General features: G+C 42.4%; 1 long non-coding RNA gene across 1 annotated transcript; it reads right to left on the bottom strand.

Annotated features, from left to right (window-relative positions):
* Nucleotides 1-9,466: 9,466 nt before the first annotated feature.
* LOC311583031 lies at nucleotides 9,467-48,717 on the bottom strand. Its single transcript, XR_014774363.1, has 4 exons — nucleotides 48,587-48,717; nucleotides 48,226-48,448; nucleotides 28,102-28,308; nucleotides 9,467-9,689 (listed from the first exon to the last, which is right to left on the bottom strand). It is a non-coding gene; the product is annotated as an uncharacterized lncRNA (long non-coding RNA).
* Between the last annotated feature and the right edge of the window lie 20,554 nt (nucleotides 48,718-69,271).

The following is a 69,271-nucleotide window of genomic DNA, read 5'->3' as shown; positions in this document are numbered from 1 at the left end:
CACGGAGGCTCACACACATCTGTAGCCTCTTTATAAGCTCTGGCAGCCATTCGTGAGGCCCCAGTGGAGACTCGCCTGGTAAGAACAACTGAATGCCCCCACTACCACCACCACACACACATGCCTTGTAGCCTTCTTCCAAGTACAGCATAAATTGCCTGTCCAGAATTTAAATTTCCTTGAATTGTGGTTTTTACCACTAGCACCTTGGGTTTATATAAAAAAGGTAAAATTTCTGCCTTGGACTGTGACTATAAAAGCCCTTAACCTTATTTTCCAGCTGAGCCAATTTTAAATTAAACGGCTTCATGTCGGAACATCAGCATCTGGAGGAGGCTCTCACAAATCCTGTGATAAATCAGCAGCTGCTGTGGGCTAAAGGTCACTTTAATTCTACATTCTCTGACTGAAAAACAGTAAAGCAATAAATAAAATTACCACAGAGGGTCTGCAAGCACTACAAAGGCTTCGTGGAGGTACCAAGATAGTCCTGTGTGGACAGAGAAGGCAAGCTCCATGGAGTCGCCATTAGCTTGAATGAGGGAGTGAGGCTACTAACTAGAGATAACTCGGCAGCCTGTGTTCTTGCTTGTTCCATCTCACAGCAGAACTTGCTAGATCATTCTATCATTTGTAACCACCCAATAGGGAACAAAACAGTGTGGCTACAGTCATTGATAGGCAGTATGCACAGTGTGGCTACAGCCGACAAAGGGATGATTGATGTCCCACTTTTGACTGAGTGACAAAAGTAACACTTAGCCATAGTACTCAGAACAGCATGAAGCTGAAAATTTAATGATTTGTTTCTGGAATTTTCCATGTGATGGTTTTGAACCTTGGTGGGCCATAGGTGACTGAAACAGCAGAAATCAGAGTGAGGTTATGATAAAGAGATCACCACTGTACTGATGAGGACTGGAGGTGAGATGGGAGGGAAGGGTAATTACCTCATGGCCAGAGCAACGAAGCTTCGTAAAATCATCTGCCAGTCCTTAAGTGTTCTCTTCTCAGCACTTGGCACTTTGTTTTCCCTCTTGCTTAGTTTTCCTTTCAAGGAGCAGCATTGGTCTCCTCTTCTCTCTAGCTTTAGCTCTCTGCAGAAGCTCCAGGCCGATCCCAGGCCACCTCAGTGCCTCTCTCCATTTCTTGTCATATGCAGAACTCTGTGGCTTTCCCTCAGTCAACAATTGGCAGCACCAACTGAAAACTACACTCAACAAACTAAGGACAGTCCTCTCCTCAGGTACCACTTATGTCAGACAGAGCAGGTAGGACTGAGCACAAGGAGTGTTACACTTTTTCCTTCTCACACAAGTAAGTAACCCAGGACTGTATCTAGTACAGCACATATACATAAAGACAATAGCCTTTAGTGCCACCGCTGACCAATGTGAGAATGGCTGTATTTTCCTCCCTTACTGTGCTGAAACACCAACACTTCAGGCAAACTCCTTAAAAGACATGCTCCTTCCAAACTGGTGAGGCCTGGTGAAGTCCTCATGAATGAGATTGGCGTTCTTCTGTATGGGAACCGGAAAGCACCGTATGCCCTTCTGCTATGTGCAGTTACAGTGGGATGGACATCATCCATGAGATGTGAGCCATCGCCAGATACTATACTTGTTCATCTTAGAGGTCTTAGACACCACGCTTCTGAAGAATAAGTTTCTTCCACTTGTGAGTTATTCAGCCTAGGGGGCTTTATTAGAGCCTCTTACACACACTGAGACAAGTTTTATTTTAGAGAGGGAAAGTGTTTCTGTTACAGTCCTTTCTGTTCTAAAACTTTCTCCTTGCACTTGAAATTCTCATCTATTGGTGCTTCACTGTCTTTCAGATAAAAAATCCTCATCAGCTCCCAAACGTTGGCAAATAAATTAATAGACTATGGGGCTATGAGCTCCTCACAAAGGTTCCTGTGTGGTTCTAATTGAAGCCGTATATGAGGGCAGGATTGGGGAAGGAATCAACCCCCGCCCCCTCTGTGTTTATCTTGAGGTGTGACCTGTTCAGGAAAGAGGGAGAAACATCAACAGAACCATGTACTTGAAAAAGTACATAGATGGCCTCTGAGTGTCTCGATCTCAAAGCTTGTGAGTTTTTCCAGTGCTCACAGACTTCTGCTTCTGACCCTATCGTCAGATCAATTCTTTAGGCCTAGTTCTGACCTGCTCTTTCCCCCTCTCTGCTGTGCTGTCTCTTCTCACTTCACCACACTAGGGCCACTGAACCTTTCTTATGTCTCTGAAATGATCCCAGATCATTTCCTGATTACTCCCATCATCCCTGTCCTTACCTCCCCACTGTTAAAGCTAAAAAAAAAAAAAAAAATGACAGCCACAGTGCTGATCAGAAAACAAACAAAGATGCTTTCTTTGAAAGCCTCCAGTGGTTCCTCAGCCTCTCAGAGCAAAAGCTTTACTAACCAACCCCCCGCTGCCCCTGAGTCTGGTCTGGCCTCAGCCACCTCTCCAGCCTCATTTCTAACCATTCTCAATCACCTGTTCTGCCATAGCCACAAGAATGCCTGTGTGTTTTCTGTTTCCTCTTTCTCCTTGAACACGGGAACTGGGATTTACCAACAAGAATAAGATCATGGGTCATCACATGGGTATCTGGAAGAGCTAAGGAAATGCTGTGTCAGGGCAAACCCAGACCCGAGGGAATGACCCTAGTAGCTTTGACTGTCTTCATTGCCCTCAGAGGCCATGAGCCCCCTAAGTTATTCTGCTCTTCTCTGCACCAACACCATCTTCTTTCCAGTTTGTATGCAATGTCAGAGCTTACTGCTGCAGGCAGGTAGTGGATGGAGCTCATTAGGGAGGTAGTAAATTCACTGTTATATGAAACAACTGCTTCGGGCTGCACATCACTGGTTGATGTGGATCCTGCTCACATGGGGGCTGATAATCTTCATCATGCCCTCTGGACCATAACCCTTGGCTCTAGGCCATGGGGGACCCATCTGGCCCCAGAAGTAAGAGAAGGCATACCACTGTATTATACGTCTAACTAAAGAAGAGAAGAAATGGAGATAGGCTCATCATCTCCTGCAGCTCTCTGCCTCCTGGGAACTCCCTCTAGAATGACATGGAATGACAGTTTCAGAAATCCCCCTGGGGCTCAAGTGACAGGGAGCTAGAAGACAGCATGGATCATTAAAACTGTTCCTCCTTGAGGGAGAGTCTGCTTTTCATCAGACTGCTCCCTCTGGCCCAGGGATCAGCTGCTGTGTTTCTTGCAGTCTTCTGTTGTATTTCAGCATTACTACGGACTGGGCTGTCTGCACCTTGTAGGAGACATCCCTAAAGAATGTGCAGAGCGAAGTCTTCAAAGTTTCCCTAGGACTCAGGGAGGGAGATGCTCCTCCTGAGCATACATTCTTATCTTCTAGGTACCATGTTCCTGAAATTGATCATCCCTTCTCTATCTCCATCCCCTGATCTCCCCTCCCCATGGTCAATTTCTGGACAGCGTAGCATCAGAGCTGCAGCAAATATGCAGGATTAATGGTCTTCATTTTTATACCAAACATTTTACAAACTCATCATCTTAATGTTGTATGCCTATTTCTATTTGCCATTAATTTTTCTCAGTCAAAAATCACTTTTGGACTGTATTTCTTTAGGAAATCTTTCTGAAATTCTCCTGAAATGGGTCACAACAGGAGCAAATAATAATTCGTTGCTGTGACAGACATTTTACCATGCTCATCACGATGCCAGTCACTATGACCCTAAGGCCCAGAGACTCAGAACTCCCTTACAAGGAGAACAAAGAGAAAAGGGCAATGCTGTTCTTCAGCCTACAGCCAACAAGCGGGGCAGATACCCCAGAGCCCACCCAGAAGCCTGAGAAATGAGCATAAACTTCCCAGGGCTACAACCACTTACAGCCAAATTGGTAAGCAGTCCTGAGAAGCCTCTCCCTGGGCCTGAGTGTTTTCACTCTGCACATGTGGCAAGATCTCAGCCTATTTCCAGCTGTTCCCAGCTGTGCCCAGCTGCAGGTTATAGTTTTACACCCAAGCAGCTGCAGAGAAAGATGCACTGTAGCTTAGCTATCTCTTTCAATTGAAAAAAAAATTGCTGTCAGCTTTAAACACCACTTTGGTAAAGGGAGGTCTCCAGACAACTTGGGAGCATCCATTTATTCACTGGATCCCCACTGTGAGCTGAGTGTTGTATGACAGAGAATATGAGCAGGAAGATGACTTCAGAGTAAGCAAAATAAACAACCCCAAAGAAGGTAATGTGAAAGGAAGTGTAAAGCACTGTGGGGGCTGGAAAGGGGGTGTTCCTTGGCTTTAAAAAACTAAAAAAAAAAAAAAAATAAAATAAAAATTCAGAGGTTGAGCTGCATTCTGAAATGGCCAAAATTTGGTCATTGCATATGAGGCGGTGATAATAAATATAAGGAAGCGTCGTCTCAGCTCAGGGTATATTTGGAGAAAGGGAATTAAGTCAGCCTGCCCCCTTTCAATGATATATTATTATTTCATCAAAATTAGTAGAGATAGGTCAGGGAAACCTCCATTTTGTATTCCCAGAATCAGCCACGGTTGGTCTCAGGTATCAGCATGTTAGAAGCCTACCATCTTAGTTAACTTCTCAGAGCTGTGATACAATACCTTGGCAAAAGCAACTTGAGGGAGAAAGAGCTTAGTTCACGGTCAGTTCCAGAGGGACATAGTTCATCGCCGCAAAGGAAAGGAACAAGAGGCTAGAATGTCACACTGCATCCACACTCAGTGAAACAAGGGGTAAACACGAAGTGGGTGGAGCTGTAAAGCACAAGCTCCGCCCCGCCAGAGACTCACTTCCTCCTAGGACGAGACTCCACTGGTTAAGGATTTCATCACTTTCCCGAAGAGCTGAGAACCAAGTGTTTGAACATGTGAGCCTATGGGGGATGTTTCGTATTCAATGATAGCACCTGGCTAATAAAGACATGGTAAAGTCTAAAGAACACTAGTGATAATACGGCTTTGTTTTCCTGACTCTTCTCAGAGTCATATAACCAGTCCCCACTCCCACTCCCACAGGGGTGCTCATTTGTAAATTATACTCATCGTTATTGTTTTGGTCCTTGGTAGGTACTTGGTAAAGTGATTAGTGATAACATGGAATAAGCTATGATTAAGATATGCCCAACCTATTAGCAATGACAGAGTTATTTTACATCAGTGAGGATATGGAAAACCGTCTTGTTAGAACTGTGTGCATGAAATAAAGCCTCACCATAGGACACCAAGAAGACTGTATGGTGGTTTCTGCGTTGTGTTTTTCTTGTTGTTTTGTTTTTTGAGATAGGGTTTCTTTGTGTAGCCTTGGATATCCTGGACTTGCTTTATAGACCAGGCTAGCCTCGAACTCACAGAGATCCACCTGCCTCAGCCTTGGCTTACCTCAGGCTTGGATTACAGCTGTGTGCTACTACATCCAGCTAATGTGGTGGTTTTTGTTGTGGTGGGTTTACTGTATGGCTTAAGTATATTATAATTATTTAGTTATTTGCTTGGTAACACTTTTCTATTTAAAAAACACACAAACTAGGCATCATTTAGTTAAGAATTGTAAGTGCAGGCTTAATAGGGTATTAAGAACAAAGTTTGCATGTTGAGAAAGGTTATAACGAACATGGAATGCTGTAGACATTTACTGTCTACTATGGGGATAGAATCTGTGGACAATCAGAGAACACAGATCCATTGGAGAAGCATCAGGCTGGACCTCAAAACCTTTGCTAAGAAATCTATCCTCCCAGGAGGCAATGCATTTGATTCACAAGGTTATGTTATCTAGAACTTTTAAAAAAAGTTCTACTAATTTATTTATTTATTTTTAATTTTAATTTAAAAATTATTTTATTTTTGTACATATACATTTATATTATTACACATATGCACAATAGATTACCTATGGCAAGAAGAACTGTGGCACAATCAGGAATTATTATTATTTTTTGCATTACAAATGACTTTGTTCATGCCAGTAGATGTAATTTATTCACTGAATCACAGACAAAGTAAATAAGGACAGAGGATGAAACTTGAGGAAATTATTAAGTTATGGTTCTGATCTATGCAGGAAATGGAAATGAGCAATTAGAAAATAATGGTTAGGCCGTCTTCACATTTGTAATTTGGTGACATGGACAAACATGTAGCAAGTGTTATCAATGTTGTAGCCTGTAAAATTCACAATCAGGAATTATATAAATGTTACATTCTTAGTGTTCTGGCTATTTGTATTTGACAGCCTTGAAGAAGATATCTTTCCTCTCTTGGTGCATCTAAATTTCTGAAATGTAAATCAATTTCCATCACATACTGTCATTATCAACTTAGAACACCTGTCTAGACCTAAAAACATCTTAACCCCTACACAATTAAGCTTCATTGTACAATTAAGCTACCTGGTCTTCAACTCCCTCAGAGACTTGAGAATGAGTAAACTTAATTATCTGAATATGCCAGGAGTGCAGGTTAGTAGCTTTCCAAAAGAAAAGATGACAGAGACAGTTTTCTACTTGAATAGTCACCCAAAACTCTCTATAACGTATAACGTAGGAGCATCTTCTTCAGCCTTCTGGGCCAAAATATCTGACAGACATATTTGTGAGGCGGGAACTATTGAGGACTTGCTTACTCTGTCTTTGCAGAGTTTGGCCATCGATGCTGCCTGCATCTAAGCTTGCCCCCCCCCCTTTTTTTTTAAAAGGCAGAATTCTGTCTGTGGTAGAAATGAGGACCTTTTTCCCGGTGGCTAGTCTGCCATATTTGAAGCCATCTCCATAATGAGTTTCTTTGATGCTCATCATCTTCCTTGAGGTAGGCTGGCTGGGTGTTGCCAGGAGTTAACCTGTCTCATTGTCAATGAATCTTTAAAGTAATAAAAAAACTTTTAAAAATGCCATATTCTGCATGTCTCTGGGGTTTTTGAAGACCTTGTTTCTCTATAGAGTCATATCTATCTGCCATACCTAATATGTATATTTTTGTGATAAAAGTAGACTAGCAATTGACATAACGATGATTTAATCTACTAACATTTAATTTGTATAATTTATTTTTCCTAAACAGCTTGATAGCACTTTCAAACCATTGGAAGTAATCTTGTATTATAATTGAGTTATATGGGTACAATAACTCATATTAGGAATACACACACACAAACACACACACACATATGTATATATAATGTTTGTGAAGAATAATCCTACTTTTGAATTCTATGCCACTGTATCTAGAACTTATTTTGGGTCTATATACAAAATTCCATATCAGTGAATTAAAAATACCTTGTGAGTGACAACTGAGGCATTAAGTTGAGGAGTAGATTCACTAATCTACTTTTTGTTCTATCTTCCCTATACATTTCTATATTCCCCCTTCTTTCTTTTCAATCACATTATATAAACAGGATGTCAATGTCCAGTATGCTGCAAGGAATGCATCCTGTCATGTCTGATCCAATGTCAGTGTCTGGTTCTTTTGTTCTGAAAGCATATTAATTTCTCACAAGCATTATTTTTATGTGTATGTGTGTGTGTGTACCCAAGTGTATGTGTGTGTATCTCATGCATTCAGATCCCTGCAGAGGGCAGAAGAGGGTGTCAGACCCCCCTGGCCCTGGAGTCCCTGCTGGTTGTGAGCCATGAAAAGTGATTGCTGGGAATTGCACTCCAACACTCTGGAAGAGCAGCAAGTGCTCTTAACGGTGGAGAGCTCTTTCCAGCCCATATCTAGCACTTTTGTCGGCCCTTTTTTGAAACAAAAAACTTTTACTAGGGCAGACCTGTTCTAAATCAATATCATCCACACTGAATTAAGTGATTGCTGGTAAGACTAGGTGTGACTGAGGTGCCTCACTGTGGGGTGAGGAGAGTCCCTCTCATGCTTTTAGTGGAAGATCCTGTCTGGAAACCCTAGTGCCTTTGTAGGAGTCATTTGTTTAAACCACCTGCCAGCCTTACAAGAGCTGCTTGAGATATTAATAAACATATCTATTTTAATCTGCACATGCAAGACAGCCCAATTCAATTAAACTGCAGCCAGCTGACGGCACTCTGAGGGAGTTGCAATCACTCTCACCCGAGCAGTGGGGAGGTATCATTCCTACCTCAGAACTTTTCTGTATTAAGAGTGGTCACCAGCCATTGAGGTTGAGCAGGGAGGCCATATCAACCAGGATCTTAGCAAATGGTAGAGACTAAAAAATTAATATCAAAAATTTTCTATGAATAATAAACATAATGATAAATTTAATGCTTTTCATTAACATCTCACTGTGTAAGCCTCTGTTGCAAACAACTGCTATTCTAATTTTGAGACCAGATTCCACAGGAAAAAAGTCGGAATGTGTCCTTAGATAAAGAGATTAGCTTCTGTGTCAACATATCTCCCCTGACCCCTGACCCCCCACCCCCACACACATATAAAATGGATATAGTAACAGATGTTTGCCTCATGGTATGATAATGAGGACTTTAATGGATTAATATATGTAAAGTGATTAGAACAGTGGCTTCCAACCTTCCTAATACTGTGACTCTTCAATACAGTTCCTCATGTTGTGGTGATCTCCAACCATAAAATTATTTTTGTTTCTTTTTCATAACTGTAATTTTGCTACTGTTATGAATCATAATGTAAGTATATGAACCTCAGTGAAATGCTCATTTGTCCCCACAGAGATCATGACCCACAGGTTGAGAATGACTGGATCAGAAGGTTTCCTCAAGCTCAGTTAGCAAGGAAGCATGTATTTGTTCTGTCATTATGACCATCATTGTTAGTTAGTATCCATTTACTATGCCAAGTCTTGCAGATAACTGGGTGACAGCTAGCGCTTTATGGATCAAAGAAAGGCCACTATGTGTCCTCTAGCTGTTTGCGAAGAGCAATCTTGTCTTCACTTTTTGTGATCTGTGAAGGCCTGGGCTGAGCAGCCTTGGTGGAGAACCAGAATTTAGTATTAGTCCCATCTTATCATCATCTACACTGAATTCACTCATCCGAGAAATGGGATAATGGCGCCCACTTTTCAAGATGATCAGGAGAGATAAATTATGTCAGACCATCATGGAAAGCAGCCAACACAGTGTCTACAAATCTTGGTACATAGACATTTTAAGCAACTCAACCTGTGGTATCCACTTATTTTCCCCCTTAGACAAAACTAGTGTGATCACTTCTAGCATGGCCGGGCTTGCTGGCAAGAACAGCTGAGAGAGAAGTAAAGCTGGACCAGTTGATCTTGACTCATGGTGGAGCCTCTTCCAGACAGAGTTCTTAAGTCACAACAGCACCATGGGTTAAAGGAAGAAAAATATTGATGTTTTATTGAGTTTCTCCTATAGGTCAGATCATGTGTCATGGCTGTGATCTAAACAATGAGCCGGTGCCGAAGGAATGCACAGCTGAGACAGATGAGATAAACCTTCCACAGCCTTGACTCCTCCAAGACCCAGTAAATTGCTTCCTTTATTTAATTACAAATTAATTGAAAACACTCCCAGGCTGAGCAAACTGTACTAGTTCTCGATTTGTTGATAATACTTTAATCCTCCTGTAATATCCCATAGACACCATTGTGTGGTTATGTCATCAATTTTACACTTGCAGTTCTGAATAAACATGGCTGCCTGAGGCCAGGAACAGGGTAGATGCACAGAGATGTTTGCTGTAGGGAAGGGAAGTCAAAGATAAGTTTGGAGTCAGACAGTCTTGAATAGAGCCAGTTCTGCAAGTTCCTAGACGGGAGGCAGTTTGAAACAGCAGAACGCTTGACAGCTCACAAAGCTGTGGAACGTAGCAGCACTGTGCCTGTCATGAAGTGGATTCATTAGCACTGGGTTTACTCTTTTCTTTTATTCAGGTAGACTAAAATACCTTCTATCAGTCCAGAAGGCTATCTCAGTCATAGGAGGCGAGAGCAACTGTAATGACATTCAAGCTCCCTTATCAATCTGCTTACTGGCCCCCACCAGATCTATCTGTTGTCCCCCCCTTCTGTAAACATGCATATCCTTGTTCTGTACTTGCATGCCTACACAGAGTAGAGGGGGCATCCCATCATGTGAGGTCAACAGTAACAGAATTGTCTTCCCAAAAAGGTTCACTGGGGGTAAAGTATTTGCAGGAAGATTTACAAACAAGAACAAGAATAGGTACACAGAAGAGCAAGGAAGGGGGTGCTCAAATTCACAAGAGCCATGCTAAAGGAGAGAGTAAGACTCAGATCATATTAGACATGAAAGAGTTTGGGGGCCACCCCATGAACAGGAACATCAAAGTAGTAACTGAAATCACACCCAGAAAGGCCTGGAGGATGGCTGCCTTCCTCTCCTCTGCAGTGGCATAGGCTCCTCTCCACTCCTCCCTGCCCCCTCCCCAGCTCCCCCTACTCCCCCATCCCCACCCTGCCCCGTGCTTTCACAGTGAGTCTGACTGTCTGCCAGGCCAGGTGAGCTCTGGGGGCTTTCAGGTGGGGGAGTGTCAATCTGCAATTTCCTTCACCTCAGTCATGCTTGACACATGGTAGAAAAATCAGGACATATCTTATATGTGAAGCACTAGGAAGAGGGGGAAAACAATAGAAAGAGAAATGAAGGGCCAAAAAGACTTTAATCATAAAAATGTTTCCTTCAAGTTTAGTCAGAAAGCCGAAGCTGAGTTTACATGTTTTAGGTTAAAATGTTAAGTCTGTATCACTTCACGCAACTATTGTTGCCATGTGTAATCATGCACCCACTCACGCCATGTGTAGTTGTCACTACAGTCAAAGTCACAACAACTTGAAGGATAATACAAACAATGATTTCATTAACTAATGATAAAGTCGACTCAAATTCAGAGTTTGGTGAGGCAGTGTCCACCCCTCTCTGTAGTGACTTATTTCTCTACTGAAGTGGATCATGGAATTGGGAGAGCCAGGATAAAATACTGATGGTGGAATCCATCGTGGAGATGTTTTGCTGGATCTCATCTTGCAAAAACCAGAGAAAGCATCAAGTAAGTTTTGGTCCATCCTCCTGACAATTAGGAATATATAGTGTCAGCAATGACTGAGGGCAGTAGGCGCACAGAATGGTTCTGATCAACTAAAAAGAAGAGGTTTCTGTCTGTGAGGATGTGCTTCACCACAGGTATGACTCCTGCTACCTGGGCATCGTTCAAGGATCCACCTCAACTCTCACTAGATCAAATATTAGACAGCCCTCAGCTGTTCATCAGAGACCCGGAGCTGCTGCCAGCGGTTCTGAGCTTTACCTGTGTCCTGCAGGTGGCCCTGTCTGCTTCATGCTCTCATTTCCTTTCAGTGCAAAGGGATGGGCATTGGTAGCCGCTGACTCTACTTTCCTCCTAATACAGGGCTACAGAGGAAAAGCCTTCTTTCGCTTTCTTTGAAGACAGAAGAAAAATAATTTTCTAAAGCTCTGGCAAAAACACCACCCTCATATCTCCTTGACTAAAAGTAGGTCATATGTTAATTTGTGTATCAGCCAGTGGAAACGGAGATGGGAGTTCTCTAAGAGCTACCAGGAGCCAAAGGTTTTGGCTGGGTTTTGTGGGCATCGGGGAGAAGAGGAAAGAGAGTTTAGCAATGGCCTATTTGCAAAAACCTTTGCCTGGGGATGAAAGGCAAGTGCAAATGTTGACAGACTGCAGTGTGACCAGGAGTCATACATAAATTAAAACTAGAGACAAGCGTGGTTGTCAAACAATCAACTTTTAGATATGAATGTCTTGGGAAACTTAGCTATTTTTGTTATTTAAACATCACTAGTTCACAAGCAGAAAGAGATGAAGGACTTGTTAAGTTTGTTACAGAGGTACATGAGAAACAATTGCCTCTCACTTTCCAAGCAGTTAAACTAAGTCAAAGAAAGTGAATCCTTAGAAGAGATGGTTCCAAATTCAAAGCAGGAAGTTGACTGATGCCAGAAGTGTTTCTTGGAGAAAGACTGTCCCTAACTCCTCCAACATCAATTTGCCCAAATCCCTGCTGATTGAATAGAGTGCTGTAAAACGTACTTTCAAAATGCTGCACCGTATAACACTTCTGATATCACAGAAGATGAAGATTTATAGGAAAATGTGGACAAAAATCCCCAGGGCCCAGTGAGATGGTTCAATGGATAAAGGCTCTTGTTGCATATACTTGGAGAGCCAAGATCAAGGTCTACAACCCGTGTGAAAGTGAAAGGAGACACTACCACACAGAGCTGTCCTTCGGCTTTCACACATGTACTGTGGCATTCACTTACACACATTCATTACCTAGATACACACACACACACACACACACACACACACACACACACACACAGAGAGAGACACTAATGATAATAAAATGCCTTACAGCAGTAGTTCTCAACCTTCCTAATGCTGTGAATCTTTAATACAGTTCATGTTGTGGTGACCTCCAACCATAAAATTATTTTATTGCTCCTTCATAGATATAAGTTCACCACTGTTACGAATCATAATGTAAATATCTGATATGTGATGTCTGATATGTGACTCCCGATGGGGTCATGGGCCACAGGTTGAGAACAACTGCCTGAGAGAGAGAGAGAGAGAGAGAGAGAGAGAGAGAGAGAGAGAGAGAGAGAGAGAGAGAGAGAGAGACAGAGACAGAGAGAGAGAGAGAGAGACAGACAGACAGACAGACAGACAGACAGACAGAGGCAGAGACAGAGAGAGAGAGACAGAGAGACAGAGAGAGAGAGAGAGAGAGAGAGAGAGAGAGAGAGAGAGAGAGAGAGACAGACAGACAGACAGACAGACAGAGGCAGAGACAGAGAGACAGAGAGACAGAGAGAGACAGAGACAAAGATAGACAGAGAGACAAAGACAGACACAGAGAGACAGAGACAGAGTGTTAAACCAAGATTGATAGAGAAGATGTGGAAATAAAAGAGAGAGAAGACTGGTACTCTGGTGGGAACCGACTTGTCTTTTAATCAGAACAATTGGAGGGCAGTGAGAGTGGGGACTGTGCATCGTGGTGCAGAGAGCTTGGGGCTGTACAGGGCAGAAGAAGGAGCTGTGGGGCTGGCAGAGTCCATCTGTAGGTCTGTTCACTGCAGCTTCAAAGTGCTAGAAACCAGTGGAAGTTGCCATATCGCTCTTACCAGAAGCATTCCAGTGCTAGCAGCCCACCCCATAGGTATTATCAGTAAGTTAACTTTCCTCTGCCTGCATGAGGCTTTTAGGTCATTAACCCTTCAGAGTGGAGCAAGTCTGGGGTATCCCAGGGTCAATAGTCAGAGGACTTGGCAGAAGTTTAAATAAGGATACCACTCCTGAGTGCTTTTGAGTCCACAGGTGACCCTCCACCTCCAGTTGTCACAAGGGTTCCCTCTTCCGTGTTTCCTTTATCAGGCACTATATTTGAGTTCTTGAATGCCTTTAAACATTCATCAAATCCAACTGGAGCTTTCCTGTGGTCTGACTTCCCTTCCACACAGATCCCTCCGATTGTCTTTCTCATACGAAATGCACAATACCTCCCCCTGACTCTAGAAGTGTATCTTATTCTCACACAGAAGCCTTCTGCTCTTCGTCTTTTCACTTGTATTCATCAGTTGAGTGTGTGGCAACCAATAGGCCATTATAGCCCCCCAGACTTCCCAGAACACACATGAAGATGTCATATTGTCTCTTTAAAAATCCCCCTCTCTATATTTGGACTGAAGACAAAGTAGCCTTTCAAAGATATTTCTGCCCAAATATATACCTGTTGACCTTTTATATCCTTAATGTAGGGGAGTGATCAAGCCTCATATGATAGTCTTGGAATTTCCTTTGCAAATTGTGCAGTGTGTCTCTGATGCTTGGTTTTTTGGATCACCTTTAGTGGAACATTGGTACCCAGATGTGTCCGAGAGCTGTGGCATTGCTGTCCCTCTGCCCTTGACCAGGAACTTGTTGACTCTCTGGGTCTCGGAGGGATCACACTGGCATTCCAGGGGCTCCAGCATGTCATGTGTCTTCTCAGTCTCCTAAATAGCAGGAAGCAATTCTTCATGCTAAGCCACTTGAATATGTACACATGCACCCTATGGGTTCCATTGCTCTGGAGAAGCCCAACCAATACAGAGATTCAGTGTCAGCTTCCTCTTCAGTCGACGATTACATTCAGCACTGTATGAGAGAAACGTTAGTGTCCTTTCAGTGGAGTCAAGTGTAGAAATATAATTACAGATATATAATTAAGTAGTCAAATATTGTGAGATCTTCCAGATGGAGACCCCTTAAGAAGATGGAAAATTCTATTTTTAAAGGAATTCTCATTCTTCCTTTTCATTTTGAGCAGCTGACAGATCTCTCATCCCGGGTGCTGACATGCTCTGATGGGCCTTTCTCTAGGGCCGATTTCGTTGACAGGCAGACATAATTTGACATTGTTCAGAGCTTTAAAATCTCCCTCTTGTCCAGGCATTGAACAAACGGATCGCCTTGGCTCCTCTCTGCCTTTTAATAGTGTAGAAAGCCAGGTAAACTGAATTTGGAGGGCTATCTTCAGTGCCATTCATGGGGGGCATGAAACCCATTGCTGGACTCAGTGTGCTGAGATTTAATTGACCACAGATGAGTAAGTTAAGTCAGTTTACAACTCCAGTGTGACAGGGGCCCGAAGACCAGTGAGAGCTTGGCTGGTTCACCTAAGTTTCTAAGTGAGAGAGTTGACCTGTGTTGTGACCTCTGGTTATTTCGCTCACCTGATGTCAGAACTTGACACATCAGCTCCTCGTTTTCGGAAAACAAATCCCTTGGTTTGCCCATTCTCAGGGAATGGCTGCATTCTGTCATGAACTGACAACATGCTCTTCATTCCTCCGTGCCAGAGAGGAAGTATACAAGGAAAGACTGGCCAGCTAAGCCAGCTTTCCCTGCATGGGAGCTATGCCCCAGAAAAGGTAATGGATTCTTATACACAGGTAACAACAGGTCTTCACCAAGGCTTTTAAAAAAGTCTATTGTTTACTTATTTGTTTGTTTACTGTGAGCATGCCATGTCAGAGTACAACTTGTGGAAGTCAGTTCTCTCCTTCCACCATGTAGGTGCCAGGGATTGCCATGAGGTTAGGCAGCCATTACTCCTGACGTTTTATTTATTTAATTCTTTCAGAATTTAAACAGAATTTTAGCTTCAAAGTGACCATTTACATGTGTCTCTCCTTTAGAAAACCTACCAGTGTGGTGACTGCCTCTTGGAGATGGCTATCTCTGTAAGGTAGGGGAGTGAGCCACAAACACCTGAAAGAGGTGGGAAGAGGAAAAGTAGATGAAAGCTTGAGGGATTCATGGGAAGATACAGCAAGAGACTCTAGAAAGATCAGTTCATGGGAGTGGCAGCCATTCCTTGGCCAACCCTCTTAAATATGGACACAGTGTGTTTAGATTTAGAGGATGAACTTGGAACAGCCTGTTATCTAACCATGAGTGGGCATCTCTGTCGTCACCCCATCCTCCCATACCACACTCTACCCCTTTCCCCCATGCCAAGAATGGGCCACCTCCCTCCCCAACCCCCTGTGCCTCTCTTTTCTAAATCCATGAGTCTGCTTGTCACCACAGATGACATCCATGGAGCAGAACATTCTACAGCTTTTACCAATGGAACCCCAGAACTGAAAAACACTATGTGTGGCTTAGATTTCTAGGCATTGTGGGTAAACTAATAAGAAAATTCGACAAGAATTCGCAGCCCTGTGGAGGATGCCATTGAGGTAAAAGGACAAATTAATTTTATAACATGTTAAGATGTCCATGGGAGAAAAGTAGAGCATAACAAAAGGGAGCTGTTCTCCTTAGTGTCTGTCATCTTAAACACAAATCTAGACCTATATGGAAAGAGGGAATCTCAGCTGAGGCACTGCCTCTCTCAGGCTGCCTGGGGGCAAGCCTGTGGGACATTTTCTTGGTTATGATTGAAGTAAGAGGGCTCAATTACTGTGGCAGTGTCCTCCCTGGTTGGGTGGTCATGAGTGACATAAGAAGGCTAGTTGAGCAAACCATGGGGTACAAGCCAGCAAGTAGTGCTCCTCGATGGTTTCTGCTTGAGTTCCTGCCTTGAGCTCCTGTCTGGCTTCCCTTAGCAATTGACTCTTAGCTCTTAGGTGAAATAAACTCTTCCCTCCTCAAACTTCATTTGTTCATGGTGTTTAGTTCAGAAACAGGAAGCAAGTTACAAGAGAAGAGATGGCTATCTTTGTCAATGTGTTTAGTATATAGACCAGGTTTGGGTGGTAGCACATGTGAGCAGGCCTGGAGAAGGGGATGTGAAAGAGCCAGAGCTGTGTGGGAGGAAACTCCTGCCATACTTAACATCATCCTGTGCATCATTGTATCTTATTTTAGCAACAGGTTGTATTTCTCTGTTCATCTTCCCTTCTGCTATCTCTTCAATGAGATTACTCTCCTTACAGAAGGCCCTTCACCTTTTTGGATTAAACAATTAATGATGAACTAAAATGACCAAGGAATATAGCTATCTTTAAGAGATTTGAAATAATATTAACTTTCTCTCTAAGAATGACTGAAGGTGTACTTCCTCTACAAGATTCAAGAGTACCTAGCTTCTTAGACTTTGATCAATACTAGAAAGTTCTGATGGCTATGAGTGTGGGTACTTTCAGGTGCTCCTGTGTTTATGCTTTGTTCCTTTTTAATTTTTTTATGATGTATCTGGTGGTTTCTATATCTGTTGCTTTGTACTTATGTCTGCTGTTCTGCTCAGAGCTCATTTCTGTTTAGGGTCACAAGTCCACCCTTGATCTTGTCCAATCACTCCATGTGGACCCTGCATGGTTAACATACTGCTGATGCCTCCTGGCTGAGCAGGCACTGCACTGACATCCTGGAAAGATTATCATATGGGAGAACAAGGCAGAGAGACCCTCCTTCCTGTCCTGAGTCACACCCTGGATTAATTGCAGAAATAAATGCATATTCTCTCTCTCTCTCTCTCTCTCTCTCTCTCTCTCTCTCTCTCTCTCTCTCTCACACACACACACACACACACACACACTATTTGAAAATTCCATACATATATGCAATGTGCCAAATCCACCCTCCATTCCCTCCCCTGTAACTCCTCCCCTAACTCCCTTATAATTCCCCTCCCAATTTAGCACTATCAGGATGTGCCCATGCACAAGACAACCCATGGGAGCACTGGGAGCCTATTGGGGGAGGTGTCTGTAAATAAACTCACTCTTCTCCATGCAACTATCAGCTGATCAAAGCGCCTGAGCTGGGCGTGGGACTCCATGACTCCTGTCCTACTCCAGGCTGGGATTTTGGCTGGCTTGATCTTAAATATATGTATGTATGTATGTATATATATATGATTTAAATTTCTATTTGTATTTGTGCATTTGTGTGTATGTGCATGCATGTGTATGGGCAGTTGCACACATGCACACTCGTGTAGGCCTGTGTGTGATGTGTATTCCCACAGAGGCCAGGAAAAAAGACAGTTGGCCCTGTGGAGCTGAAGTTACAGATGTTGGGAACTGCCTGGTAGGGGTTCTGGCCACCAATGTTGGGTTCCTTGCTAGATTAGAAAGTACTCTTAATGCTGACCCATCAGCCCCTTGGATACATTCTTCAAAAGGACCCAGAGCTTCTTAAATTCCCCTATGGTCAAGGTTCATCCCAGAATCTTGAGAAGGCTGGAACCTGTTGGAAAGGGGAGCATGTGGGTAGGGGGGCGGCTCATCTGTGGAGCTAAGGGGGAAGAATTAGGAGAGTGCACACTGCTCTTGTCCTCTAGCACCTCATCCTCTCGACTCTTGCCATTTCAAACATCACTACTCTACAAACAAACGGCCCGGAAGTCTGTACCTCACCCTTGAGATTTCCCCAGAGTTCCAGGTTATTTCAGTAAATGCTTGATAGTGTTCTCACTAGAAAACATGTGTGCACAATTGTGTAACACCCCCCCATACACACAAACTCCACACACACCCCAGAGTCCCACTCTTTCTCAAAATTTATCATTGGTGTTTGATTGGCGACAGAAATATATGCCTTTTAATTTGATTGAATTAAAGAATTTTAAAGTAAGCTGTTAGAGTGCTTTATAAGAACTATGGCCTGAGACAAGAGGCGTGAGCTATGACAGAAATTTTTTTAAATACTTTGTTCAAGGACCTAGGCCTATATATTCCCAGACATTAAATGAGGCCTTAGTCTCTCCTAATAATATCCAGGACTTTGGTATGCATAAGGAAAATGTCCCTGTCACTCTGGGTTGTGGTCGCCCATTGCCACTCTAGTGGCGTGTCGTGTGGAGCCTTCTTTTCAAGAATGCCTGGCACTATTCCTCCGAATTATCTTCTACTACATGTATTTTGGGCAAGATGACAGTGACAGGGCTGGAGAGGTGGCTCAGCAGTTAAGGATGTACTGTTTGCTCTTCCAGTGGACCAGGGGTCAGTTCCCAGCACCCACATGGTAGCTCATACCCTTCTGTAATTCCAGTTCCCGGGGATCTGATGACATCTTCTGACTTAGCAGGCATCAAACACACAAGAGGTGCATAGACATACATGCAGGCAAAAACCTCATGTACACAAAGCAAGATAAACAAAAGAGATCACTCTAACAACCGCAGAAGGCAGCCTGGAGAAGGTTCCTTTGTACAAGGTCCAGCCTAGAGTAGGCACGTAACAATTATGTAGGGTGAGGGCCTGGAATCAAAGGGTCCATGATGATAAAGTCCATCCTGGTGGTAGGCATATGGTGGTAGGACACAGAAAATAGTATCAGAAATATTCAACACTACTAACTACATGGGACTAATTTGGACAAACTGGTAAATGTCCTTGCTGACCATTTCTAGTTCTTTCTCTTCTACCCTTCCATCCAAAGACTCACCCATGGCTGAGAAAATGCTTGAACCTTCACTTTTATGGATCCAGATGCATTCTCAGTTCATGTACGTACTAGAGACAAAACTTCAGAGTCAAGTTAATGGGTTGAGGCAGGTTTACTTTTATTTTATTTTCCTAGCTCTCTTTAATGTCACTCAACTGTAAACTATTCCTGGGGAACACCCATGACCTACACCATTGGACCTGCAGGTCTAACCTCTTCCCACATCACTCAGAAGGTGCCCAAAAGCACTAGAGGATTACCACCGCCGAAACACACTCTGGGAGGTGAGCTGTCAATCACACTTCCCCAGCACATGAATCTGACCTCTCGCCCTTGAGCCTGTGGCCTTGGGCCAGGACAGTTCTACTGTGCTGTTGTCAAGTTTTCCACTGTGTCCTCAGGTCAGCCCCAGATGGCTAGTATTGCTGTCCTCACGCTATTTTTAGTCATAGATCAGTTATCCCTGACACGCAGTGGTGGGGATTAACAAAACGCACCCATATGCATCTCTGAGGACTGATATGTGTGTCCCTACCCCAAAGTAGTCTTGGGTAGTTCTGGGTAGGATTAGCAGGCTTAATTTTTTATTATCTCTTTCTACTTCTCTTGGCAGAAAGAAAGAGGGACCTAGGCCAGAACCACATGACTTGTTTGAGGAATTTAGCACAAGACTTTCTCTAACCGTGCACCAGGCCTTGTGTTTTGCGCACACTCAATCCCTTGCAGCCCCGGGGGTACAGTTTTCCTCTTGTTGATGGAAAGACGAGTACAGCGCACCACGCTGCTTTTATGAGAACATGGAGTAATAGGCCATGCTGTGGGGATGTCCCCATCGGGAGCTCATGTGATGAAGGCTCCACATGCCAAAGGAAGGGAATTTCAGAATGCCCACTGCCAGCTGGGAAGGCTGGACATGACGGGGTGAGCGCCATCGTAATCACATCATGTTCTGTAACCTCAGCCCTGATTCCCTGCGCTCTATCCTCCTTTGACCTGAATTGAATGCAGGCTCGATCGTAAATGCCTGTTGTTCTTGGTCTCAAGTACAGTGCTTGACGTGGGCTTTCTCTACACCAGGGCATCCCAGGCAATAGCCCAGACTTGGTTGACTTATTTCCTTCTTGTAATGTTGTGGGTCTCCTCACTTGGCAAAATAACTCCTGATTCTTATGAAAAGGGAAAAATCAAAGCAATCAATAACTAGAGCTTTCGTTAAACAAACAAACAAACAAATAAACAACACCCCCAAACTCTCCTTTGTTTTGTTGTGTCACAATGACATTCATTTCACAGTCTTTATGAGCTCGGTAGGAACTGTGTGCTTAGCTCAGAACCCTGTGCTAGGATTCAGGAGCCTGATATTGGCCTCCGAGTCACTGCAAGTAGTATTCCAGGGTCCTTCTTCAGAAAGCTGCTATCTCTTGCTGGGGGAAGAGGTCGGGGGAATCTCACAAATGGACCTGCTGTGGTCCTGCCCATGCAAAGCAGTTTGTTCTGGGCTTCCCTATAGGAAGACAACTACAGTCAGCAGCACAAGTCTACTTGTCTCTTTGTTGGTTTTTCCTATCACCAAGCACCCCTCTACCCACTCTTTCCTTAGGGCAAGGCTACAACATATAAACAATAACTCCATTTATCAACCTAAAGCATCAAGCTCCTTTCCGCCTTTAATCAGACAATACTTTTTGAGTAAATAGCAAGCTTGCCTGCCCCCTGTGTATGTGTGTATTCTAAGTTTAACAACCTTTTGCATTTAGGACTTTCTGTAAGATGAAACCCTTGTCAAATGCTGGCTGGGGATGAAGGGGTTAGTTTGCCATGCTTCAGTGGTGCCTTCCTCTGACAGTAGACGGAAGGAAAGGGATTTTTCACTGTGATGTAAAAGCTACTACAGACTGACTGTCCCCAAATAAGCCAGGACACTTCTTGGGCATTCTCTAGGGTCTGTCTACCCTTGGCTCATGTTGGCCAGATCCCCCGCCTAGGTCCTGCCATCATGATTCATTTCCTTGGCCACTTAGACACTGGGTGCATTTCTTGTTGCCTAAAACCTGAAGTCTAGTCCCTTGATAGCGCTGCTCCTCAGCTTCTGGCCTCCCACACCCACTCCTTTTGGACTTGGAATTTACTTCTACTTTGGCTCCCCTGCTGCTCTTTTTATGATCTTGATTTTCCTTTCTGGGAATGGCTTTTCCATTTGCGTGTCTGCATTGACTCACCCCTGGTCTCCTTGGTGCATGAGTATTCTGGTGAACCCTCATAGCTAATTCCCTACTGGGTCAAAAATAACACTAAATGAAGATGTGGTACCATTCTTTATAACTTCAACTCTTTGCCTTTAATTATATCTCAAAAACAGAGGCCCAAGAAGACTAAAAATGACTCAAGGGATAGCATGGAAGGAGAAGAAATGGGCAGAGGTGGTCTAGACAGATCCAAACATGTGCAGGCTAAAACACAATGTGGCTGAATGTTCAGCGTGTGTAAAGGTCCCATCTACTCAGTGTTGGCGTGAGGATGAGAGTAACTGGTGGGAGGTAAATTCTGGAAAAGCTCATATAAACCCCAGGTAAACGACTAGGTTTCTTTTATAGGACTCTACAGTATGTATTGTGCAGTGCAGCCTTAGTTTTCCCCAAGGTGCTTGTTTTCTGTCACCAGGCCTGTTCAGGAAACGCTCTTCAGGGGACAGTCTGTGAAAGCCAGGAGAGAATGAGATCCAAAGCATTGGCCAGAGATAGGGTCCCCAGAGACTGATGGGAGGTCCTGTGTAGGGTCCCCAGAGACTGTTGGGAGGTCCTGTGTAGGGTCCCCAGAGACTAATTTGATGTCCTATGTGATTACTTCCTCTAGCTTCCCAGGTGAAGCTAAGCTTGCCCCTTGATGGCTACAGTAGAGAAAAGGGGGCATGGACAAAGAGTGGTGATGCCTTCTATTTTCAGTAGTAGGAACATGTCAATAGTTATTATGCTTTACTGCCATAAAACAAAAATTTATCAAAAAATTAAATCACATAATGTGTTTACTATATTCAATTTAAAAAAGCAAGATTTAAAGTTGTACACATACTCTGACTTCAACCCTGTAAACATCTATATAAACAGTGGATGTGGTGGGGTGGATTAAAATCAACTGTGCCCGGTAGATTCCTCTTGGAGGTCATAAGACATGGATTCAGGGTACTCTTGAGACAGGATATGGCTCTCTGAGGTCCCTGGAGGTCTCAGCTGAGCAGACAGACTATGTGTGACTTGAACCTCCTGTAGTAAAACAACCTTTAGAATCCAGGGTTTGAAGGTATGACAGGAAAAGCTACCAGTTAACACAGATGGGCAAACTGGAGTCTGTCAGTGTTCTTGGTATGGCTCGAGACTCCTGGGAATTTGTCTTTTTTTCTCACAAAGGGGCAGCTAGAGCTGGGTTACTCCTTGAGTGTCTCTCCTGTGCAGAGAAGTGTTGGCTACCACTCTCAGCCAGATATACCCTGGACTGAGGAAGCTCTTGGACTCTGGGCAGCCGGCAAGTTGCACAAATCAGTGTTAAGTCCTGTAGTCAGACATCTCCATGGTGTCCGCACGTTGCCATCCCAGGAATCCAGAGCTTTAGGTTACCTCAAGCCCTAGCCTGGGCTTTTCCTTCAGGCTGCACTGGGTCTGGATGGCTAAGGGGCTGAGTATACCTCACCTTTCTTTTGCTCCATAAATGAAAAAAACATGCTCTTTACTGAGCACCTACTATGTGCACTTACATATAGGCCATTTTTAATCTGATCATCAATTCTACCAATATAGCATTTATTATTACAGTTTTATGGGCAGTAAAGTTAAAAACACTTTGTGATTAGATAACTTGTGATGCCTAAAGCTTCTGGTGTGGGAAGGAATTAATCTAATGACACCACTTTGAACTTGGGTCTTCAACTGTCACTGTTTTCTTGCACTAATTTACTTCTCAAGTGTTTCTCCCTGAAAACCTGCAAAAAAACAGTATCTTTTACTTTTTATAATTCTGTCCATAGGAAGGCCTCATCAGAATTGGAAAATTGAAAAGTAATTATGGTTTTGAAGGCTTAAATTTTGAAAGCCACATCAGAATCATTATTTAATGCTTGGGATGAAAATAAAATCTCTTGCACAAGCTAGGAGCATCCCGAGGTTAATGCTGAAGATACAAAAATCCCACAGACTTCCAAATCCGTCATGTCCTTCTCAGTGGAACCCATGATCAGACCCTTTGATTCTGACACCTCTGACATGCAGTGACACAGGTAGGGCATCATTACTTGGAGCTAGCATCCTAAGGTCAGATGTGAAAGACTGGCTGACTTCATCCTCATACAGTCTAATCACTGTGTTCTCTGTCCCCCACCCCCACCTCCAATATATATGTGTGTGTGATTATATATATATAAAATCTCAGGACAGGCACTATACTAGGGAACTGCAGTAAGTGATGAATGGAACACATATGGTTGCAGCTATTACTTCATCTTGCGTGCTGGGGCCTTGGACAGAGTGAAGACAAAGACCAGTGCTTTGATGGGGAAGAGCAGAAGGTGCTCAAGAGACACATTAGCAAGGTCAACAGAGACTTCCTCCATCAGGACGCTCTATACAGAGACCCAAATGATGAGTAAGTATATTAGGTAGAAACTGTCAGTGAGACACAGGCCCTCCCAACATCAGCTGCCAGGCCCCTGTCTGCCTGGCACACATGTGCAGCTGAAAAACACTGCGGTTGCTTCTGCGCTTTAAATGAAGGACTATCATCATTCAAGGGCTATCTGAATCCCTATGGATTGTAGGAATTTCACAGAAATGCTGAGATGAGAAGGGGCTCCATGGAAGTATTAATATGCCATAGTTTGGAACTGTGGCCTGGGGCTCGGGTAGAGCTCTATTTTCCTGGAAAGGGATTGGGCCCTTGAGTAGAAGGTAGATGGTAATCTTCCATAACTCCTTGGGAAGATTTGCTTTTTCGCATGTTGGGCTATCTCTCATTCAGGCCCTTGATGACAACGTATGCCATAGATGCTGACCAGAGCAATAGCACAGGTTGCCCTTCACTGCAGAGAAAACCAAGACGGGTGTGTGCCCTCAGCCTGAGCTTATGACATCATCTTCTAGGTACTTAGTACGGTAAGGAATGCCTACCTGAGGATTCATCATTCTCAAAGACCCACCTCCAGGCTTTTGAAACGCCCACAATTCGAGCCCTGATCTGATTCCAGAGCTAGCCTCAGAATTAACGCTGCCCAAACTCAGGCCTTGTCAAGATTTCAAACACATGCTCAGCTCTTGTTAAGAGTTGGATTATATAGGAAACCCTGAATGAATGCGAGGTGAGAGTTCATTGGCAGGGCCCCAAAACAACACCACGGAGGAGAACTCTCGTAATGATTCCATGTTGCCACACCAGGAATTTGTTCTCCCCTCTTACCCTTCCCTGCTTCCACAGGGTGCTCAGTATTTGCTACACATTACATAACAAGAGCTAGGGAACACTCCAGTATATAATTCACATAACTCCTGTATGGACTAGACTCTATTTCACAGATTTTTTAAAAATAATTAACCTCTTAGTTACAAATGGACACACAGGAAGTCATACAGGTGACAAGTGTTCAACCTGGGATTGAGACCCATTTCCCTCTGAATTTGGATATGTGCTATTAGTATCTGTGGTTGGCAATTTAGATGCACAGTGTGATTGCCTTGTTTGCCAGTTGTTCCATGAACCCTTTCCATTTGAAGACAGGGCTAGATTACATAGTTATATTTGTTGATAGGACCAAACACAGCAGGTATCACACGTAGGACACCAGCACAGCTTGCCTAGGTGGCACAGAACCAACTGGAGAAGGTCTGCTCTAAATTTAGCCCTGCCAGGCAAACTGTAGGAATTTTGTACCTCACAGCAGTTCATCTTGAAAAGACAGGTCTTGTATTTGGCTGAGGCCTGAGGACTCCCTGTCACTGTGACAATAGGAAGCAAGGGAAAGGCAAGTCATAAATTAGGCCAGGGGACGGAGGCAGAGGAAAACAGATACACACTGCTGACAAGATTAATATGCAGTTGATGGAGAGCACTTTCACACCAGAGCGCCAACAAATAAACACAATTCAGAAAGCTCATCTCTGCCTCATCGGGAAAGCCTGATTCCTGAGCCAAAGAACTGGAGCGAACGAATGAGCAAGAGAAAAAGAAAGAAGGATGAGGCCCATGTCGCGGAGGGGGCAGGGGCCGGGGGTTGTCCGCCAGTCCCCCTGCTGGCTCAGATAGCCGAAGGATGACAAGCAAGTAGGTTTTGCTGAGCTGTATGTTTTCTGAACAAAATCAAGGGCAGGAAGAGCAGGGGCCTGCACTGCAGGGGAGGTGGACTCTGAGATGCCTGGGTGAAAGCTGAGCTGAGAGCAAGGCTTGCCCTAGGCAGAAGCAAGGCTGTCTGGGCCACCAGCTGAGGAAGTTATCATTTTCCACCAGGAGTCAGCAGAGTTGCCTGGCTCCTCAGCTGGACCCTTCAGATGGCCTCTCCCAGCCCCCATCCTGTAAGGAACGGTTCAGCAGGCAAGCCATGCACAGACTTTTTGCTTATTTATTTCCATCCAGTAGACTTGTCACCCTTGTACCAACAACATAGCCAAATATTGAGAGTTTTGTATACTTCCAGGCCAGGTAAATGTGAGAATAGACAGAGGCTTTAAAACTCTCAGTTTATTCGATGATTAAGGCTTGTAACGGTTATGCTACACTGTTTTGCCAATGCTTTTCCATGACCCTGAGCATAAATCCAGACTTTGAACTTGACCTAGAAGAATTCTCATGATCTGATCTTTGCTTAAGCTGGCTAAGCCTCTCTCTCTAGGGCAACCATGAACAACTTCTGTTTATGTATAACAGAAGATTAATTCCAGCATCAGGTGGCTTTATTGACTTGACCTCTGGTGAGGGCCCCCACTGGCCACTTCACATCAGGGATGTGATGGGATCATGGTGGGAACATACATGAACGGGAACAATCACACAGGGAGGCAAGCAGCCAGAGAGAGGCTGAGGTACTGGTCCCTCTCACACAGGGAGGCAAGCAGTCAGAGAGAGTCTGAGGTACTGGTCCCTCTCATACAACAACTTTCTCGGGAGAAATTAACTGGAGTCCCATGAGAATTCCATTAATCCCTCCTGAAAGCAGCACCCTCAGTGACATCCAGTGAGACTCTACTTACTGTGGGCCCCATCACCTCCAACTGTACCGTACCAGAGACCAGTATGCTAATCACTGAGACCCTGGAGTACAAACCACACCCAAACCACAGTATTACTTAGAGCTCTGACCTTTACTATGTGTTCTTTTACCTTCCTGCCATACCCACATCCACCTCCTTTTTCCTGCATCCTCCAGGCCTCTTGCTAGACTGGAAACTGCCTAAGGGGAAGATGTTGGTCTCAAACTCTATTGCTTGGCGACTAGCTGAATGCTGAGCACATGAATGGACAAGCAAATGGATGAATGAGTAAAGAGGCATTAACCGGTACCCACTTCATAATTTGATGCCCCAAACTATGAAGAAGAATTCCCAAGCGTATGCAGAGATATTCAGTTTGAAACAGTCTCTTGACCTTTGGTTCAATTTTTACTTCAGTGCTTGGGGATTCCTACAATATAAAGTGAGAACATAAGTTAACTCAGAGACATTTGGGGGAGGGGGACCAGTTTGGTTCTTAGCTCTCTACTGATAAATGTATCGTTGACTTCTTTTTTTTTTTTTTTTTTTACCTTGGTATCAGCATCAATAACATAGGCAAACATAACCTTTTGAAGGTGGTAATGAAAAATAGTTACAGCTTCTGGTGCTCCCTGGCAATGTCAGACCTCTCATCACTGCTGACTGGTGAAGCACAGAGTAGCTTCTTACTTTCTCAAGCTCAGTTTAGGTAAGATATTTCTTTGTAAGAGAAACTCATAGGAGAAAAGTTAGGAAGAAAGTGGTTTTTGAGCAGTCAATCACTCCCAAGGATTCAATTTGTTTCTCCTCCTACTGGTGGAGGTTGACAAAGGTCAGGTTTGTAAAGTGTGTGTGTTCTACAAACACTCACGGAACTGGGAAAATGCGACGTTATGGGCTTTCTGATGGAACTGCACTCATATGCAGGTATTATCTGCCAGGGTTAGTGGAATGGGCACTTTGGGACTACAATTCTTTATTAGAATTCTAAGATTTTTATGATACTATAAGCATAAACCTACCCATGTTGACTTGGCACATAGTGTGGAATATTAATGTACCCATAAATATTTAAATGTAATATCTGCACATCATTTAAAAACTACTGCAACAGGTCATGACTGTATTTACGTGTCAAGCCACTTTCTTAAGAGCTTTTTGTGGATTTTTACTAGTTGAGCACAGTTCATTTAACAGATACCTTGATTTTTTAGTAAGATTCTCCCTAACCCTGAGTTTTGATAGCATAACAGTGCCAATGAATAACTCTACCTAAATGTTGTGAACATCATTCCTATTTTTTAGTAAGTGATAGAGTCAAAGGCTGCCCTACTTTTAAGGTTTTGATAACTTGAGATATTGCCTTTCAGAGAGATTATCTCCTGCCAGTAGTCAGCTGTGTCTCTGAGAGTCCTCTCTGGATCACACCTTTCTGGTGACAGAAGTCTCCCCTGTGAGCCCTTCTGGGAGACAGGAATTGCCTCTGTTAAACCTTCCTGGGGCACCCCTCCTCTCACAGTGGAAAAGAATTAAAGACAGGTGGAAACATAGTTATTAAATGCAAGGACTTAGCAGGTAGAATTTGCTTCAGATCTTGGCTCCACAGCTCATAGCCCCTGAGCAAGCTACTTCGCTCCTGTTAAGTGCTTTCTCCTCTGTCAAACTCTTATGTCTATTCAAAGAAATTTTGTTGCTGATGGTTTGTGATAATGTCTTGTGAGAGAGAGCGAGAAAGATTGAGGAATAGAGGTATAGAAAGAGCTGAAGACAACACAGAATATATAATCAGTATTGCTTTTTTTTAAAAAACCAATACTACCAATATTCTCATCATACTGTGCTAATCATTTACTCTTAACTCTTGTCTTATGTGTAGATATGGAGAAAAGGGAAAGTGGCAGAGGGCAGAGGATTTAGGCTGTTTCAGAAGCTCTTTGAAGTGCCTGTCTTGCCAGGCAGCCACACCTTTGAGCTCACCTTTCCCTGTGGAATCTGTGGTGGGTGAGAAGGCTGTCCACCTGCCCCAGCTGCTTGCCTTTTCGTTAGTCCTGTGAGCTTTCTGCTTTCACCTCTCCTTGCTCGGAAGGCAGTTCCACTGACCTTGAGGGTCCAGGACATAGTGTTGATCCCAGGAAAGACAGTAATAGTTTTGTTGACAGATACTTTTCAACAGCTGTCCAGTGTCTGGGAAGTTGAGAGAAAGGGGTGGGGAGGAGAGTGAGTCAGGGTTAACCCGTTCTTGGCCCTGCCAAGATTGCCTTTGCAAGAAATCCCTGTGTGGCTGGGATTCCCCTGGGCTTTGAAGACTTTTTTTTTTAATTAAATGTAAACCATCTTCATCATTTTCTTTTACAAAAACAAAGTAATATTAAAGGTTCAGGAGTAGAATAAAGAAGTGAAATGTAAGAGCATTGAAAGCACAGTGTTTTTAATGAACACTAAGTGGGCACATTGTAGTGACATAAGCCTGAAATGTTCTGGAATTCTTTTTATCTCTCACTTTCATTCAGAGCGACAGAAGACAAGATTTGGGTCTTGAAATTTGGCACGGGGTGGGCGGCGGGCACAGTGCCGGGAGGAGGAGAAGAGCGCAATTTTAAAACATTTTTCCAGTTATCATATTAGATATTAAGCACAACTGATTTTCTAGTTACTTTCCTATTTACTAGTCATAATCTGTGTGGTGGGCCAGCCAGCCAAGGACTCCTTCATACAATTACTAAAGTGTTTTAAATGTATGGCATTTTAAGTGCTAATCCCAAGGGACCTTTTACAATGCTGGTGCTGAGGGACAAGAGGAACAACCGTTTGCAAACTGACTTTGGCTTCAGGCTTTGCCTTCTGCCTTTGTTATATCTGAAAGACAAATATATTAAGAATCTCTGAATCAGTACAGAGACCAAGACACTTGATAATGAGATTTAATACAAACTTAGTCAGAATACTACCTGGCAAAAGTTCATTGCAGGACTATGTTTGCTTTGTTTTCACATGTGTTCACCAAGAACTTAGTGGAATGTAAAACTTGAAGCATTCTACTGCAATATTGGGCAGCATTTGTGTCCCTGTCCCTGATAAACTGCCACCCAGAGAAATAGCATAACTCATTTAGAACTAACTGTAGCAAAAGTTGCAATAGTATGGACTTAAACAAAAAGCAAGAGGGTCGTGTTTCTGGAGTAGCAAGGGTTGAGTGTCATTATAATGCAGGGCTTGTTGTTGAACTTGAGTTTGGTTGCATGCTCTGTCCCTTATTAACTAGAATCTCACTTCTGTGACCATTATTTCTCCTTCTCCGAGAAGCACATAGCTCACTTGTGTGTGTGAAACCAACAGTGTGTGTAATAACACTCTTATAGTGTGCATAGCACAGGAGATAATCAGGACAGGACAGGATGGCCCAGAGGTCCCTGGGGCAATGTAAGTCTTGCTTTGGAGATTCACCAGCTACAGAAGGAAGCTATTCCAGGTGCCCAGGTCTGGAGCAGAACAAGAGAACTCTAGAGATCTCCAGAATTCAAAACTTAGACTCGGGAGTGAGGGTGGGGATGCAATGGAGGCTGCATAGGTTGTTTCCATGCTAAAACTCATCTCTTCATTGTTCACCTTCTTTTGTGATAAAAGGTTTACCAGGGGAGAGCTCATGAATAACTCAGATAGGGAAGTTCCTCTGGTTGACACGCAGAAACTCATTTGTGCCTTCTTAAGGAATCTCTGGGTACATGGAGGCTGGACTGTGGGTAAACGAAAAATTGCTTTCAACCATTCAGGAAGAATTACCCCTGGCCTCTTTATATCCAGCACCTTGGCTTGATTTTTTTTCTCTTTTTACTTAAAACTTAGTAAGTTTTGTATAATATGTTCTTCAACAGGTCCAATAAGGCCATTGCCTTCCAAAATTAATCTGAATTCCCCTTTGACCTTTCCCACACAGCCCACAGGTGATTGGCTATGCGTACTGCTGTTTTATAGTTTCTCTGTCCTGAAAACAATATCAGGAGGCAGGCCATAGAGCACTGGTTCCAAGCCAAGCTGTCCCTCAGTGTGGTTTATTAGAAACACAGAAGAGGGAAAATTCTCATTTGGCAACTCTGAGATGCATTCAGGAAACTGTCTGAGTTTGAAAGGTCCCCAGATGATTCTAGGTCAGCCCTGCTTGACAGCTATTGTGCTATACTTTAACGTTGGTGAGCAAGCCTGCTCTTCTTAACCTATGAAGCCGGACACACTGTGGGGCTCCAAATAACTGTCTGTGGATATTTAAGACAAAGAACTAAAGAGCAGAGGGAAACAACAAAACCTTAGGAAAAAGCCAGGGCTGAGCCTCCAGTGATTTTTTTTTTTTGAAAGAACAATTTCTTCCAGTCTAGCTGGAGGCGGGGCTGCGAGCCCAGCTTAGCACCTTCCTTGATTGATTGCCCTGTAACTTGAGGCCTGGCTTTGACCTGGGGGGGGGGGGTCAGAACATTGGGTTTACCAAGGTTAGAAATTATTAAAATACTCTCGTGGAGGACACGGCCCTTACCAGAGTGTCAGGCTTTTAGTGAGAGGGTTAGGGCCCCAATGCCAAAGTTAGCATACACTTATTTGTAACTAGCAATCAAAGAAAAACAATAAAGGTGAAAATATTTCTAAGTTGGTATACGGTTATATATTTATTCTTTAACTAAGTTTTTTTTTTCCCTTGAGACAAGTTCTCGTGTACCCCTGTCTGGCCTCCATACACTATGTAGCTGACGGATGACTTTTTAATTCCTGATACTCTGCTTATACTTGCTGGATGTGGGGACTACTGGGGTGCCCCAACATGGAAAGATTACAACAATCCATCCATTTTTGTATGTTATAGCAAGATATGTAATCCTACACAAATAGTGTATAAATGATGGATATCTATATTTACATCTATATTTGTCTATATCTATTTCTTCCCACAGTGATAGCTGTGAGAGCTGTGAGGCAGCTTAGGTAAAAGCTTGGGATACAATGGAAGTATACCATAAAATGTACCTATAAAGGAAGTGAAAATGTCATAGATATTGAAACTACAGCCATGTAAACAAGGAAGGTGTTTTAAAGAATCAAGGAGACGCATGATAAAACTTTCCATGAAAATTTGGTTGGAGTAGGAGAGATTATTCCTTCTGAGGTATCATTTTGCTTGTATACTCACAAACACACTTCCTGGATATGGGGATTGCAGCGGTGCTCCACTACGCAAAGATCACAGTGACCCATTCATTTTTTATGTGCTACATCAAGAAAGGCAACCTTACGTAAATAACACGCAGATGCTGGTGATATATATATATATATATCATATATATATATATATGCTTCCAAAGTGATAGCTGTAGGGGATTGTCCGATGGTCACTCAAGAAGCTTACAATAAAACTAAGACACAGCATAACTCTGCGTTGTAAGTCTCTCAGAGATCATCACACAATTTGTATTAAAAGTAGCCTTTGGGCTAGCTGTTATAAACTCCTCCAACACATCACCACAAGATAAAGCAACTAGTAGAGAAGATATCTTTGAGGCAGCCTCCATAATTTCTGAACTCTATTATTTTTTAGAAAAAAGAATCTTTTTGTTGATGTACATTTTCTTCGGAGCAGTCTTCACCTACCTTCCTTCAAAACGAGTACTGTGTATGTGGGCTGAGGAGGGTAAGCCTGAATCTGGGTAGGCTTTCAGAGACATCTGGCGGGAGCAGGACGGAGCAGGTGCGCAGTGTTAAATGAGGTCATGCTCGCTGTTGCTGGGTGCCTCCCCTATGACGGGACACTATTTTTAAAGGAGACAATTGGTGAATGACTCAGGGAGACCTCCCAATGCCAAATGGCTGCTCAGAGGAACAGAACTTGCAGTATTAACGGAGGAGAAAGTGATGTGCCCCAGGCTTCCGATTTCTCTGCCTCTGTTATCTGGCAACTGGACAGTGCTTCGGCATGGCCAGCTTTAAAGCTGTTGCCTGCCACAGATAAAGAGAGGCCGCCAGCTAATTGTCCCTTTTCCCTGTTCAGAAAAAAGAGAAACAAACTGGGAAATGGTGAATACTAGACACCACACCTTAACAAAAGTTCTCTTTTAAATTTACATAAAGAGATGATATAAGAAAGACTGCTTTCAAGTGGATTTCATAATGGACTGTTTCTATGCAGGCGGAAGTGTGGACAGGGAGGTAAGATCCATTGAATGTATACTTTAGGATTTGCTAATGTCATCAGACACCCTTATTTTATACACGAGGAAGAGGAAGGCCTAGGGGGATAGAAGGACCCGTACTAGCTGCAGAGTGTCAGAGCTGGAATGCTAATCCCACCTGCCCCGTTTCCTATAGCTCCAGACGGAAGCCACACAGGTGGAGTCTGCATTTAACCTTCTACTGAAGTTTGTGAACCTTCTGGTTCTAGAGTCACCCATATCCCACAAATGTTACATGCTATTCTCGGGAGGGAGGAACGTGTATGGGCCAGCTGTTGTTATTTATCATCATCATCATCATCATCATCATCATCATCATCATCAATTATTGTTAGCATCGTTCTGTTTCTGAGCTGTCTCAGAACTAAGCCCTGAGATAGTATCTAAGGAAAACTACCTTTTTGGACTCCCTTTGAAAAGAGTCAATAGCTATGGTAACCTAGGGCACAGCAAGTTGGCCTCATTTAGGTGGAATGAAAAGATCTTGAGGAGTCAGAAGGGAAAAGCCATCCTTCTGCCATGGTGACAGTAGCTGTAACATGGAGGACGTCTAGAATCTCTCTGTCTGCTGTACCACAAATAACTGCTTCAAATATAGAAGACTCTCCAGGCAGTTAGGTACATGAGATGTGTAAAATTCTTCCTTTTCCAGGCCCATGAAGTGCACACGGTGCGTCATTTTCTTCAAAGTCTCTGTCAAAATGGTCAGGGTAGCAGCTCTGAGGGTGCAGCTACGAGCAAGAAGCACACCAGTACCGTGCTTTCACACAGACTCTGCTTTGGTAGCAGGCAGTAGCATGGCCAAGCTCCATGGCACGGTGTCTCAGCAAGGGTCTGGGCCAGGGGCATAGAAAAGGTCACTTGTGTCTTGCTTTCAAAGGAGAAAAAAAAAGCTGAAAAACAGGAAGCCAGTTCATAACTCTAGCTGTAAGCCATGCCTGTTTCCAAGCACCAAGACTTAAGGGCTGTGAGCACGGGGGAGGGGAGGCTCTTAATTTAGGTCTAAGAGTCACCGTTATGTATTAAGTGCCTGTAGGCTTTTGTCTAAATTTTAATAAGCTACCTATATGTTTGGCTGAGCTGATTAAATCCACCTGAATAATTTCCTGCCAATTTCAGTAGCATTAATCATGTGTATTGTTTCCTGACACTTTCACTAATATGGTATAGGACGCGGACTAAACCTGGGGTTTCTTTCATTTTTCTTTTCTTTCCATTTTTCTTCTCACCCCCTTCATAGAATACTCATAGGTTTCCATATGGATAATGAACATTCAAGGAGAATCTACATTTGTATTTTAAATGGCCAGGATCCGGAGGTAAACACACTCCCCCTCTTTCTGCTGAAAGGATTAATTGAACAGCCTCATTAGACGAGAGCAAGCAGAAGCGACCTCACATGGCTCTCATCAAGACGGACCAAGGTCACAATGTTCCACAGCTCCCAGACGGAGAAACTGGTGGAGCTCAGAGGGATGGAAGAACTTTCCACCAAGGCACAAAATAATAAACGGGGCCTCCAACATTCAAATCCGGGTCTCCGTTCTTTTGCCGACACTATCCTGTGTAAGAGTAACATTTGCTGACAGTGACAGACATTGGACAGTTGTTTGGGGGCCCCTGGTTCATTTGTACCCACATACGTAAATTTTAAATGGTTTTGTGTTTAGTGAATACAACTGTTCATTGCTCATAGAAATTTATGCTACAAAGAATTTTCAGTATGTAGCGAATTCTGGATGATTCACCCTGATGTGAAGGTGTGGTACTAACCCAGAATTCAACAGTCTTTAAAAGTCACTATGAGACCCTTGCCTTCATTCATAAGGTTAAGATAACAATATTTGATCCTTCCTGTGACGTCGTACGCAGAGATGCCGTGAAAGTGCTTTGGACTCACATGAAAACCAAACAAACCTGTTGTGGTGAAAACCATCTCATAATTTTGTCAAGGGACTAATTTTTGCCAATTTCCCAAACTGGTAAACTTCTTTAGGAGTCATGAAAAATTCCATATTAAAAAAAAAAAGAGGGATTAGCATTTGAATGTGCCTGTAGAAATGCTTCATATGGGAAAAGGACTTAGTGGTTTTATTGTAGTAAAAAAAAGCCAAAGAAGGATTATTTCTATATAAAATCTCTCACCTAACTAGGACCACCTAGTATACAGTCATGTCCCATAAAACAGTGATGGCTCAAATCCCCTTCCAAAACAAAAGTCACTGTGCTGAGGCTCACGTTCTTCTCATTAGAAGGCACAACCATTTCTTCACCGCTACTCATGAGGTGGGGGTGCGCGTGTACTGCATGCTACCATCTTTGAAATGTGCAGGCCCAGCTGCTGCTTGGCTAACTACCTCTTCCACAACCTTTTTTTCCCCCTGTTTGCTGGCTCATAAAATAATCATTTCAATATCTAAGCAGTGCATTGAACTTCTCAAGGAGCCGTCTCAACACAGCAACACCTGATGTGTGTAACTGGTGAGGTAGAGAAGTTTCTTGTCATAACGTCCTTCAGGCCATACCACTGTTAATAGAACACTCAATTGCTTGGTTCTTAAGGCAGCCTTAAATCCTTTAGTTTCCATTGTACACTTTGAATACTACCAGGAGCAATGTATGTGTGCACATACCGTTTCAGCTTATTCTCAGACTTTCGAAAGCACACCCCTCCCTCACACATCAAGGCTGTCTCTTTTAAAGCTTCCACTTGCAACATTATTATTAATAACAAATATATGCACATTGTATTTCAAATGTTGCAAGTTATCTTCATACACACACACACATACACACACATATGCATGCCAAACTGACTTCAGGTTTGAGATTGATTTTACAATTTTGTTGAGGCAAGTCTCCTACTGGACCCCCCCCCATCTGCACTATGGTGTGTGTGTGTGTGTGTGTGTGTGTGTGTGTGTGTGTGTGTGTGTGTGTGAGTCATTCTGTGTATATGCGTGTACATGAATAGGAATATGTAGATTTACCCAATCACTAACATTTTGCCATATTTACTTTCTTCATTTGTATACAAAGGTGTATCCATATGTATACACCCACAATTGCAGATATATTTTATTCAACTATTGGTAACTAATACAACTAGCATTTAAGCATATTACACTTGGCATCACCTGGGAAATGGTTAATTTCAAAGTTGTAGGCATCTTGACACTTCTTCCCTGGTACTTTTAACTTCTAATGTCTAAAAATATGAGACACCTCTATATAATCACAATATTGTTATTATGTTTATGAAATGAAATGTATTTAAATTTATTCAATTATTTCAGGAGTGCCTTTGAGCACTAATTTTGGAAAACCCAGAGTCAGAAGATGACGCATTGCATTTACCTAGCAGATATCTTTAATTTCACTTAGTGGAATTTCTTCATCGCTTTCATACTTCATGATACTGGCATTTCTTCCACTTTACACCCCCCCCCACACACAGAGACAGAGAGACAGAGACAGAGAGTGACAGAGACAGAGATAGAAAGAAACAGAGAGAGACACAGAGAGAAAACTTAAAATATTCAACTTTGAAAACTGAGTCTTTCTTTTTTTTCAAGAATAATCTGGGAGGAGGTCCTCGCTTGGGGAAGTAGTGAAATGAGGATCAAGGTATCCTTAGGCCCGTAGGCCCCAGCAGTGGACATCCAAACTATGGAAACACGGCGATCAAAGCAAAGGTGGTCAAAGGAAACAAGTGGCACAGAAGCTGGGGAGATGGTGGTGGTCAGGGCGGATGCATATGACTCAAAACTCAGCTATTCTCAGATGCTGTGTATGTGCAGTCTCTGAATTCTTCACTAGGGCTTGTCTGTGCTGCTCCTCAGAAGTAAATAAAAAATAAATTAAAAAAGAAAGGAGGACCAGAAAACCTTTTGGACAGAAAATAGCACCGAGAGAAACAATATTTTGATGAGTTAGTGCTAAATGAATTAGAAACATGTGGAGTGAATTTCCCTGGAAACACAAATGGATTGAATAATTAATGGAAAAAGCACTTGGCAAATGTACTTGAGGTTTTTATTGAACCCAAACCAAAACATTTGAAAATATTTTGAAATATGTGAAAAGTACAATATACATCTGGGTTTGCCCAACCCTAGGCAGGATACAGGAAATATTATTTTTATTTAACATTTATGTGATAGCTGCAGTGTGCCTCAATCCTGAAGTATTTCATACAAGATCCCTGTGGTCTAGATCATAATTATCATTTTCATTTGGGGGAAAGAAATTTAGCAGTGCTCACAGTGGCTCAGAGTGAAGCCTCTACTGGTTGGTGTTCTTTGGAGTTTTTACTGCTGGGCTTGGGCGAGGAGGGACAAGCTCTGAGCCAGCTCTCGTTTTAATTCTTCAGGAGAAAACTCATTGTGTATCTTTTTGGTAGATTTTATCATTTTTTACTTTCCACTTTCCTTATGAATATATTTCAATCTAAAGACTGTTTTGCCAATTATTACTATTATCCTGCCAACTTTCCTTGATGACTTTTGGCCAAGTTCATGTGTGGTAGGCAGAATAAGGACTTCCCAAATATGTACACATTTTAAACCCTACAGCCTGTGGATGTGCCATAGCACATGGTACAGGGGGGTTGAGGCAGCACTTATGTTAACCTTGCTAATCAATTGGCGTTGGCCTGAGGGGATTTTTTTTTCCTGGCTATGGAAATACAAGTCTACTTGAAGGTAGAAGACGCAGGCGGAAGAATAAGAGAATGAAGTTTCATGACAGGAGCAAACTCAGTTGTGTGATCTGAGAAGGACTCAGCGGGTGTCATCTTCTTTGAAGCCAGGGGAACAGTGCAGCTCAGTAATGTGGGAGACAGAGGTGTCTAAGAGCAGAGCAGGCTCGCTGGACCAGTGAGTTCAGGTTTGTGAGCATCCGGTTAGACTTCTAAGATACAGAACTATAATAATGATGAAATTTGTTTTCTTTTAAAGCACTGAGCTTGTAGAAATTATCTATCTATCTATCTATCTATCTATCTATCTATCTATCTATCATCTATCTATCTATCATCATTATCACCATCATTATCTGTCTGTCTATCTATCTATCTATCTATCTATCTATCTATCTATCTATCTATCTATCTATCATCTGTCTAATCTGTCTACCTGTCAATCAATCATCTATACATATATCATGTATCTATAACCTATCTACCTACCTACATATATACATACATCCCCTCCCTCTCCTCCCCCCTCTCTCTCTCTCACACACACACAATCACGCAGATACAAACAACTATTCATTTTCATTTAAGCCATTCTTTGTGTAGTAACTGTCCATTGTAAATATCAGTTAGTAAGTTGCTCGAAACTAATTCCAACTGTCTTTTAACAAGTGACACATTTGTTTCTGTTATTCTCTCTCTCTCTCTCTCTCTCTCTCTCTCTCTCTCTCTCTCTCTCTCTCTCTCTCTCTGTGTGTGTGTGTGTGTGTGTGTGTGTGTGTGAGAGAGAGAGAGAGAGAGAGAGAGAGAGAGAGAGAGAGAGAGAGAGAGAGAGAGAACGATGCACATGTATGTGAATGTAAGCATTCACTTATTATCTCTACTTCCCAAGTGTGGTAACATACAGATGTTGGGATTGTACCACTATATCTGGTTCCTGCACGAGTTTGGGGGAGTGGGGGTGAGGGTGAAGGTGGGGGTGAGGGTGGAGGTGAGGGTGGGGGTGGGGGTGGGGGATCGGAGGCCAAACTCAGCTGCCAGTCCTTGCCTCCCACCTTGTTAAAGACAGTTGTTGTTTGCCTCTACATAAACCAGGTTAGCTGGCCTGTGGAAATAGAGGTTCTTCTGTATTCACGTTCCGTCTTTCATTAGGAGCCCTGGGATAACAGATGAGGGCTGCCATTCCTGGATTAAAGTGTTTTGGCATTCAAACTCAGGTTCTCACCCTTGCCTGATTAGTACTTTACCCACACGAACTATCACTCCACCTTGCTTTCATGATTCCTGATCTTCTTAGAATTCTTTTGCCATGTTATTTTGCCTTTTAGCATGCCTCTCTACTTCATCTTTTTGTTTGTTTGTTTGTTTTCTGTAGTTTAGCCACACAGGATCTTTTCTGTCTTCTGCTCTTTGATACCCGTGTCCCATGTAGCACAGGCTGATTTCAGACTCTCAGTGTAGCTAACAATGACCTTGATCTTCCGATCCCCCTGCCTCTACTTCCCAAGTATTGTAGTTTGCAGGTGTCGAGATTACAAACTTGCACCGCTTCACCCGGTTTACACAGTGCTTGACACACAAACCCTGTGCGTGTTAGGCAAGCCCTCTACCAATCGAGCCACATACCCAGCTCTGTTTAATCACATTTTCCATTACTTTTTGCCCTACACTAAGTTTAAGAGCTGTGCAACTTATTTATATTATTTTGGCGATAATTTTACATTAAAATAAACTAATTTTTATTGACAGGCACATAACATACAGAAAAATTCACGACATTAGGCAATTATGTGAGTTATCATAAAACTAGTCCAAGCATATAATAGTAACCACAACCCAGTCAAAAATTATATTATTATGTGCACTCCAGCTACCCCCTTATATCATTCCCTGCCGTTAACTTTCCCCTTCTCCGCAAAGGTAACCATTCTCATGGCTTTTAATAAACCAATAAATTGGTTTTTGCTAGCTTTAGCACATCTTAAAAATGGGTTCACAGAGTCTATACTCCTTCTGAGATCCATCTGCTTTGCTGTGAATAGCTGTTTTCCTGGACGGATAGTATGACATGTTCATTCAGATACATGCACACCAGGGCTCACAGAGGCATAAATGATCCACTTCAGATTGGACACAAAATAATAGCCCACCAACAATACATCGGTTGTATTCATATTGGCAGTCATACCTTTATGCCTTTGCCATATAGCAATAGCAAGATTGCTCAATATATTTGCAAACTGTAGAGGAACTTGAGGCATTTTAACCTTTTTATATTCTTAGTATTGAAGTGTTAGTTGCAAATTTATTTAACTTGATTCCACATTGCTCACTGTCATCTCTAATAGGCATCAAATGTTTAGATTAATCAATATATCTATTACCTTTTGGCTTATTTGCGCGTTTACTGAGGCAAGAATTCTATCACTGAGCTATACCACCAACTCTCTCTCTCTCTCTCTCTCTCTCTCTCTCTCTCTCTCTCTCTCTCTCTCTCTCTCTCCTTTTTGACCTCACACAAAGGATTGCTGAGTTATCCCAGCTAGTCTTGCCTTGTGTGTTCCAGGCAAGCCTTTCACACGCACCACTCAGCCTTCTGATCTTTCTTTCTTCTTATAGCCTTGCTTCTTTCTAGATTGAATCTCCCCAGTTCTGTAGATCAAATCCCAGAGCCTCCCTCATGCTAACCAAGGACTCTGCCACTGACTGATATTCCCAACCCTAGAGTTTCTTTTTGTTAAAGGACATTGAAGTACAAACCTGAGAAAGAGATGTTTCTTTGAGCAAGGAACTGAGAATAGTGATGACAGCTTTTCATGTCTGAAAGGGCTGTCATTCATGTTCCTGAAGGATGGCTATCTATTTATAGACTTATGAACAATTTTTATCATCTTATATATACACAAGAATGTTTTTTCCCTCCACATTCATGCCAGAGCTTGTTATTTTTGGTGACAGACGTTCTAGTTGTATGAACTGGTGTCTAGCCATAGCTTCATTACATTAAATTCTTAATTCTGTTTTTTTAAAGTTAATTTTATGTTGTGGAAGTTAATTCTTTATCAGATGAATAGCTTGAACGTCTCTCCCTTTTGTAAATTATTTGTCTGTCTATATTTGCTTTTGTTTCCTGTATATTTGGGGTCTTAGTCAAACTCTACTTGCGTATCATGGTGAAATTGTGTATTTACCCTGTGGTTTCTTCTTATAACTTCAGGTTCATTTCTTATTTAGGTTTTTGGTCCCTTTTGAGTAATTTTTTTATAAGGTAAGTTATAGGTACCAAGTTTTACTATTCTGCATGTGAGTATCCATTTCCCCCTGCACCACTGATGGAAGAGGCAGTCCTCTATGTCTGTTGTTGGCCAATAGCCAAGAATACATTGCAAATCAATGGAACTATTCTGAATGTTCTACTGGTCTGGGCATGTCTTTAATATCAGTATATCTCTTGTTCTGTTTTTCTTCCTTTTTTTTCTTTTTTTTAAATTTCATTTTTATTTTTTTCAGATTCCTTTCAGTTTTTTAAATTTTATTTTATTAATTTATTCATATTACATCTCAATGGTTATCCCCTCCCTTGTATCCTCCCATTTCTCCCTCCCTCCCATTTTCCCCTTACTCCCCTTCCCTATGACTGTGACTGAGGGGGACTTCCTCCCTCTGAATATGCTCATAGGGTCAACTCTCTTCTTGGTAGCCTGCTATCTTTCCTCTCTTCACCAACCCTACATCGGACAAAGGTCTAATATCCAAAATATATAAAGAACTCAAGAAATTAAACACCACCAAACCAAATAAGCCAATTGAGAAATGGGGCTTGGAACTAAACAGAGAATTCTCAACAAAGGAATATCAAATGGCTGAGAAACACTTAAAGAAATGCTCAACCTCCTTAGTCATCAGGGAAATGCAAATCAAAACAACTCTGAGATTCCATCTTATACCCATCAGAATGGCTAAGATCAAAAATTCAAGCGACACCACATGCTGGCGAGGATGTGGAGAGAGAGGAACACTCCTTCATTGCTGGTGGGAATGCAAACTAGTACAGCCACTTTGGAAATCTATCTGGTGCTATCTCAGAAAACTGGGAATAGGGCTTCCTCAAGACCCAGCTATTCTACTCCTTGGAATATACCCAGAAGATGTTTTTCTTCTTATTGTGGTTGTTATTTATGGTTAGGGTTTTTCAGAATGCTTAGCATGCTAGCCTTGTGGTCTACCCCTGAACTATATCCATAGCTCACCATACTGTTTTGGTTACTATAGTTATACAGTGCATTTTTAAGTCAGAAGGTTTCACACCTCAATTTTTTTTCTCCTCCCACCCCCATGAAATTCCATTGGCTAGTTGGCCTCTTATGCTTTCTCATGAAATTTAGCATTGCCTTTTCTAGTTCTATATAAACTGCTATTGGAATTGTGATGTGAGTTACGTTGACCTGCGAGTTACTTTGGCCATAGACTTTTAAACAATTCTAACACATGATCATGAGAAGTCACTTTATTTATTTACTTTTAAAGAAATTAATTAATTAGTTTTCCTGTGTGCCTGTGTGAGCTTACATGCACTGTGTGCAGGTGCCCTTGGTGGTCAGAGGGTGCCAGATGCCCTGAGACTAGAGCTACAGGTAAGTGTGAGTCTCATGTGGGTGCTGGGAACTAAAGTGGTGTCCTCTACAAGAGCCATAGGTACTCTTACCTCCTGAGCTGTCTCTAAAGCTCTCTCTCTCTCTCTCTCTCTCTCTCTCTCTCTCTCTCTCTCTCTCTCTCTCTCTCTCTCCTACTTCTTGTGTCTTCCATTCTTCCAATATTTTATGATTTTTAGATAGATAATTCATTTCATTGGTTAAACTTATTTCTATGTTTCACATCTGTTGTGAAAGGAAATGCTTCCATGAGGTCTTTCTTATTGTGCTTGTCAGTGGCATATAAAACATCAGCAGTTTTATTTTCTATCCTTCCACTGTACTTACCGGTTTTAATGGTCTTTTAGTGGCTTTGTACAAGTTTTTTTTTGTACAAAATCATATCCTCTGCAAACATAGATCGTTTGAATTTATCTCTTTACAATAGAAATTTTTTTATTTTCACTCTTGCTTAATGATTCTAGCTAAGACTTCCAATAATGTATTGAATAAAAGTCATGAGACTAGACATCCTTGATTCTTTCTAGAAACTAGAAAAATTTTTTCCTATCCAGTGCAGTGTGCTTGTCAAATAGTATGTTAAAGCTTCTTACTCCAGCATTGTTGTGTAGCAGTTTCCTTTGGATCAAAACCTTGCATTTTGGAGAGAAAGTTTCTAATACATGGAATGTAAAAAGGAAGTGAAATTACAGAGTATTATAGGATAGGAGCTTTGCAAGAAAGTAAAACAAAGATACATTGTTAAAGGAGACGAAATACTCCATCCTTCAGGGAAGCTCATTAACACAAGACATAAATGACTCAAAATAGCTTCAGGAAGTTCCTAAAAATGACCAGAATCACTAGGCCCATCCCCCAAAATATATAAACAGTAACGAGTATTGAGAGTCATTCTCAGACAAGTCAAGCTGCAGGGCAGAGGCTCAGAGGCTCAGACTGAACATCCTGCAAGAAGCAGAGACTAGCCAAACAGCTGTGTGTTGTTATTATTTCTTTCTTGAAAAGTTGGCATAATTTATCAGGAACAACAACAAACCTCTAAAACTATTAAAATTGGAAAAGAATTCTTTCAGTTCGTTCTGTAAGGTAAGCATTGTCTTGATATTAATATTGAACCAAAACACAACAGAAAAGGAAAAGTGTAGACCGTTATATCTATTGAATGTTGATGCAAAAATTATCAATAAATATCGATGAATCAAATTCAACAATATATTTAAAAATTTAGTGGGTCTTGTCACAGAGCAGCAATGATGATTCAACATATGAAAATCAATAAATGTAGTCCATCATATCATCAAAGTAAAAAATAAAAACCATACTAATTTCAATAGATTAAGAAAAGGCATTCAATAAAATCCAACATTGCTTCATCATAAAACCTGAACAAATTTGATCCAAGTTGTGTGACACTGTTTCTGGAAAGACAGTAAAGTGACAACAGACTAAAGTATGAATAATGTTATAAAAGTGTTGGATGTTTCTGTGTTGTAAGACTTCTGAAATATTATTGATTCAAATTTAGTATTCATTATTGGTCTGTTAAGGCTTCTTATGTCTTCATAGTTCAATTTTGGCTAGTTGTAAATGTTCAGAAATATATTAATTTATTCCACACCTCCCAGTATTTTAAAGTTTAATTGATTATAATAGTCATACCTTTTGTATTTCTGTGGTATCATCTGTTATAATGTCTTTTAAAGCTCTAGCTTCATATATGCCTTTTCTTTTTTATTCTTAGTTTAAGTACAATTTTTATTTTAGCTTTTATGCAACCAATTTTCCATTTCATTGACTTTTGTATTTTTTTATAGTTTCTATTTCATTTACTTATGCTCATTGTTATTTAAAAATCTCCTAATCTGATTTTGGGTTGGCCTAACTTTTCTGGGTCTTTAAAATATAAACCATGCATGGCAGCACATTCCTATAATCCCAAATATTTAAAGAGAAAAGGCAGGAGCATCAGAAGTGCCATTCTTGACTGCCTAGCAAGTTCAAGGCTAGCACTGAATACATGAGACTATAACTGTAGGTTATATATTTGAAATCTTTCTATATTTTTGATGTAGGCACCTATTTGCTATAAATTCACTTCACTATTGATTTTGCTGTATCCTGTGGATTTTGTTATGTTGTTCCCATTTTCATTTGTTTCACCAACCATTTACTTTTGCTTTTGATTTATCCCATGACCTATAGTTTGCTTATCAGCATGTTAAGACTTCATAAGTCATGTGCAATGTCTTTTTTTTATTTCTTGTTTTATTCCATGTAATCAGAAAAGATGCACAATATGATTTTGATTGCTTTGAATTTTCTGAGATTCACTTGCCACATAATTCATAGTCTGCTTTACAGAGAGGTTCCTGTGTTAATGAGAAGATTTCTCCTCCTTCTCCTTCTCCTTCTCCTTCTCCTTCTCCTTCTTCTTCTTCTCCTCCTCCTCCCCCTCCTCCTCCTTCTCCTCCTCTTTTTCTTCCTCTTCCTCCTCCCTCTTCCTCCTCCTCCTCCTTCTTTCTTCTTTTTTTGGTAGGATTTTTTTCCCTGCTTAATAATAGCCCTTGCTGTTCTGGAAATCATAGAGATCTGCCTTCTCTGCTTCCCAAAGTGCTGGGATGAAAGGTGTGCACCACCATGCCTGGCTGAAGAATGAATTCTTCAGCTTTTGGATGAACTATTTTGTATGTGTCTATTAGGTCTCTTTTGTCTTTAGTACAGTTTAATTCTATTCACTGGGAGACAGTCAGGACCATTTGTCTCCCAATGAAAGCGGTGTGTGCAGTTCCACACCTTGTTACACTTAATCCTCTCTCCTGTGTTTCACTGACATTGAAAGTGTCAGGGTGTAGTCACAGCTGACCACAAATTCATGCTCCTTGCACTTAGATTCCTAAGCATTGCTTTCTCTCTCATTTTAGATTTAATAATATTCATTTTATAAAATTTGCCACTCAGTTTCTGATTGTTGTCTCTTAATGGAATTTATCTCTTGACCATCACATAATTAGTAGCTTTGTCTCTTCTCACAGTTTTGTTTTGTTTTGGTTTGGTTTTTAGTCTTTAAGTCTATTTTGTCAGAAAAGCATTACCTAATGCTGCTCTCTTTTTATTTCCATACTCAATGAATTTCTATCTGTGTTTGTTCACTTTCAATTGATGTATGTCATTACTGATAAGGAACTCTTTATGGAACACAGTGGAACCTTATTGTCAAAACATTCATTCAGCCTATATATATTAATTTGAGAATTTAGTCCATTTACATTCAAGACTGTTATTGATAATAAAAGACTTATTCTTGTGATTTTGTTAACGTGATGTATTTTTACCATAAGTATAGTAAGTATCTTCTGTCTCTTTTGAATGTTGATTCATTTGACTGTAAAATTTGTACTTGCTGGGCTTTTTTGTAATATCTTCTTCAGCACAAAACGCTTTCTGTTGGAGTTCTGTATGTCTGCACTTATAGGAATATTCCTATATTAGGTATTATGCAGGGATCTTTTGATTTATCTGGACTTATTCCAGTTTTCAAATTAATTTCTCAGACCTGAGTAACTCTAGCCATGTGGGTATGTGACGGTCATAGCCACATGCTACCTAAGCCTGGATTTCCAGATCTCATATATTTCCCAGTGACAGGTCCAAGTGGCTTTTTAACTTCCTCATTGCTTACCTCCTCCTCGTCTCGTATGGCAGGGACTCCTGGGCACTCCTGGGTGGGTATTAGGACTACAGTGTTTCAGTCTTACTGTGAGCCCTTTAGCTTTTGTATCATGTATTTCTTTGATTCGAGAAAATCTAAGAATTCACCCCTTCTTTTGGCCACCTGGGCATACTCATTTCATGAACTTGATTCTGTTCTTAACTGTTGTTGCTTTATTAATTGAGAAAGAAATATCTACATGTCGAACACAGAAAGACACTTTCTTCTCAACTTAGCCTGACTGATGAAATCTCTGAACAAAGTTCATTACTTTTTTTGACATTGCATTCTTCAAAGGTCAGCTATAGTGAGTAATATCTATTTACTAGATTTCTTGTTTAATTAAAATGAAGTCACATTCCACAATTATTTTCCATTAAAAATATTACACAAGGCCGGGCGTGGTGGCGCACGCCTTTAATCCCAGCACTCGGGAGGCAGAGATAGGCGGATCGCTGTGAGTTCGAGGCCAGCCTGGACTACAAAGCGAGTCTAGGACAGCCAAGACTACACAGAGAAACCCTGTCTCGAAAAAACCAAAAAAAAAAAATATTACACAAATATATTACAAAGTTAAATGATACACCAGAAAATTCAAACCTTTTGGATAATAGCAAAAACAAAATACCCCAACTGAAAACAACAAAACAAAACTCTACACTTGTACATCTTTGCTGTACTATTTAGCCCTCAAGTGGCTTCATCAATGTTGAAGAAAGGAAGGAATGCCTTGACAAAGGTCTATTTGCTGTAGAAAACTGGTTGAAAATGACCCTTTCATAAAACATTTGCATGGTTAAATTGATATCGTAATGACATGCATAACAAATAGGAAATATTAATTGTTTGTCTGATTTGAGAAAAAATAACTCAGGAAGACATAATATAAAATAATTAGAGAGAAGGAGAGTGGCTGGGCAGGTGAGCCTGGCTTGTGTGGGCTGCTGTGGGGACTGTGCGGAAGGTTCCAGCTGTGGTCCATTCTCAGAAGGCCACAGCCCTGTATTGAAGCCACTGGAGAAAGTCAGTTTCCTCACCCAGAAGACAGCATGACGATTTGCCCCTCTTGTCTGTAACTAGTTTAGTAGTGCATTATTGCCTTAAAGACCAGGGGCGTCTGCTCTAACTACTGCGTTAACAAATGCAGTAAACATTGAACCCTTACTCAGATCTAGCCAGTGAACAGGATATTCTCTACAGTTATGTGGAGAGTAGGGACTGACTCAGGCATGAACTCTGGTGCCCCATATTTGACCACTTCCCCTCTGGTGCCACTCAGAGAAAGGGTAAGCCATCTACCAAGATGAGACTTGATAGATAGCCTATGAAGGCTATAAAGTGGGGGAGGAGGTCCCCCTCGGTCATAGACCTAGGGAAGGGGAATAGGGTGAAAGTCGGAGGGAGGGAGGATAACAATTCAGAAATAATCTGAATAAATTAATTAAATAATACAAAAATTAAAAAACATTAGGAGATGCTTCACACTCCCTTAAAAATATTTTTTTTAAATGTTAGGAAAAAGTAGCACATCTTGATAAATTGGCTGAAGGAAGAGCTATTTTGTTGTGCTCCAGTATCTTTAGGTATTAAGAAGGTATTTCATTCTTGAAGAAAAAAATGATCCCTTTGCTGTTGCAGTTTTGTTTACATATTTCATTGATCAAGTCACTGTCACTGTGCTAAGCACTGTATAAATGGTGTCTTTTCTCATTTTCAGATGGGCTGAAGCTTTGACACAACATATGAAGGCGATATGATGACATTGTCCCTAGAGTATGACACTGGAAAGACCAGCTGCAGAGGACTTGAATAAAGAGCGTATAATGTGAGGGGTGACGTCACTTCTGTCCTCACCCACCGCCTTTTTGGTGCAGACTTACACCCCCTTTTGCTGCTGATTTCTGTGATGTTTCCTATACAGGACCATTGTGAAATTTTAAAAAATCTAATGCTTAAATAGTTACTTTCGTACCTTCCAGACACTACTGGATCTTTAATACCCTGTTTCTAAGATGGTGGCACCTATTTTTCTTACCTGCTTCATCTTTTGGCTTAAATCACTCACTCACATAATCAGTTAGGCCCTGTTTTCACTACCTACTTTCATAGAATAAGAATATAGCATGTTTATGGGAAACTCTACTTTTATTTTATTAAATTTCATGATACCTGGTTATAAATTAAACCCTAGTGCAAAGTTCAAATTTCTGCTAGATGACTCAGTATCTATTGGCCTTGGGCAGGAGGCTTGGCTCTGCTCTTCCCCTTTGGTGGCTTTTGGTCCACATCCTATCCCAATTGGAACTGTTTTCTATTTAAGAAGAACATTAGAGGGTAGAAATGTGTCTCCTAGTAGTTAAGAGAGCTTGTTGCCTTTTCAGAGGACCTCAATTCAGTTCCCAGCATCCATGTCAGATGTCTCACAACTACCTGTAATGCCTGCTCCAGGGAATCTGATGCCCTCTTCTGACCTTTACAGGCAACTGCACACATGTGGCACACACACACGCACACACACACACACACACACACACACACAGAGGGGGAGACACACACACACACACAGAGGGGGAGACACACACACACACACACACACACACACACACACACACACACAGAATTAAAAACAAGATAAAGTCTTTTTTTAAAAGACTCTTTCTTTGGTGCCCTAATTATCTCTTGCTTCCTTTAGTACTTTTCTTTAGCACTAATGGAATAAGGCAAAAAAAAGAATGATGTGTCTTAGAATGCAATTTGAATATGTTTAGCCATGTAAAAGCAACATTGCTTTGATTTGCCCCGATATGAATGCAAACATAATTCTTAAATACTCACCTCAGTCTCTCTTCCTTACACTTCTCCTTTTATGAAGTAAAACATACACAGTCTGAGCTGTGAGCTGTCTCTGAGAAACGCTATTTCAATTCCCCCCTTTCTGGAAGAGCGGCAGAGTTTCACGTTGTCTCTTGGCAAATTGTTCCTCCAGGGTTCTAGATTTTGGAATCCGTGGGAATCCAGATGACCAGCATGTGTGTGTTGTTTAATTCAAGTGTCAGTTCTAGAAAGAGAAGCATTTATCCCGTTCACCAGGGAACATCAGCAGCCACACTGGTCTTTCTTCCCAAAGCCTATCTGCCAGTGAATCAGAGTCATTCCTTCTACTCTGAAAGAGTAAACAGTGTCAGTTTCTCCTCACCCCCAGAAGGTCTGGAAGTCCTCTGATTCATCAGAGGGCTGCGATTTACTGCTGGGAAGCATCTCCTGGGACATTCATGGGAGACTTGTCAACAAGATCACGCTTCTGAGATGCCGCTTCCGAAGAGCCTGGGTCAAGGCTGGTGGTGTTTGCACTTTGTTGCCATGCTAGGAGGTCATGCCAGGCTTGCACTTTTTGAAGCATGCCCCTGGGTTCTGACACTCCAGCCTGAAGTGTTTACCCTCCCCAGTAGTTGTTGGCAAGGAGCAGACAAAAGTAAACATGGCAATTGAGTGCACTTGCTGTAAGCACTTGAAAGAAAAGACAAAGTGAGCTGCGGTTCTTCCCCCTGAGTCTGTCTGTCATCAGAAGGGCAGCGCTGTTGTAGGGAGATCTACTTGTTTTTCCCAGTCTGGAACACCCTTTTCCACCTGTCGGGCCTGATGTCTTACTTCCACCCTTCTCATGGCCTATTCCTTGAACATATACTTCTTCATCTCTCCAGACCTTTTTGGCCTTAAAGCTTACCTCTGCCCTGGCTGACTTGTGCTGTTGTGTCTTGTGTTGTGTGTTGCCTTGCAGATCATGGGCAGTAGAATCCAGGAGGAGAGAGTGATGCGATGTGTTCCAGTTGGAGACTATCCGTAGATGTCCTCTCTAGTCCTCAGAGGTCACGGCATCCCACCCATGCTACCAAACCCAACCGATCTCTGAGTTTAAGCCCCAAAATGAATTCCAGATTATCTACCTTGATGGTCCCAATATATAGCATCGTGTGTTAAGTATACATGCACATCAAAAAGGTAGGAGTTGGAGATATACCTCGGTTTGTAGAGTGCTTACTTAGCATGCATGAAGCCCTGGGCTCAAACTCAAACACTTCATAAATTAGGTATGCTGGTACATACCCGAAATCTCAGTACTCAGGAAATGGAGGCAGGAGGACCTAAGTCAAGGTCATCTTCAGGGTAAATAGCTAATCCTAGGCCAGCCTGGCATACATTAGGCCCTGTCTTAATAAGGTAAAGTATACAAATATGAATATATATTCTTTAAAAAATATTTATATTGGTTTTTTGGTCTGGAACTAGAACTATGCAGTACATGTGTGCTAGAGATGGGTACTGGATCCCAGAACTGGAGTTACAGATGATTGTGAACCATCATATGGCTGCCGAGACTTGAACCCTAGTCCTCTAGACAAGCAGCCAGCACTCTTAACTCCTGAGTTATTTCTGTAGCCTCAAGACATCTATCCTTGACAAATAGACGTTCCGAAAGGTTACCGAGCAGGTCTGTTTAGGCTTCGTCTTCTATAATGGGATTAGCACTTGTGTATACTTTATTCTGTTGTTCTTTGGCCCTAGGTAGGAATGAGTTAACATATATAAACTTCTGAACATCTATAACATTAATAGATGTTAACTTTTTTAGTTACTATATCATTTATATTCATGCATTATCCTGTATTTTCCATCATTTTAAGTTCAGAGGACTATATCTCAGTCAATAGAACATTCTCAGTACTCAAGGAAAAAAAAATGAGAAACTATCAGGTGTGTTTCGGGGTCACTGTATTTGAAGGATGGTCTTACATTTTGCTCAGAAAAATATGATTTTTTTCCCAGAACCTATGAGCAAAGCCTCCCAACGACAGGAATACAATTGTGTTTTCCTTAACTCCACCAATATGTCTGAAATATATCACATATGTGCTTGCACTCCCAATGCACTGACTTCCTCTGTGGGTCTTTTTTTTTCCATTTCATCTACATAGGATAGGGGTTTGAAATTCTCTCCACAGAAATGTGGGTTACACATTGCTCAAAAAATGGGTTAAGTAGAAAATTCCTTTTGAAATGCGAACATTCTTACAAGCAGTAGGAACAGCATGTGTGTGAGCTTCCCAGACTTGTTCTATAGCTAAGAGAAAGCAGGAGAGAGAGAGACAGAGAGAGAGAGACAGAGAGAGAGAGAGAGAGAGAGAGAGAGAGAGAGAGAGAGAGAGAGAGATGAGGGAGAGGAGACACACAAGAACAGTAATGAGACCCAAGGGCACAGGTCTAAGCATATAGGGGCCCAAGATGCCCAGGTCTTCCTGGTTCCAAAGCTTGACAAACTTGTTCTGTGGTAGTTCTTAGTGATGGTTCTGGGTGGTACTGCTGGATGATGTTTTGCTGTTGGAAGGAGAATGTGGATGCTTTGGGGACCACACTGCCCTGCTAGACCTGGGGGTAACACAGTGGTGGCCCCTGCACCGGCTGCTCTCAGTTTGTGCTTCCATTGGCTTTGGAAGTGTTTGTTTCCCTGCAGACTTGCCAGCCCTGGTTTTCATTATCTCAGCCTGTTTTTATTAATTTGTTCGGGGAAACTGACACTTACTGTCTTTAAACCGCCGTTTCTTCAGCCCCTCGCATGTGACTGCTTTTTGGAACATCTCTTTATCATTTGTATGTCTTCTTTTTGGCTTGCCGGTTCAAAGTGCAAGACCATGTGTCTTCCAAGATAGCCCAATATTTTAATAGCTAAGTCACACTTTGTCATGCTTGAAGGTTTTTTTTTTGTGTGTGTGTGTGTGTAGAATGTTAAGTTCCACTCTCAAAGACACAAAAGAAAACAAACAAAAACCTAGGTATTGTGAGGGGGAAAAAAGATCCTGTGAGTCCAGGGTTCTTCCAGAACAGTGCTGATTGTACAACTCCCTGTCAACAAAGGTTAGCTTGAAAACTTGTGTCCAGCAAGGCAGAAAGTAACTCTTCTCTGGCCTATTACCCCGAGGCCCTGGAGCCTACTGCTTAGTATCTGGTGTTGCACGTAGTCTCCTCGGTCTTGAGAGTTGCTTATACACACCAGTGAGATTGGGACCCCACTGTGAGATGTTTTTGGTTCTCCCTTTAGCTACTTGACATTTGTTCCCCCTTTGCTGGCCCAAGGTTTGTGTTTCCAATCCTTTCAGAGATGATGCCCTCACACTGTTGTCTTTGCAGGTTTTTCCCCAGCTTCATTGTCACGTACTACGTTGGGTAAATATTAGGGAAAGTAGGTTACAATCTCAAGACAGCGTGGTAAGGAAGAAAACCTCAAGTGTGGAGGCCCCAGCTCATGCTCTCTTCCTTTGGGTTCGGCCCACTTCCTGTGAAGCCTGCCAGGACTCCCATGCCTGCAGCTCTGTTTCCAGGTGGCTGTGGTGGACTTTTACAACCCCACTTTCCATCTCACTCAGCTTAATTTTAATGGTTGCCTTTTTTCTTAGTGAGCTGTCTGAGAAAGTGTTATAACCTACACTAAATATAGTCATTAAAGAAGAGAGAGAAGACAAATTCCTCTCACTTAGACATCTAAGCCAAAGGTCGGAGTGAACAGGAGTCTTGGCTGACTTGAGACAAATGTTGGCCTCATAATTTCTCGCCTGTGTTTCTGTGACTGCCTCCTAAAGGCCATGACAACCTCCTATTCCACCCTTGTACTACCCTGCACCACTGCATGCCAAGGATAGTCCAATATACCATCAAAGCCATTTCACAGAGAACCAGGCAGGCATGTCCATCCAACATCCTCCAGTGGCTTCTGCTCTCTGAGATCTTGCGGACTTCCTTCATGCCTCAGACCTCCTTCATGCGTCAGCCCTTTCATGCTGTTTCAACTCTCATGCATCCTGAGGGTCCCTGTGCTCTGACATCCTCATGCTGTGGCTGTTGTATGCCTCTTTCTAGAAGGCTCTGTCCCTTGTCTTCAGGCAACTCTGACGTATTTGCCATGGCCCAGCTTTAGCCCTGTCTCCTTTTGTAAGCATGTCCCATGCTCTCCTACAGGGAGTGATGTGTTTTTTAATACCCTCTGGCCACATCCACTAAGTCACATTTTACACTCTGCTCTGTAGTCCTGGCTCTTACCCTGCATGGTTCTCAGGAGACCTCAATAAACAGGAGCTAAGTTTTGTCTTTTTTAAAAATCCCCACTATTTATTGCATTGTCTCCACACAAGGAGTGTTCAGTAAATATTAAGTGAGTGAGGTCATCTCATCACTTACTCATGTTAGCAACAAAAATATTATTTAAGACTATGTGGGAAATCTTAGACATTTTAAAAGTGCCCTAACTTACTATCAGACTGAAATCTAAAATAATGTGTAATAATTTCGATACCTCTTTTGTTGCTGGAAAACCTATTCTCTGAGCATTTAATGAGCTTCTCCCCATGTATAGTGTGTAAAGTCACAGGGTAGAGTTATACAAAACTAAAATTAAAAAAAAATCTGCTTCTGTAAAGATCTTTAGTGGGAATATAGAGTGTCTTAGGCTTGTCTTAAACCCCCTGTAGGGCTTAATATATGACTCGCTTTTATCCAAGAGCTCAGTAAATACTTGTTGTTTGATTGACTGGTTGAAGTATATATAGCCAATGTTGCCAAGAAATTCCCCATCTAATTTATTAAGTGCTGACAATTTAGTGATCCACCAGGGAAACATGAAGATTATATCACAGAGGCATAGCATGGTAATTTGGGAAGCAGCTCATTGGTAGTCATTTTGTCCACAGCCTCTGTGTTAGACAGCATGGGTCAGTTCATCTGCCTCATTTATACAAACACAACCACTGCCGGTGTTTTAAGTCTCCCTTTTGGTTCTTTTCCACCCAACGTTCTGTAGCTTTGACACTTTGTTATATAACAGCAATTTGCACCTCCGTTATCTCTAGCCTTTAAATAAGATGGAGACATTTCCAATCACGGAGCATCTAGACTCCAGCAGAAGACAGACTGCAGCTGTGTCTGCTGTATCTGAGTTCACTGTCTGAGATTTCTGCCTTCCCTTCAGGCGGTGGACTACCCGGCTGTCATTTCCTAACCGTGACTGTGGCTAAGTTGCCTCAGCTCTATGGCTTTAGCTCTTCTGGTTTGTAAATTGTTTTTGCTTTGAATGTTTATCTCCAGGATTGAATGAGTATTAGCATTGTCACCACTATGACAAGATCCCTAAAAGGAGGGTTTATTTTGGCTCTTGACACCAGAAGTTTCAGTCTGTGGTCACTTAGCTCATGGGCCTTTGACCAAGAAGAGAAGCAAATTGTCCTTGCAAAAGGGTATGGCAGAGTCAGGTGTTGCTTCATGTCCTGAAAGCAAAAGAGAAAGAGAGGAAGGGAACAGGGTTCCCATATGCCCTTGAAAGCCATGTTTTTAATGACCTAATGGATCATCCCCTAAGGGTCCTACCATCTCCCAATAGCATTGGTCCACAGTATGGGCACCAAACCTTCAACCCATGGTAATATTCAAGATCCAAACTATTTCAATAAATTACTATCTTGTGGAATATTGAGAGACATCCCTACATACCCCTGCAGTGAGTGAATTATGAGCATTACTGTCTTTACCCAGGCTTGTTATTCTGGAATTTTAGGTCTGTCCTCGCTGTCTTCTTCACCTCTGTACCCGTGGTCCTCAATATTAGCAAGGACCTTTGCATCAGTTCTTTGGTCTCAGTGCTTCTATTATATAGTTTGGTGAAAAGACACCACTCCAGGTGTCCTGAATAGAGTAAATGCAATTCCAGGCGATTAATTAAACCATGATGAAGCTGAGACACAAAGCAGGATGCTTAGCAAAACTCTGTAACCACAATGACTTCCAGGGCCAGAAGGGCATTAACGGACACTGGCTTTCTCTGTCCTCTTACTGTCTCATCTCTGTCACTGACTTTTCTTGATGAAACCTGTATAGCATCTAATTAGCAGTCCACACCAGAAAAAAAAAGCTAGCATCCACAATGCAAAGCAGAGAGGAGGAGGGCACTTTTGCATGATGCTCCTCAACTTACTCTGTCTCTCTTTCCTGCCCTTGTTCAGCCTCACGGCTAAACTAAGTGCCAGGCTTGTCGGCATCGCCTTCTCCCTATCTAGCTTCTTCTTCACGTTTCCCGAAGAGTTAGATTTTAAAAAATAAAAAATAAAAATAACCCCTTGGCTTGGGGGCGGGGGAGATGGGTGGGTGAGCAAAGGGCTTCCTGCACTAGCATTTGGACCCGAGTTCAGGTCCCTGGCACTCAAATAAAATCTAGGTGGTGGTGCATGCCTGAATCCCAGTGCTGAGGGAGTGGGGCAGGTGGATCTCCAGAGCTGGCTGCCCAGCCTGCCTAGCTGAATCGATGAACGCCAGATGCAGGGAGAGATTCTGCCTCATGAAATAAGGTGGAGAAGAACAGGAAGACACCTGGTCCTGACCTTTGGCTTCCACATGTGCACACAAAAGTGTGTCCACATACATACACACATCAGGCCACACCTACATCCACTCCGGCCTTGGACAGTTCCCTATTTTCATCTTTATCATAAGATTAAAGCATGACCCCTGCAGGATGACCTTAGTAGATCCTTCATTCTGACATTCTAGGTTATTATGAGTTATTGAATCAACCTAAAATCGCCCCTGCAGTATTATCTGTATCGCTTCCAGGCAAGAAGAACTAGAAATGTACCTGGACCCTTCACACTTTTTACCTGCTTAGAACACTTACACTTTTCTTTTTATGGAGTGCCACATTTGAAGCTTTTCCCAGCTCTCCTACCAGCCGCCTCTTCACTCTAAGCTCTGCAGCTCTAACACTTCCCTTTCTGTGTCAGATTGTCTACTTTCCTGCCTGCTCTCCTTCATGTACACTGAATGGAACTTTGTGGAATTTAATTGCTAAATAAATATTAACACTGGATATAGTCCCTGTGCCAGAACTCGCCTGGTTGAACGATTTTCATGGGCTCCAGCTGGGACCCTGTGAAAAGTGCTGCATGGGAAATGAGCCCTTTCTGTTCCCTGGGACCCATGCACTGGAAGTTTGTGTTATTCTACGTGACCTATGCATTCTGAGTGGAGAATCAATTTGCAAATGGCTTCGTATTGGTCATCTAAGTTTGGTGCTTTCTGTTGTTCGTCTCTTCCCTCTTTTTTTTTTTAACTATAAAATTTTAAGACACACCTGGCTGTGGAATCTTGATCATTACACACTAGGGTGTCCCAGAATCCTCCTATGATAAACCAAAACTATTTTTGGTATGATGTTTTCCAAGGAGCAGAAAATTCCTTTGATATGGTAAATACATTCTAAATCAGTTCCACCTTTTTGGCTTGTAAGCCTTTGGCAGGATTGCCTGAAGATCACAATGCATTGGGGGCCCTTGACCAAGGACAATCTTTTCAAAAGAACTGGTATTTCTCCCAAAGGAATCGAAATGGCATTTCATCATTTCTGCTAACTTGATATGTTACTGTGCTTAGTTTAGATGCAATGCTCATAAAGCACAGAAGTGCTTTGTGCAATCTTTTCATGCATTTTAAGATGTGAACAGTCACAGCAGCCCCACATGGCTTCTTGTGTCTTTGAGGGGTTCCTTGGAGTAAATACTTGGCAATGAGTTAACAACTGGATTGTCTTACAGTGACTAAATTGCCAGGGCCATTTAGTAAAAGATGGTGGAAAAGTTTTGGATGAAGAAGAAAGTAACACTTGCGTTGGAACCAAGTGAAAAGAAGGTCCCATTGTGGTCCTCTTCCCAAATCCTGGCAAATGGCCTGCAGTACTCAATGATATGCAAGGAGGCAGAAGCAGAAACAGCTACGAGACAATCTGGCCTGCCTAGGTAGAGTTAGAACAGACTAGAAGGGGTTCCTCATCAAATGAGACTGCAGCTAAGATGCTCTAAGACGAAAAGACATCACTACATACACAATTTAGGAAATCTTTCCCTTTGGAATAGAAGAGACAACTTTAATGGGGGACGTCCTTGGTTTGGCTCATCCCATTGGTCTTCTTTGTCCAACCTGGGCAGAGAGCTGAAATCAGCATTGAAACCAGCGACTCCATTTTTAAGAAACAACATTCAGATTATGAAGGTTGAAAGAAGTCAGTTAGTGTCTGTCTTCTGGTGGGAGTACTGCAGCTTGTGTTCTTATCTCTATCTTCAACAATTAAATATTCCTCATGGGCAGGAATGGGAAGTTTCTCATTTTTTATAGTAATCATAATGTCTGAAACATAGACAAAAATGTATGGAATAAATTACTAGACATATGAGGGGTATGTGGAAACCACATACAGACTGAGTCTAAGGCATTCCTCCTTGTTCTGGATTGTGGTCTGATGAGTGAGTGACAGCTCACTCAGGACTTGCCTGATTCAAATTATCTTCTCGTAGTACAAATGCAGGTGCAGAATAGCTGAATTAAGAATAACGAGCTTTTCTTTTTTAAAATACAAGTAAAGACACAGTGAGATTATAATTTTAAGATACTATAGCCAAGAGTAAATGAGTTTATAACAAAGTTGAAAGCAGGAAATCAGGAGACAGAGTTACCAATATTCATGTGAAGAGGGATAATTAAGAAGCCAAGATGTCCAAATACTCACGGAGACCAACTGTTTACATACAAGCCAACAGGGGCTTTAAGGAATGTAAAAGTTACATATTAAAGGAGGGTAAACTAGGCCTTTATCTGTGCAAGTCCCTCACAGAAATGAGATACAACATAAATGGGGACTGTTTTACTATAGATCCATACAAAGAGTGATGTCAAATTAGGAGAACAAGTTCTCTTAGAGGAGCCCAGAAGTGACTCATGGTCCAGCCCTGAGCACTGGATGAAGGTTGGGTGTAGAGGAAACAGTCCATTCCAGCAGAAGGCTCTGCATATAGAGCTTCAGAAATGTGAAGAAAGAGTCATAAAGGACCCACAAGCAACTCATTGTGTTGGATGATGGAAACCTTTGTTGAGCAACGATGCTGGGGTGCTGGAGAAGCACACTAAAAGCTTCCGACTGAGGCAAGGCAGAAGACAGGTGGCGTCATGTTGAAGATCTTTGATGTCACACTTGAGACATTAGACACTTGGATCATTTGAGGGTCTGCTGTTTGGTTGCAATGCTTTAGGCATTGGGATATGATAAGTGATTCTGGATCGAAGATCTAATTTTTATTTTGGAGTATTATGGTGCTCCTAGTGAGGATTAAGTACACTGGGATAGGGATAAGGCAGAAGTGATTAGTAATGGAAGAATGGCAAAGGTTTCGTTCTAGGCCGGCAAAGAAGGAGTTGACAGTAGCTCAAAGGAAAATAATTGTTGATTCTGGACTGATTAGTTAGGACCAGTAGAGTGAAGGGGGAATCTAAGATGACATCCTTTTCTTATATTGGTAAGGTTCTAGGTTGCGGGTCCTCCAGAGAGGAAAGGAGTTAGTTAGAGGATGCACATGTGATGAGTGTGTGAGCTCTGACTGTGGAAGCAGCTTGTTCTGACAGATAAAGCCAAACGCTGAGCAAACCCCCAGCTGTACGCATGTGTATGCATTATCATGAAGAGCCAGAGAACAGGTTATGCCTAGAAACTTCATCTTAGGAGAGAGTGGCCTACCTTTGGTTAATGAAATAGAGAGGGTGCCTTGCAAGGAGTGAGACTAGGAGGACCCAGAAGAGACAGAGAGTGGAGTGAAGGGTGGGGAGACAGCAGAGTCTGTGGAACGACTAAACTACCCATCTCTAAAAATGTTACCTGAATCTGTTGGTGTTGCTGAATGACCATGACCTTGAGACCATCTTCTCTATTACAGGTTTCTCTCTTTGCCTCACATGGATTTGTGCCCATCAGTGATTAACTTCCTGGTTCTTAGACATGCTTTATTAATTGAATCAAGAAGAGAACACAGACAGATAATAGTAATGAAAATAATGTATAGGCTCGAGATTCTGTTTTTTTGATCCAGGCCCAGCACAATGGTAGTCATCTAGACTTCTCCAAGGTATTTGACTAGACAGCTGGAATAGAAAAGAGTTATCCAATATTCATATCCAATCCCATGATGCTGAGTGACAGAACTTCCCACTCTAGGCTTGACCACTCCCCTGAGTTCAATATACTTGTATTAGTTACCACACAGACATTTCAAACATGATATGTCCAAAATACTTTCATGATTCATTCTCTCAAACTTGTTTCTACACCAACACACACACACACACACGCACACGCACACGCACACGCACATGCACACGCATACACAAAACAGAGCATAGAAACCATCTCATTATTGAAGCTGTAGTATGTCAAAGTATATCCTATTGCAATGAATCGTTGGTCTGGTTCAAAATCTCTGGTTTATGTGACACTATTATTATCAGATCCTCACCAGGCTTCCTCCTGGTTATCCTGTTACTGCCCTGTGTCACGGAGACTCTGCAGCCTTGGATCAGCAGGACAGGCCCATTCACAAGTCCCAACTGTTCTCAGATAATATAGATTTTAGGGTGGCCCAACTCAGAGCCCTGGTCCTGGGCCTGGGTGGTAGCTGAACTGGTCAGCTGACTCTCCCTTATCTGGACTACCAGGGTGAGCTCTCCAGTCTTGCTCCTGCTAGGCCATACAATGCCACCATGGGCAGGAGGCAGAGTCAGCTCTCCTGCTCTCCTGCCCTCTGGGCAGGCTCACTTGTACCCACTCCACTGTGTTGTCCAGTCAAGATGTGGGGCCCACTCTCTCAAGTGCTGCAGCCCACAAAGGGCTGAACCAGCTCTCCTGCTATCCCAGCCTCAGAACTGACTTACCCTTGCCTTCAACATCAGGCCCAGTTCACTGCGTTGCCTATGTGGAAGTTCAGGGCCTGCTTCCCCGAGCGTTACATCCAGTGAGAGGTCAAAGCTAAGTTCTTCAGTCCTCATGCCCCAATGGGTCAGCTCTCCCAACTACCATAGGTGGCAAGAAGGAGAAAGGGCATCACCCCCACTCCCATACAACCTTAGGGCAGATGAATGGTAGGGCCAGCTCTCCTGTGCTCTCGCTCTTGGGGCCAAGTCACCCACACTACCACCACGAGATCAGCTCTGGTGTCCAAGCAAAGTACAGGACCCATTCTCCTGAGTGCTACAGCTAGTGAGGGGCATGGATAGCTCATGACCCTGTGGGTAGCTGGAGGTGGTGAGGGGTAGGGGTGGGACATGACCTCTGCACCCGCACCACCCACAGCAGACACATGGCAGAGTCAACTCTCCCACACCCAGGCTCCCAGGTCTAGCTTACCCACGCTCCTGAAATCAGGGCCTGCTCTCTTGAGTACTGCTGCCATGCAAGCGTGAGAAGTGGAGCCAGCTCTCCTGAGCTTCACAGCCCGTTCTACACAGCCCCTGGTCAGCCACATGGCCGCTTGTGGACCAGTGTAGTCCCTATGTTCTTTGGTGGTAATATGAGCCACAGACATGAACACTGACCCCTGCCACTGGGCAGTCACGGACCCAGACATGGCCCCCCACCATGGCAGCTCGGGCTGGAAATTCACCATGGCCCCAGGTGGCAGGCCTGGCCACTCACAACAGGCTGCTCCTCTCTACCCTTGAGTCTCCAGTTCCATCTCACTTCATGGTGCCCACGCTGCTCCATTCTCTTTCCTTCCCATCTGAGCACCACATACTCACACACTGTGGTGGCTCCCACTGCAGGATGTCCTTGAGTCTGGCGGCCCCTGGATGATAACCTCCATTAAGTGGGTGTCTATGGCCTGCCAGTACCATGCACTGGAAGACAAATCTGTGGGGGACAGGGCAGTTGACAGGTCACTTTCTGTCTTCCCCCTCCCATGCGGAGCTGGAGGGTGGTAGGTGGGGCGCTTTGTGTCTATGACCTACATGTGTCATGGGGTGGGTGGAGGGCAGCTCTCCAGGCGTCTTTCCTCACCTGCACCAAGTGGCATGGCTGAACAAGGTCTCTGTCTGTCTCCCTCCCATGCCACACTGTCCAGTGGAGTGATTCCTCAAGCAGTTGAAGAGTGGAAACTCACCTGCTGCTTCTAGAGAAGACGAATCTATGAAGCACTTGTCTTTCACCAAAGACTTCCCAAAGCCAGCGTCAAGGCAAGGCTACCACCTGTTTCACTCGGATCTGTCCTCTCAATCCTAAATATCAAATGCTTCCTTAGATTTGGAAGTTCCTCTAATGTCACGAGGAAATATGACCAGTTACTCTGGCCCCCTTCATAATTTCACTCTTATTTCAGTGACATTTCCCTTCATTGTATTGTGACTGACACTAGCTGAGCACAGGTGTGAGGCAAGAGGCACTTAATTTTAACAATATTTTACTGTCATTTCCTCCTGTTATCTAGCTTGCACTCAGATGTAAAAGGACACTGCACAGTGCCTGAGGACACAGTCAGGCTGTTGGTGGTCACAAGGACCCACGGTTTCTGAGGAGAACGGTGTTAACCAGGTGCTTTGGCCAGCTTCCAAGTTTGGCTCAGTGAATTTTACCTCCTGAAATCCCCCCTGTCCTTTCAATTGGATACGGTATTCCTCTTGGCTTCCTGTCCCAAGCTGAGGTCCACGGAACTGTGGTCCGGCTGCTGCACAGCAGCTGCTGCATTCCACCACTGAGGTGCTGTTCATGGATTCCAGTGGTGGATGAAGCGAGAGGCTTAGGCCCAGCTTGGGCAAGGTATCAGCTTGCAAAGTATTTGCGGACCCTCTGGGATGAAGGACTCCAGGCAGAGCAGGGATGCTGTAGTGGTGACGTGAGTTGATTCATTGCTATCTCCTGGAATGTTACGGACTTAAGCACCGTGGGCCAGAGCCCATGTGGTTACTTGTTCTGCCAGTCTGATAGTCTGTGTGAGAGAAGCTGCAGGAGGCATGGGGTTCACAGCAGGATGCTGTGATTGACAGGACCGGGAAACCTCAGCAGTGGGTTTCAGCTGCTAGGTCTGGCCAGATGGGAGAGGCCTCCCCTGTGTGCGTGGAAGGGAAGACAGCTTTTGAGGACATCTAGCCCACTGAATTACCTTACATTTAAGAATTTATATTTTTCGGTGGAATGTTTAATGGCCCATAACCAGGAGGAATTTGATAAACACAGTAATGACAACAATGAAATCCTGCGCATTGACGGTGAAATCAAAACACCTCCCTGGTGTGAGCCTTCCATGGCTACGCATAGGGAAGGATAAAAGAAAAGGAAAATATTTGAAGTATTTAATTTTACCAGGCAGCCAAGCTCTACTTATCAAAAAGGACCTGGAAAATTCAGCTTCAAATCAAGGGAATAATAGCAAAAAAAAAAAAAAAAAAGCACGTTCTGGACCTTCTGGGAAATGTCAGACCTCGACCCTCTGCAGGGAATCTCTTTTCCCCACCATTTCACACACATCTGAATCTAGCCTAAGAGTTCAACATCAAGGTCCCAGAGGCTGTAGAAGAATGAAGCCAGTGATGGCTTGACATCCACCTGACCATGGAGACCGAGTTTAGTAAACTGGGCCAATTTGTTCCAATGAAATCAGGCAATAACTTCAAGCTCAACCACAAAGATATGAAAAGTGCTGGAACTACATAAATTCCCCCTCTTCTTTCAGCATCCCTTTCTCCCCTCAGCCATCCCAGTTTCCTTTTCTGACTGGGCTCTGACACTGTTTTTTCTCTGTGCACTTTCTTTAACCCCAATCCCATTACTGAAGACTAGAAAAAAAAGTGATCGAGGAAGACAGTCGACTAAAAAGGCTCCGGTTTTGTTTTGCTTTTTTTGTTTGTTTGTTTTTTTGTTTTGTTTTGTTTTGTTCCTAAACTAATACTTAAAAAAAAACTGCAGGAGACAAAAATGGAGTCAGATATTAGGAACTAATGAATTTGAAAACAGTTAGCAATCATGCTGAGAAGAGTGCCTTGTGTGTGGGAGGCAGAGGCCTTGGGAAAATTCCAGTCTGTTCTTCTTGTTTCCAATATCATTTTGAGATACTCAAAATGTAACTCAACCTCCTGCTCCTGATCAATGAGTCTTAAATCAACAAGACAGCTCAGCTCAGTGCCAAGTGCATTGTGGGTGAGAGAGCCAGGCTAGGAGATAATTGCCTTCCAGAATATCTGCTTGTCCCACTCCCACAAACCCAAGTCTATGTCACCCACCTATATTTGTCTCATATTTTTCAATTTTGTTCTTTCTAGACTCTGGAACAATCACTGACGTCCTTGTCACAGCTCTGCAGGTCATGATTATAAGGACCAGTATTAGCCCAAGACCAAGCTCTCAGCACAATAGAGATTTATTTGCCTCAGAGGGACAGAGGGCAGAGAAGAAGAGACAGAGGTGGGAGATAGAGCATGAGGGGAAGGGAACAAGGGGAAGGCGACAGGGCAGAGTGGACAGGGGACAGGGCAGAGGGGACAGGGGAGAGGGGGTAGGACAGAAGGGACAGGGCAAAGGGGACACAAGGCAGAGGGGACAGGGGAGAGGGACAGGGGAGAGGAACAGAGGAGAGGGGACAGGGGGGAGGGACAGGGGAGAGGGGACAGGGCAGAGGGGACAGGAGTATTTGACCCAGAGGGACAGAGGATGGATAGAAAGGAGGCAGATGTGGCCCACAGGCAAATGATGATTTACAAAGATTTACAAAGGGGAAACCTTACATTAGGATAAGATGTTTCATTTTAATTGGGTGTGTTAATTAGGTGAGCCAAAGGATCCTTTTGATTGCTGAACTTTAATACTTTGATAGCTGGACCTTGGTAGTCAGTTTCAAAAGAGGGAAGTGGCCAAATAGGAAATAGACCTCTATGGCTAGCTATCTAAAAGATTTGTTTGTTTGTTTGTTTGTTTTAGCAAGGCAGAGGAAACTGGGGAGAGGGGCGAGGTTTGCCCTTCCGTGATCCAGCTGGATCCAGCTGGAGAGGTATACTATGTGCCTTTTCTTCCTCTATACGCATAGAGCCAGTAACTAGAGTTTAAAGCTTTGTACGTTGGGGGATTTTATTTACTACTAGTTTTCAGAGACTCCTTAGAGTAGTCAGCTAGCAGCCCAGTTGTAGTATGTTTTTCAACTTACCTGTGAGTCCATCCTGAAATTTCTCCTGTTTTTTCTTCTCTCCCTTCCTTCCTTCCTTCCTCTGCCTTCTCCTGACTTCATGTCGGCTAGGTAAGCGTTCTTCTACAGAACTATATTCCAGCCCTGACCCCTTTTCAGCGGGTGAGAGGAACCCTCTCAACACTAACTGCTAGGAGGCTATGGTTGATGGAGATGGGAGCCACGAGGTCTGAGGAGTATAAATGTATTTGTTCAAATGATTTACTTGCACCGTCTCAATCTCTCTGAGCCCAGCCTGTGCTTCTTTCCCATTGGACAATGGGTCACTTCTCCCTTGATCATGCATTTTGATGGATATGAAGATACTTAAGTCATGACAAAACAACCTGGTCACATGGTCATGTCACTTACTATCTATGTCTGTTTTGTATTTTCAAGTAGGGCCCATGTCTGCTTATGAAATGATGGGTAGTTAGCTATTATGGACAATGTAGTTTTTTAAGAGCAGGATCCTATTTTGTAGATTATGGTGGACTCCATATAACCTCCTTTTCCAATGTTTTAACCAGAAATAAATAGCTCCGTCATTACTGTGTATCTGCTGAATCATCTGATTCATGCTTCAGCAGATCCCTGTGGGAGTATGTTTTGTCACAGACCCTAGACAAAACCAACGTCCTTTTGAGTCACACGATTTTGTTGTTATCTTCACATATAGGAGAGGACAACCAAACTTTGTGCATCTTTCTTTGTCGTAAAAGTTGTGTGGCATGTGCCTTCTCCTGGGGAAGAAACGTCTATTCACCACAGGTAGGGCACAGCTGATGGATTAGGTAAATGATCCCAGCCAAGTCCAACTTGATGAAATAGTGATGTTATTGGATAATTTCCAGGAGCATAAGTGAAGTAAAGACAGCCACATCAATGAAAAGCCTACACCAGCATGGGTAACAACAAGGCAAGAAGCTGCATCCATGGAGGTCCTTGTTCAACTTATAGGACTGGAAAGTTTCTCTCTTCAGCAATCGTGGATGCTTCTATAACCTTATTCCTGTAAATTTCTGACTCTCCTGAGCCTTGTAAGTTTTGATTACTTCCTGAGTTCTACCTCCTTCTTCTTCCCAGAAGGACCTGTTTCAGTCCTGAGGTAACAGCTGCATAACAGTGCAGTAGCTTGAAGATGTCTCAGCCTACTCTGTACCCTAGCATTCCTAAAATGTTACCATTGTAGCCAACTCTGAATTTTCCTGAGATCATCAGTAACTCTCTGGACAACATGTGCTTAATTAGGGCATATAAGATGCTGTTTTATACTAATTATATCTGATGTTTGGCCTCCCGGTGATCACATGGACACAAAATAAAAGGATTTTATATACATAATTAAGATTCTCCACATATAATGTCAGTCAAGCTTATACAGTGAGTTAATGACTTATTTCATTTTAGTTTTTGTAGGATTTAGTACATCATCACTCTGAGCATTGATAGTAAGACTACAAATTAGTATGTTTCAATAGAAACTATAGCAAAACCTATATCTCAGAGATATGATGTGTGATTTATATATTTATATCACAAATATTATATTTGTACAATGCATATACAACATGTGAATATAGGGCACAATTTATAGAATATACACAGTTTAGAATAATACTGATATAAATATTATTAGACTTGTGGCTCAATAATCTTATGCCTTTATCCTAAAATTAAGAATAAATAAATACATGTATGCATTTCTTGACTTATATATTTACTGTCTTGTTGCTAAGAGACCAAACAGGACTTTGAAGAGGCATTCGCATTATTTTAGGTGTATCCCAAGGTGAAGCCCAGGGTGCTATGCATATTAGAATAAAGTTTGCCCAGTCTGAGAGACCAGGAGTAAAGCCTATGGAAGCAGTAAACCTCGAACCTGTACCCAGATCTAGCTGATGGACAGGACATTCTCCACAGTTGAGTGGAGAGTGGGAACTGACTTTCACACGAACTCTGGTGCCCCATATTTGACCACATCCCCTGGATGGGGAGGCCTGGTGGCACTCAGAGGAAGGATAGCAGGCTACCAAGAAGAGACTTGATACTTTATGAGCATATATGAGGGAGGAGGTCCCCCTCAGTCACAGTCATAGGGGAGGGGAGTAGGGAGAAAGCGGGAGGTAGGGAGGAATTGGAGGACACAAGGGATGGGATAATAATTGAGATGTAATATGGATAAATTAATATTTTAAAAGCCCATGGAAGTGATTTTTATAAAATATTTACATTACAGCAATCAAAATAATTCTATCTTAATTTTCAGTGTCTGCATACAATTTTGTTCTATTAAATGACGCATATATGTTGTGATTTTTGCAAGTATTTATTAGCAGGGATACAGATTATCTTGTTCTTTGATCTATGCTCTACAATGCTATATACTAGACAATGAATTACTGCAAATGTGGATTATGAACCCTGCTCTTGTCTGTATCTTAACTATTGGATTTATGCATATTAGATTCAATTAACTGTTGTTTGTTTCTGCACACAACAGGTTAGCTGGCTTGTGAGGTTCTGGGTATCTACTGTCTTATTCTCCTATCTTGCAATAGAGAGTCTACATTTATGTAGATTCTAGGGACTTGAACTCTGGTCTTCATGTTTGCCAAGCAAGCACATTCCCACTAAGCCATCTCTGCAGTGAAAATTTTGATTTCTTTTATGTGTCTTTTGTTTTGGTCCCAAATGTGGAATGTGGAAATGCTTTTAGTTCATCCTTAGTTGAAAACAAACCTATGAGAAGACTCACAGATAGTGGGACAATGTTTTTTGCATTGTTAAATACACAAAGGTTTACATTGCTGGTCTTCACTTTGGAAAGAGAAACATTCCAGAGAACTTTTTATGGTACTGCAGCTGAGCAGAATCTGGACAGTTTCCAGTAGTCATGCTGACCCAGCAAAGCCTTACTGTTTCTGCTGGATTGTGCTGTTGCTATGATTTGTGTTGCTGTTTGGTGTTTGCTATTAGACTGGACTGCTGCTATCCTGAAAATGCAGAATGGAATTGGCCCAAGGAACTACATCTAAAAAGGTCCACATCCCTGCCCCAATTAACCTTCATTCTCTGGTAGGTGGATTGAAAGAGAGGTAGCAGCATTTAAGAATCCTAAATAAAGTAGGGATTTTAAAAAATAGAAGCTTTTAAATAGTTATTACTTCTATCCAGATCCCTATCTCTACAAAATATGTGTTGATTTACATACATACATGATATATAAAGTTATTTCTTTCTGAAACGTAGACAAGACTAACTCCAAGTGCTGTGTTTGAAGGCAACCTCTACTTTTCTCTTTATGCTTTTGTGTAGTGTATGAACCTTTAAAATAAACATTAAAAACTTTACACATTATAATCAATATAGTTATGTCATCTTTTCCATATCTCTCAATATTTTGATTGCTATTTGATAGTAGTCCTTTTCTCAGGATAAAATATACTTAGTATGAGCCAATATTCAACACAGTCTAATACGTGGTCATTTCTTTCTCTCTGATACAAATAACTGCTGCATATCACACTAGAACAATGAGGCCAGAAAGGCACCACTAACTCACTCCTCTACCAGTCACAGGCAGCTGGGTTTAAATGATGCTCTGAGTCAGCTAGTAGGCTGAAGACTGGTGGGCAGACAACCATGTGTTTTTATAGAAATTTTATGCTACGCTAAGAGTCCCACAAGGACTCCACACCCAGTTCTCCTATGTGTCCTCTATTCACACCTAAAATATGGAACTTCAGTGTGTAAATCAACCAGAATAAGCTATATTACACTGAAGTCACAATTCCAAAATTCCAGTGACTTAAAGATTCATGTTTCTTTATCTCCACACATTCATCACACATTTGTTAGGGATCACTGCGTCATTCTCACTCTGGGACAAGAATGACGAAGTATCCTTACCTAAAACACATTCATCTCCATTCACGGGAGAGGACAAGTGTGTGTGTGTGTGTGTGTGTGTGTGTGTGTGTGTGTGTGTTATCAAAGCATTTAAAATTTCCAGGAGGGAATTTTGTTCTGTTTAAATTTTACTAGCCAGGATTTGTATATACTTGGATGGAGAGCCAAGAAAAACTGTTTATTGGCAATACCAACTCCAACAACAGGACAACCCTGTGCACACCCAAGGTAACTTTCACTCAGTGAGGTCACTGCTATTTCATGTTCATCATGCAGTCATCACAGTAGTTTTCTGAACTTTTACTATATGATTTATGGCTCTATGATGTGCTAATAATACAGATATGATTGGTTGCTGCTCAGTCTCTGATAATGGTTGCTTTGTGGCATTTGGTCAAATGACTATGTAGATTTTCAAAGTGGCTGAGAACAATAGGTTAAAAACATAGTTACTCAGAAGTTTAGATTCAATTGACTTGTGGCATCTTTTAACTGTAGTGTTTCTTCTGTTTAGTTTTTGTCCAGATGACTGTCAGTTGGCATGAGGAGGGTACTGAAGTCACCTACTATCACTGTCTTGGAGTCAAGCCGTGTTTTTATAGCCAGTAGAACTTTTAAAAATGAAATCAAGTCCACCTGTGTTTGCTATATCCACGTTTAGAATGGTAATATCCTCTTGGTATATTGATCTTTTGATGAATAAGAAGTGTCCTCACTTATATTTATGATTGTAGCCATAGACCTTGGATACTTTGAGCCTTGACCAGAGAAACTCCTTTCTGGAGTGGGTGGCAATCAATGGAGAGATGCATAATTGCTCACAGTACTGATTAAAAAAAGAGAGAGAGAGAGACTGAGTGCTCAGCCTTAAATAGGACATCTCTATTAGTCTCCTCACCACCAACAAGGCTCAGGGAACAGAGAATGAGGCGGGATGTTGTAAAATGCTGGCTTCTGCACATGACATGGCCACTGTGCTCATGAAATCAAAGCGGATGTGGTTATCTGCACAAGACATTCATAAGATCAACCAACCAAGATGCCACATAGATCAGATAGATGACTCAGGGCTCTGCCCATTCTTACTAGTTGTCGGTGATGCATAGTTGCTGGAAAAGGGAATCATTCTCCATTGAGGACATGTCCACTGTTAATTTTCCCCATGTTCCTGTGGATGACTCCATGATCATGCACATTGGGAAGCACTAATTGGAATTAATGGGTGATGAAAAATACATAGAAAATAACATAATATGATATGTTCTGGGGGCTGCAGGGAAGTTTCGAGGGAGAAACGGGAGGTACATGTGATCATATTGCATTGTACACCTTTATGAAGTTCTCAAAAATAAGGAACATTATTTTAATTAAAGAAGAAATTCAAAATCTACTTTGTGTTTAAAATGTAGCTGTAAGGTGAATAACCACGGTATAGAGTCCCTGTTAGAACTACCTATTGCAGGCAGAAAGTAACCAAAGGTTGAAACATCCATTTCAAACCTGTGTATTGGGGACACAGCTGTGCTCACTTGGTACTGGCCCCACGTTGTCCCTGGAGCTAGAATCTCATCTTTTCCTTCTCTCTAGCCACAGAGCATAAAGCGGAGAGGGTTGGGTCCATGTTGACGTCTGAAGGAACAAAAGCTGAAGGATGGTTAGATATTTTCTGCTCCTCTGTCCCTTCCTCAGGTCTGCAGGTTATTGCCAGGCTGGAGATAACAGTTATCGTTAAGTGTGAGCTTGCCATGTTGTCGGCCTGAGATATGTCTGTCTTCCAAATGTGAGCTTACACCTGGGCAATGAACAAATCCCCGTGTGTATGGGAAAGGTATTGATGCCAGTATTATATTGGACACGGGGTGGGCAGTCGATGAGAACTGTAAGGTGTGGAAGCGTGGCCTACTAAGCTGATT

The sequence above is a fragment of the Acomys minous genome, assembly GCF_964271855.1.
Source record: "Acomys minous genome assembly, chromosome: 14".
In the NCBI taxonomy this organism is placed as follows: Eukaryota; Metazoa; Chordata; class Mammalia; order Rodentia; family Muridae; genus Acomys; species Acomys minous.
The sequence above is the reverse complement of the archived record's forward strand: the minus strand, read 5'-3'. Positions and strand labels throughout refer to the sequence as shown.